The sequence below is a fragment of the Canis lupus genome, chromosome 2 (assembly GCF_011100685.1).
Source record: "Canis lupus familiaris isolate Mischka breed German Shepherd chromosome 2, alternate assembly UU_Cfam_GSD_1.0, whole genome shotgun sequence".
Taxonomy (NCBI): domain Eukaryota; kingdom Metazoa; phylum Chordata; class Mammalia; order Carnivora; family Canidae; genus Canis; species Canis lupus.
The window spans coordinates 47,397,780-47,469,868 of NC_049223.1; the positions used below are offsets into that span (position 1 = coordinate 47,397,780).

Below are 72,089 nucleotides of genomic sequence, written 5' to 3' on the forward strand. Positions count from 1 at the left end.
TTCTGTTTGGGGAGGGGAGGGTGCCTCTTTCAATGACTCATCCCTAGGAATTCAGATGTGTGGAGGGCTGTGACCTGAGCAATCAGGGCAATTTGGAAAGCAGAGTGATGATATCTAATCCAGGCCGATGTCCTTTCTCCTGGTGTCACAGCAATCAACTGCCACCCAAATGCCCCAACTCGCAGAAAAATTTGGATTAAGTGGCCCCTCGTGTAACTCCTCACAACTCTGTCCAATTTTTTTTTTAAATTCTTACTATTGAAAACTATATTTTCCTAGAATTTTGAAGGAATTCTATGAGGTGTTCTTTCTTATAGCATGCCCACTGCTCAGTAGTTCTTGTCACTGTGCAATTTTGTTCTCTGGCTCCTATCTTAAGTCACAGTCTGCCCTTCACATGTTAGCACAGCAGAGCTCATCAGACTGTCAAGGGCAAAGTAAAGGACTAGAGTGGGGAGACTTTGAGAAAGAGAAAGGCTTTATTCATGACATATTTGCTGAGAGAACCCTGGGCAGCTCCCAGAGTTATATCAAGTCTTCTTGGCCAGCCTTGATCACTTCACGACTACCCTGTCCATCGTCATGGCCCCTCAGCTGGACCATGCGGGAGCCTCCCAACACCCACGTTGGTCATTAGTGTCACATTAACCGTCTTTAAAGACACCTTTCCCCGTGCCGTTCTCCTTTCTGTTGCCTGTAGGATCAAGTCCAAATCTTTCATTGAAGTAACTGGTTCCTAAAGACATGCTGCCTTTGTGAAAACTTTTTCCAATCAAGCCTCACCATTTCCTTAGCACACCCACTTGAACTTATTTTGAACACCTGTTTGAATTTGCACTCCTCAAATGCCGTGTCTTCCCTCGTCTTGCCCACATCGCTCAGCCCCATCAGAACTTCTTGTCTGTACGAGGCTCAGCTCACCTCTGCTCCTCTAGGGAGCAACATGCAGGGATCTCTCCACTTTTGGATTTCCCCAAGTACTTTTTGCACCATTATCATGCTGGTATTTCTTTCTCCAACTGGACTCCTTGAGTGTCCTAACCCTTGTAACTATTTGCTAATGGATTGTTATCATCAGTATTTTGGGCACTCAGAAGGGGTAAGAGAACATGGATCCAGGAAAAGACAAGGGAAACACAAAGGGATGGAGAATTTTATCTACAATGTGATGCTTTCATTGTTAGCTGAGTGCTCTCGAAAATCTTTAAAAATTCCCACTTTGCCGTGTGACAGAGGTCTGCTGCTGGGGTACTGGGGACACTTGCACATGGAGTCAGTCCGTGCCTTTCAGGAGGTGACCATGGCATGAAAGAGACTTGCGCTGGTTCATCTTTTTCCTTAAAGCTGCAAGGAAATCAAGTCCATGACCATACTGACTCACACATGTAGTGAATCAGGCCAAGCTCAGGACTAAATGATGAAAATGAAAATTAATCAGGGACTCCCATGGGTCTCACATATGGCAGTTTTGAATCTTTTTTTTTTTTCACTCATAATTGTTTTCTTACTCATTTTCTTTGGTTGAATACACAACCACAAAAAAAATCCACGAGGCGGTGGTGGTGATAGAAATGAATAAACCCATGGAAACAGTGAAATATCTACAGACCTAAGATTAGGAAGGAAGGAAACAAAGGCAATTTCAGCATCTCTGCGAGGCGTGCACACCTTTCCTTGCCAAGACCCCTAGATCCGGTTGTGAGACTAGGTGCCAGGTGCTTCCTTGACTCACTCAGAAAGCAGGCTGTGGACCTCTGGTGCTGTTGAGGTGAGTTATATCTGGCACACAAACACCATATCCTGCTCCTCCTTTCTGTCCTTCCCAGAAGCGATGAAAATGAGCAAGTAGTTGAGAAAAGAGAGAGATGGCTTGGTGCCTCTTCTTAATTCACAGGGATTTAAAATCAAAACACTTCATGGTGTTATAACGTAGGGTTATGTCCCCTTTATTGAATTTTTGTGGTAAACGAAACCACAATAGAAAAGAAGCAATCATAAAGAACATCCTGCCTCAGAACATCATCTTCCCTGGTGGAGCATCACCACTTTAATGCATCGAACCCTTTTCTTTTCACGTTAGTTAACAAACAGCATTAAGCGTGACTCAAGTCAGATTTTGAAAACTTGTCTGGTACCTTTCATTAAGAATTGAAAGCTGTGGAGGACTGTTGCTCCAGGAAACTTTGCTTGACATTTTAATAGTATTACCTCAGCAAGAGCAGAGAACATCCACGAACTTAGATTTGAACAAGGTAAATCACGAATTCATCCCAAACTGCCTTCTTTTGAGTGATGGGGTGGTTTTTATATGAAATGTCAATGTAGCTTCTCCACTTGACATAAAAGTCCTAATTAAAAAAAAAAAAAAAACCCTAAACTGCTGCTCAATTTTTTTTTTTTAATCAAGCAATTTCTGTTTTATCTTAAGTGCTTTTTGGAAGAGACTATCAGGAAAGGACTGGAAAGTAGTTATCATGACTAAATCAGCTCCTAGGGGGTGGGGTAAACAACATTGGCAGTGAGGGACCTCAGAGCCCCGGGGACCTCTCAGATGAATCAGATTCCTTCAGTTGTTGGACACGGCCCTCTGGAAGGCACACCATGAGTTAACATGCACCAGAACAGCTCGAATGTACTACCAGCTGGTAGTTTACTCTGGTACTGGAAGGCTGCTTTTCTTACACACAATTCTTTGTTGTGCTAAAGAGGCATAAATGTATAAAAGCCTAAAAGTAAGCCTTCAGTTTCTTTATGCCTGGCAAAATTGTCAGCACAATGTGCCTCGAGGACGTATCCACCATGCTTGCCTTGCAGGGTCGTTGTGAAAGAATTAGATCCTATGTAAGAGTCACCCCATACACGTTACAGTCTATAAAGGACTGACTTATCCATTTTCTCAGTTGAACCTCACAACATCAGTGGGAGGCAGGGAAGGCAGATATTATTATCTCCTGAGAGGGGGTGACCCCGCTGCTGCAGCATATGTGCGGCTTTTGCTGTAGGAAGACTGTTTATCGGTTGTATTTTCAAGTATTTTATATTGTACAGGGGTGTTTATTGCAGCAGTGTTTATAACAGGGAAAAATTGGAACCTACCTGAATGTTCATCAACAGGGGCCTGATTAAAATATAGCAGCGCCCCTACGCGGGATACTATGCAGCTGTGAGGAATTTTGAGTTAGAGGTTTTAGAAGTAACTTCATTAGTGTTGAAGTTTGTTCATTTATTTATTTTCAAGATTTTATTTACTTATTTGAGAGACAGAGAGTACCAGTGAGGGAAGGGACAGAGAGGGAGGGGGGAGAAACAGGTTCCCCGATGAGCAGGGAGCCCGATGCAGGACTCGATCCCAGGACCCTGGGATGATGAACAGGGCCGAACGCAGACACTTAACTCACTGAGCCACCCAGGAGCCCCTGACGTATATTTCCTGGGCAAGAAAATTATTCACAATATGTTTGAGCCAGTAAAACAATGCCGGATGATCCCTTTGTGATAAGGAAAACTGTGCGTGCTACACGGTGCTTCTGTGTGCTGAGAGTGTGCGTGGTATTTGTTTCCTTATGCTCATCGATCATTTTGAAATTTTAATGTTACTCAATATTGACAAGTCAACATTTTCAATCGGCTTAGCTTTGGGGATGACAATGGGACAAGTAAGGCCCTAACCTTGGCCTTCCTGGGTAGAGCGATCCCCTTGCGTGTGAGTGTAGCAGCCGTGGGCCTGGCTGGGACCTGAGTTGGACCCACCGGTGGAAAGGCGGAGCATGAGTTAAGGCATAGTTGGCAGGGGTGTGGAATGGGGAAGGGCAGCAGAGAGGGGTGGGGGCACCCCTAGGAGCAGCGGGAAGCCACTCCCCGGAGCCCAGGGGCAGGTGCTGTGGAGGAGGGATCCCCTCGGCAGAAGCTGCCGTGGCCAAGGGTCACAGCCCCTGTCAGACACCGGGGAAGCAGGGAGGAAATACTCTGACCCCTTTTCTCCTGCCTTCTTTTTTTCCCTGCTGCTGCCTCCCGTTGCCCGAGCCCAACAGGAAGGAGGGAGTCAAGGAGAACAGTTCACAGGGGTCAGTGCACACAGATGGGGCAGAGGAGGGAGGAAGCGGGTCTGGTGATGGGGACGCCTGGCCCACGCAGGGGGTGGAGGCCCCAGTGGCAGCCCCCTGAAGAGAAGGGATGTCTCCTCTGGAACGGAAAGCAAGAGCCTGTTGGGGCACTAGGAGGTGAGTGACCTGGTTTTTCTGCTTGTGCTCAGAGCTTCAGGAGCATGGGGATGGGATCACAGGTCACCTGGCCCGAAGGGAGCATGGAAATTCTTTCTGGACTGTTCCAGAGAGAGAAAGAGAGAGAGAGAGAGTTGTGCATCTCTCCCCGTTGCCCCCACTGCCGGGGAAAAGTAGACCCACATCACCCCCACTGTCCCAGGCTGGCCCCTGCTGTCCCAGCTCTACGCCCCAGCCCACAGCAGGATAGCAACGCCTCACACTTATGGGGCAGGCGGCCAGCACAGTGTGCTCTCAGCCCTCCTCCTGATGAACTCACTTCCATCCCTCAGCGAACCCTGTGAGGGAGGTGATGTTTGCCTCCTAATCCAGTGGCTAAGAGCAGCACCGTGGAGCAGACTGTTGGGTTTGAGTCCTGCCCCTGCCATTCCCCAGCTGTGTGACTCTCTTCTCCTCTGTAAAATGGGGACAAGAATAGTGTATGGTTCAAGGGATCATTAGGAGGAAGACGTGAGTACATGTATGAGTCAAGAGTTCTGAACCGGGTTGGGCACATCGCAATGTCGTTAGTTCCCACATAAGGAAACTGAGGCACAGAGATGTTAGAGTAGTTGCCTCAAGTCACAGAGCTGATAAGCAGCAGAGCTGGGACTCTGACCAGGAAGTGGGGTTCCAGTGTGACACAAAAGGGCCACTCTTTCCCTCCCTGCCGCTCTGAAGCCGAGGGGATCACCTTCTTGGGTTTGAAGTGGGTCCACACTCTCTGCCTGTGCAAGATGCAAAACAAGTCCCTCACATTTCGGGACACTCTCGCCACCGTGCAGGTAACAGTCTGCAGTCTGCAGAAATCTCATCCACCTTTCAAATCTCACTTCCTCCTGGCTCACTTCCTGCAGGTGTGTGGACCCCCCCCTACCCCCCACCCCCCACCTCCGCCCTGACAGCAGGCATCCGGCAGATAGGGGTGAGTGAGTGGCTGCTTCGCAGTCTCACATTCCTGGAAATCAGAAGAAAGAGCAGAGTTGTGAGAATCTGAGGGTCCAGGTCCACCCGGGGCGGGGGCGGGGGGGGGTGTCCTCAGTTTCCAAAATGTGCATGCTGGAGAGCCATGGCAACTATGCATTCCAGTTCAGCTCCCTGCCCTGGGCTGACGGAGAGGATGCGGACAGGCTCCCTCCTTGGACAGAAGATGTCAGGGGCACTGCCGTCAGTTTAACCACTCACCTGAGAAGGGTCAGGAGCAGTCAGGGAGGGCCATGAGGAAAAGCCAGCACCAAATGTTGAGGTAACTGAAAGAGCTCAGACTGGAATTCACCAGTTCTTAAAGCCTGGGCCATACGTCCCACAATCCCTCCTGCTCTTTTGGTTCATTTCTTGGAAACAAGCTTACCTGCATCTCTTTCATGGCTTCCTCTTAGAGGATTTATAACTAGATTTTTCATCAGCTTCATCTTTCCTTTTACAGTGAAATATGATCAGTTACCACCACAAGAGAAGCTGTGCCACCAACACGAATCGAAAGACCCCACGTTGCTGGTCTATAGGATGATTTTCTGGTGTATAGGGAATGTGGCTTCCTTGGAAGCACCTCGCAGGTACAGTACTTAATGAGCCACCAGTTCCTTTTGGGCATTGCAAGCAGGCCCCCTTCCTCTGGGCAGATGGCAGCCTGTGCCAGGACTCTGCTTGGTGAGGGAAGGTCCACCCACTCCCCAGCCAAGCCCCCTGTGCAGGGCTCACCCGCACAGCCTACCTACAGACCAGTGATGGGCATTGCATCCACAACTAGAATCTACCATAACCTAAGCAGAAGCCTGATATTTTGGGCTCTTCAATTTTTTTTTCTTACCCGAAAACAAGCAAGCAAGCTAGCAAACAAATAAAAAAGCACCTTGTTGTCCATGTGAGTATAGATTGCTTGAATTACAGCACATGGACATCTCACTTCACGGGAAAATAATGTTTTGTGAAGTCTGGGATAGTGTCTTAGCCTGGGTTCTCTCAGAAAGCAAAACCTGAGACAGGAGGGTGATGGAGGTGGTTGATTTGGGAAACACAGGCCCCAGGATTGAGGGGGAATAAAAGATGTCAAACAAGACGGAAAGGAAGTCAATCCAAGGTGTTTATTGAGCTGGTTCCTGGTGGGGTCAAAGGGGCTCCAAGCTCCTTGGACATTTGAAGACCATCCATCCTCTCAAGGAGAGAAAGTGAGGATGGATCACTTCCTGGCTCCTGGCACCAATCAGTCAAGGGTTGTCCCTGGGATGTTAACTCCTCAAACATCTAGATGTGTACATACATCAGAATGGTTGAGTCGATGGTAGTGTTGGCAGAGACACTGGGTCAGGGAAGGCAAACCCATATCCATTTCTGGTAAGGCTGAGTCAGTGGTCCTTCGAGGATAGAGGGTGTCTGATGGAAAAAACCTACCTCCAAGTGACTGGCTGGTTTCCTCAAGGACCATCTGCCATATGGAGAGTTCCTTGCCAGTCTCTAGTGACCAATATGGCAGTTCCAGTGATTCAGTACAGTGGTTGCTAGACTGGTCGTGGTGAGATGGCACTCATACTGTTGGGGCCATGCAGATGCTCTCTCTCTGACCTGTGTCCCCTCTGTCATGCAAGTCCCAAAGGGGCTAGGGAGAGAGGCTGGCTGGCATCCTCAGGACATCTTTCCACTTAGTGGTTCAGTGCCACCCTTGTAGGGGAGGTGCTCTGGTGGGCCTGGATTTGAATTGGAGATCCAGGTGCTCTGTGCCTGGTAGCATAGGTCCATCTGCATGATTTTCTCCATGGTCTCTTGTCTCCAGACTTCAAACCTTTGAGGTTTCCAACCCAACCAGCAAGCCATTTGCCATGGCCCGTGGGTCTAGATATACCCGGAACTCAGACAGCTTCCCCCACCTGTAAAGTGAAGGAGCAAGTGCATTGTTCACAGCTCTGCTCGTTGGGAGGAGTGACCTTCACTATTCCTCAGGGCCACTCTGCACAGGGCTCTAGTACGGTGGTCCAATTATTGCTGGCACTAACTTGTCAAGACAACCCATCTATGAACTAGGTCTAAGTTTTGTTTTGTTTTGTTTTGTTTTCTTCATTGATTGGCTGTAGGGAATTATAAGGCCTTAGGTGTGAACTGAGCAAGAGATAGATAACACAGGAATCTGAGGCAGATGGAACTTCCTTGTGTCCTCTGGATCCCTTCTGGCCCAGTCTCGAGTGAACCATTTCCACTGTATGATGTACTGCTGCTGTGCCTGTCTGACTTTGTCTGTCTAATACTACCCAGCTCATAATGAGCAGTTCTGGTTGCATGGTCACTTGGTGTCCCATGATCAGAAGATCCATCTCTATGAGGGCTCAGGAGCTGCTTTTCAAATGGGTTTTAGTTTTTTACTGCAGAAGGAAAGTCTAGTTCTGGAACTCAAGGATCTATGGGCTTGGCAGAGACTACACACACACCACATCTTTATTCACAGCAGATAACACCATTAGATCTACTTGTCATATGGCCTGAGTGGCAGGGCCACTTATGGCAAGATCTGCTGCAGATTTTGCTCTGACACTCAAAACTGGCAGCCTTCCAGGTCACCCAATAAATGAATTAGAGCAGTATTCCCAAGAGTGACATATGCTGCTTCTAATTTCTAAAGATTTTTAGTGGCTTTAAAGCACCTCAAAATTCTTTGACACTTCTGCCATCAAGAGACAAGGTCCATGTTTTCTCTTCTGGAATCTGGGTAGGGCTTTTTACTATTTCAAGTTAGAGAAGACAACAGAAGACACATTCTGTGACTTCAGAGGCTATGTCATAAATGGCTGTCTCCCTTGTTCACTAGGACACTTGCTCTTCCAACTACCCTGAAGCTGCCACACTGTGAAGAAATCACAGTTGGAACACAGTTGGAACACCCACATGGTGAGGCCATGTGTTGGTGCTCCACCTCATGGTCCTTCCTGAGCCTAGCCTTCAAGTGCCCCAGCCTAGGCACTAGAAATATAGGTGAAGATGATTCCGTAAGATTCTAGTCCAGTTTGTGTCACCCTCAGCTGTGGGAGTTTCCCCACTTAAAGCTCCAGCCAGCCTTTCTCAACTGAGGTTCCTCATCTGCGCCACACAAGACAAAGCGGTTGAGTGACTATTTTTTTTTTCCCATTCTCCCAAGTACCATTCTAGATGCACAAGAGGGAAATTAGTTCGTTATATACAAATGGATGTCTGAGGGCATCAGGGCTTAATTCTTCTGTGGAACCCCAATTTAGAAAAGCTGGCAAAAATCGAGAAGTTGAAACAAGACATTCCAAAATTCTGACCCTCAGAACCAGTGACCATAATAACATGGTAGTTGTTGTACATCATTAGGTTTTGTTGTGGCTTATTATGCAGCAGTAGAAGACGGGAGTAAGGTATAAGATTTAACATCCTGTCCTTTACCTCAAAGATGGTATAGCAGCACGCCTCAGATCACTGGACTCCTGAAAAATGTCAGTGATGTTGCAGCTTGGAGTATCTTTGTGGGGTTTTATTTCTCTGACACAGGACTTGCGATCTCTGTTTAGAGGGTTAAATTTGTATGATGTCATCAGGATAGTGTCCCACATATTAAGGCAGTGAAGACCCCTGCAGACTACTTTGCCATTGCACGAGAGACTTCACATAGCCTCAAGCAAGACTATGAATGTGTACTGATGTCCTTCCCACTTAAATGAGACTGACTTTTGATCCTGGTTATTGATGATAGGTTAAAAAGAATATGTTCATCAGATCAGTAACAACATACGGAATGCCAGAGGCTGTGTTGATCTGTTTTAGTAAAAATATCATCTATTGCTCAGCAACTGAGACTGGTGCTACCCTGTGGTGGTTGATGGTAGTCCAACTATCATCCCTCACGATCTGTTAGTTTATGTTTTCAAGGGCCATACAGGTGAATTAGCTAACATGGGTATGATAGAGAATATCATCCCCATGTACTTTAAGAGTGGCATTAATTCTCTTTCAGGATGCAGTGTTGACTTGGGTTTACTTCCTTGGCTGGTGGGATTGGGGATGGATAGTTTCAGAGGCTTCCACTTGGCCCTTCCCACTTAATGGCTCTTACCCTGTAGTTCAGGAAACCAGTAGAAGGATACCATCAGCTACTTTGTTCATCCAAATAATGCACTTGAGAAACAGGGGAATAACTACCACGAGGGTCTGTGGACCTATGGGATATGCTTTGAGGTGTGCTTGTGCCAGCTCACAGTTTCTTTTCGCAGTTCTACAAGTCAGGTACTATCTTAGTCTCTCTCATCACTGGGAACACGCTGGTCTTTCAGCCACTGCCATAGGTGTCTAAGGGTCAAAGCATCTTCCAGCTCTTGTGTTCATATAACATGACATTCTAGAACTCTATCATTCTTACTGATGCCAAGTTGCTTAGACTTATGGCATCATTTCTTCCTATCAACTCCAGGGTGCAGGGGACAGGCACTATTGGAGTTACCGGTGCTTTTTTCATCACTGCATTTCTTACTGCTTTGGCCAAGGCAATGGCCTTTGGGATTTCTTGGGGACTAGAAACAGGTGGAGACTTCTCTGATCTCACTAATAAATCCATCCCCTGCCCCTTGGCCCTTCCTTGATAGTCTTCCAAGTTCATTCTAGCAACTCTATCTTATTTACTGTAATCCATTGCTACAGCCAAGCTTTAAAGAGTCGTGCTGGCAATGCATTATGACTGGATCCTGATGTTTTTGCCAGGATGTTAGGTCCTGAGTCAAGGAAGAATGCTCCCATCTCAATGAATTCTTCCCATTCACCTTCATCTTCAGGCCTCCATTGTCTCACCCTCTCAATGTGTGCTTCTATGAGTGTTTTGCTGGTTTCTGCCAATACCTATTTGCCAGGTCTTGCAAATGAGCAAGTGTACAATGAGTGAGCATCCTATTCCTGAATCAGGCTGTGCTTAGACCTGACTCCAGTTATTGGTAATAAGAGCAGGGCAAGGTCAGACCTTGGGGAGGACAAGCATCACTTTGTGAAGCACTTGCTTCAGATAAGATCTTGGCAGCATTTCCACATAAGGGGAACCTTATGTGTTTTATTCTGGAAAGGGATATAGAGTTTTTGCCTTGAGACCAGAGTGGATGACAATATCTATTTTTTCCTATCTTCTATTCTCTATTTCTGCCCTTCTTTTAGGTTGAGTATTTTTTTATGATTCTGTTTGATCTCCTTCATTGTCTTCTTAGCTAAAACTTATTGTTTTGTTACATTGTACTTCACACATAGCTTAAGAACCTTATAATAGGATACATCCATTTCTCCCCTCTAGGGCTTCACACTATTTTTGTCATACATTTCATATATATGTTTATATATATATAATCAACTTTCCTTTACATTAGTTTTCATTGCTATTTAAACAGCCAGTTATCTTTTAGACAGCTTTAGTTAATTTTTAAATGTCTTATCTACTTATCCTTTCCAGGGCTCTTCATTCCTTTGTGTAGATCTGTTATTTTTTCTTCTGCCTGAAGGACTTTGTTTAACATTTCTTGTAGCATGAATCTCCCAGTGACAAAGTCTTTCTTCTCTTGTGTGTCTAAAAAGTCTTTATTTAGTCTTCATTTCTGAAAGGTATTTTCACTGGGTATAGAATTCTAGGTTGACAGTTGTTCATCATTACAGATATTGCTCATTGTTACCTCATTGGCATTATTTCTGTTGAGAAGCCACTGCCATTCTTTTGCTATTGTTCCTCTGTACATAATATCATTTTTCTATGACTGCTTTTGAGATTTCCTCTTTATCATTGGTTTGAATAATTTCTTTATGATGTTTGTTGGTATAGTTTGCTTTATGTTTCCTATGCTTGGGCTTTAATTCTTTCTCCACACTCCATCTACTCCCTTGCAGACCGCAGTTATGTGGTTGTTGGACTGCTTAAAGTTGTCCCAAAGAGCAGTGAGTCTCCTTTTTTTCCCATTCTTTTTTCTCTCTGTGTTTAATTAGAAAGAGTGTCTACTGCTATTTACTAGAGTTCTCTAAAGTTTTTTTTCTAACAATATCCAATCCGTAATTTGGTGTAATTTTTAACCTCAGAAATTATAGCTTTCATCAGTAGAAGTTCATCTTGGGTCTTTTAAATATCTCCCATGTTTGTACTTCACTAGTTGACTACCTGTAGTACAGTTTTAATAATTGTTTGAATGTCCTTGTCTGTTAATTCTAACATCTATGTAAGTTCTGGACTGGTTTTGATTGATTGTTATTTGCCCTCATTATTGATCATATTTTCCTGCCTCCTTGCATAACTGGTAATTTTTTACTGGATGCCATACTTTGTGCATTTTACTTTGCTGGGTTCTGGCTATTTTTATATTCCTATAAATATTCTTGAGCTTTGTTCTGGGATGCAGTTAAATTGCTTGTAAACAGTTTGCTCCCTTTTGGTTCTTGTTTTTAAGATTTGTTAGGTGGAACCAGAACTGTGTTTAGTCTAGGGTGAATTATTTTTCAGTACTGAGGAAAAAAAACCTTCTGAGTACTCTACCCTATGAATTACCCTTCTGAGTATATGCCCTATGAATTATGAGCCTTTTTAGTCTGGTTGGTAGAAACAGGCACTATTCATGGTCCTGCTCCCTCTAATTTTTCTGGGTGGTAACTTCCTCATTGGGTAGCTTACTCATATGCATTCCTTGATCAATACTCTGCTAAATATCCAAGGGGGGGGGCTCTGTAGATGTCTGATACTCTTATTCTGTGCAGCTCTCTCCTCTTCCGTAGCCTGTTCTGCAAACTCTAGCTGCCTTGGTCTCCAAGAATCAACCCTGTTTTCTCTCAGGGAATCCACCGGACTCCTGTGCCTAGAATTCCCACCCCTGCACAAGGGCCTGAAAAGTCCCTCAAAGCAGTTAGCTTTTATAGGGGCAATTGTTTGTTTCCTATCTCTTGGGAATCACTGGTTTTGGTTGCCAAATATCCAGTGTTTTAAAAATTACTGTTGCACAAATTTTGTTCATCATTTTGGTTGTTCCAGATAGGAAGGTCTCTATTACTACATCTTAGCTAGTAATGGAGTATCTCTGTTTTAAAATATCTAACACCATATTCAACCTTTCATTTGTAGAATATTTGCAAAGATCTTGAGTGCAGGAACCAAGCTGACTTAATCTTTGTAACCCCAGATGACTGTCACAGGACTTTGCACATAGGAGGTGTTTGGTAAATGGTTGAAAAATTGAATTGCAATAGGACAAGCAGATGAAAATTTCCCAAAGAGATTTTTTTTGCTTTATGTGAGAAAGTAAGATCTAACTAAGAGTTCAATAATGGAAACTTTAAAGGTAGTAGTGATCTTTCTGTTATGGGAAATGTTCAAGCAGAGTGAGGGTGCTCATTTGCTGGAAATGTTGATTTTTTCCAGAGAAAACCTCAATCTGATGCCGGTTTTCCATTAACACTTCTTAACCTTACTATTGCCAAATATGAGATATTATGAAAATAAGTATTAAGGACTTTTTCTCTAGATTAAGTATAAAATGATAGTCCCCTATAAACTTTTCTAAAGCTATACTCTCTGTTATTGACAGAACATCATCTAATAAGGAAGCTTAGATACTATACATCCATACTGGCTGATTGAGAAACAGCAATACATGGGAATTCAGGGACTTGTTTTAAGTTATACAGTCAACTGTAGAACCAATCCAAGAATACGGGTGTCTAAATGCAGGACAGAATCCTTTCCCTTTGGCTATCTTGTCTCAGAATACAAAAGAAGTTTCAAAGAGTCCAATTCTTATGTTTTTAGTGTGGGTTTTAAAAGTATGCAAGAACAAAGCTAGTGGAACAACTGTGGGATTCAGATAACATGGCACGTGTCTCCATCATACAAAGTAAGCCTGAAATCAGAGTTGCTCTGCAGCAGAGGTTAAACAATAAGAAAATGGACTGGGGCTCCCCAGGGCCCTGATGATCTGAAGAATCTAGACAGGCATTGAATGAAGTCAGACAAGCAGGGGTTCAGGTGAGCTAGACAGTTTTCAAAGTAAATAAAACACGTCCAATAGCACAACCTCATTTCAGGTTGTGAAACAGAGTTTCTGGATAAAAGAGTTTTATTTATTTATTTATTTTTAAATAATAAATGCAATTTATTAACTATTTAACTGTATGCATTAGGGACTGAATGTTTGCCGTCTCCTTCAAATTCTTTTTTTTTAAATAAATTTTTTTTTATTGGTGTTCAATTTGCCAACATACAGAATAACACCCAGTGCTCATCCCATCAAGTGCCCACCTCAGTGCCCGCCACCCAGTCACCCCCACCCCCCGCCCACCTCCCCTTCCACCACCCCTAGTTCATTTCCCAGAGTTTAGATAATCAGGGCTTTGCAGCATAGACAAAATACAAAGGACACAAGAGCAGAAGTAAATAATTGAGAAATTTAGGTAACAAGGAAGCTGGTAGCTATAACACCATTCTCTTTGGTTTCTGATGGTTAAATTTCCAAAATTCACTGAGGTAGTGTAGTGAACAGGACAGAAAATGTTGGGCACTTAAATAATCTCCCTAGCCTACATCACTGAATGCCAAAGTAGTATTGCAATTTATGAGTGCTTCAGGAAGGAAGGACAAAGTAAAGGCTAGAGGGGACAGGATGAGAGCATCCTGCTTGTTGTGGAGAAGTAGGGTCACAGAAAAGGGGGGCAAAGGGAGAAAGGGGCTATAGCAGGGCTTCATCAGTGTCAGAGTTAGTGGTGAGGCTCAGTTGTACAGTGGAAATGGGGAGAAGAACTAAACAAGCCTGGACTATTAAGCAGGAATATCAGACCTGATTGAGAACAGTGGGCTCCACCCAGCACCACCACCAGCTCTCTGCCTCCACCACTCTTTATTTTTCTGTCTCCAAGACCCAAAGCCCCATCTCCAGCCTGCTAGGAACCCCATGGCTTGAGACCTAGCAAAGTAGACACAGGGCCCTGAAAGGGGTGGGAGAACAAATGAGAAAAAAGGGATCAGTGGGCTCTGGAGAAGAAAATGTAGAGATGGTTCATCCAAGAGGAAAAGAGAGTGAGTCTTTGGTCAGACTGGAAAGGGGATGACAGTGGATGGTGCCAGAGGCTCCATTTCTGACTTCTTTTTCCACCTCTGCAACCTGGAATTTCTTCCTTGGGGGTAAAGGCATCAGGAACATGAAATAGTTTTTGTGAGAAAAGTATTCCCTTTTCTATTGCATCTCCATAAAAAGTCTAGAGAAAGCCTTGGTTAGGACCACTTTTTCCTTAACAGCGTTTCAATATGGCCTCCTCTCCCCCACCCTTCTTTTGACGAGTGACTAGGCATCAGGGTAAGATCCCCAGTAAGCAACTGTAGTTAGCCGGAGTTGGGGTACAGTGCTTTGTTTCCACAGTATTTAGTGTCCTGCATTTAGACACAGTATTTCCATTTTGATGCTAAGTGATCTGGCTTTCACTTTACAGTAGCTTAAAGTTTCCTTTAAAATGAAATTTGAAAAAAAAAAAAGTATTGAAATTCAAGCTGCCTGATTAGAAACTAATTATTCAACAAAATTCATCACTGATCTTAAGGTCAAGAGAATGACAGTTTGGTGTGGTGGAGCTAAACCCTGGTCTAGGAAGCAGGACTATGCCAGGGGCTCCAAGTGGGATATTTTTAGATCAGAGTGATTTCATTTTCATTTTTTATCAATGGAAGACATAACTCCTAGCCAGAACTTAGCATGAGATGTCCACAGCTTTAACATATTAAATTACTAAAGTTTTAGTCAAAGACAAAGAAGTGGATGTTTTAGTGAGTCCATGCCAACTTACCACACATATAAGCTCAGAGATATTAAAAGGTCATGTGAAGACCCTCATCCTTAAGGGGCTCTTGGATGCCACCCACTGGAGTAGATTATTTTTAAGGGTGTTCTGGGTCCAAAACACTGTGCCAAGTATTCACTCCAAGGGCCAGCAAATGCAATGATCTGATAAAGAAGAATAGTGACATATTATCACATTAAAATCTCATTTTCTTTATCTCTACACCTCACCTATCAAATAGGTAGCCTGGAATAAATCTACTTGAAACAGAGGTCAGATGCCAAGCATAACCTTGTCCCCTAAATTCCCCTCTCCTAAGAAAAACGTTCTCATCCAAAGTTTTACAACATTTACTTGAAGGTCAAAGGAAGTGAAGACCTTCCTAGGTGATATGGGCAAGGGGAACGAGGTGGTTGGCCTGGCTGGCCTACTTCTCTCCCAGAAAGCCTGCAGAAAGCCCAGAGAATTTCCTATCTGTAGACCGCCCCCCCCCCCCCCCCCCCCCCCCCCAGAGCATCCCTTCTCTGTATTCCAGGGAACAACAGGGGTTAGGATAGTAGCTTTAGAGACTGACAGCCAGGGTTCAAATTTCAACTCCCATAGGGAACCTCCATTTTATTTAAATTTTCACATTTGTCTAGCATAATAACTCAGTGAAGTAGGTTCAACTTCAGGGCAGTTGCTGTTACTACAAAACCTTTATGTGAATTAGAAAAGCACATGCCCGTCTCCTGAAATGAAGGCATTCTCTCTCTCTCTCTCTCTCTCTCTCCCTCTCTCTCTCTCTCTCTCTCTCTCTCTCTCTCTCACACACACACACACACACACACACACACACACACACACTGGGCACATAAATCACAAAAAGCACCCTGATCTCAGGGCTAATACAGTCTCCAGTGGGGAGGAGGAGGGTGGCTGGGCAAAGGGAACAAGGAGAAGATTCGGCACCCACCTGCCCCTTCCCTGGGTGCTTTTACAAAGGGCTCAGCCTACCAAACCTTACACAGTGGCTTGAGAGTTATCACCATTTTACAGCCAGGAAAGGTTAGATATTTGTGTTTTAAAAAGATCACCCTGGCTTTTTGGTCAAAAATGGGTTAGAGGAGGATGGGCTTAGAGGCAGGGAGTTTTAGAAGCCTGCCACAGCTGTGCAAGTGAGAGATGATGGGCATTCAGGATAAGGGGCAGCCTACCGGTGGTAAGGTGCACAAACATCCCCAAGATGGTGAGGGGACAGACTAGACGGGTCTGGAGGCTGCGATGAGGAGTCAAGAGTTGATGATGATGGTGGTGATGGTGATGATGTCAGCGGTACTATTTACTGATGGCTTGTTTGTACCAGGTACTAACTTATTTACGTAAGTTCTGTGAACCAGGAGAATTGACCACATTTCATTCCTGCATGGTTGCTATGAGAGTCAAGGTAGCATAAAGTGTCTGTGCCACAGTAGACCTCTCTTAAGTGGTGAATACTAGTCTAATTATTAGTGAGCAGCCAGCATTTGAAATTCCTCTCTTAGTTCAGACGCCCTAGTTTGTGTGAACGGCCAGTGGTAGATAAGGTAGGTGGTCGAGTGTAATTAAGACAATGCTTTCATAGCTCACTGGCCATCAGATTAGATTCCTCAGGTGACTTTTAAAGGTAACAGATACTCAATCCTACCTTCATCCCATTGGTCTGGGCTCCGGGGTCTGTGTATCAATGTTTTAAAAGCTTTCCATGTTGCCCGCTCTGAGAACCACTGAGTTAAGAGTCTTTGGCATCAGACAAACCAGGTGAAATTCTGGCTCTGCTCATCAAGGCATGGTTTCGAGGAGGATGGTCATACAGCCCTTTCCAGGTTATGTGAGGGTTATATGAAGGGTGGTACGTACACCACAGTACGTACCTGGCATAGGTCTGGGGATGTCTCTGTTTCTGCCTAGCTTGGTATGGTGTCTGGTCTCCAATGTGGGGTCAGTAGGTGTGACTGCCATGCCTGTGAGGTCAGGATACAAAAGGACCTGAGGAGGCCACGGACCAGCCCCAGAACTGAGAGCTTTGCATCCATTACCTTCCTTAATCCTGGCCCAAAGTCTGTCCGTCTCTCAGATGCAAAAACCCAGAACTACAGATTAGATCATCAACCCGAGGAAGCTGGAATTGGAGTCCTGGTCTATGTCTTTCTACTCCACACCACAAATCAAATCCAGGCCATGCTTTTATTCTGGAGAAGGACTTGTTACAGAATCAATAGTGCCATGGAGAAGAACCCTTGTCTGTCTGGCTTTGAACTACTAGACTGAGCCACACAGTGATCGAAGGACAAGCAGGAACTCATAGCCAGCCAGGGCAGCGCAGAGCCTTTCGGTCGGCAGTGGTGTGGTGGTGATGGGCAAGGAGGGGAGTGTGTGGAGAGGGAGGTGGGCAGGAGGCCAGGAGCAGAGAATCACGTACCTAGTATGTGGCCGGGGTAATGAGATGACATATGTCAGCCAATACAATAGCTGGTAGAGAGTAAGTCCTCAGTGATCATTATCTTAACTTCTTCCTCTTCCAGAGCTGCCTTCTGCCCCTAAGATAAGAGTCCATTCTCTTTAGTGGGACACATCTGTTGGCCTGTCTGCCCACCCTTCCCCTTTCTGGGAATCGCTCCCCCTCCTCGTGTTCCTGGGGGCAACCATGGTCATACAATGTCCCCTTTGGTCTTCGGGAGAACTCAGAAGTGGAATCCATTAGAGAAAAGTAGCCACTCTGTCCTGGGAGATTTGGACTTTCTCTTTTTCGTGTGTTTTTGCTTTTATCAGAGCAGGTGATCTGCTACTGGCCAGATACAACTGCATTCGGATACTGTACGGGGGTCCAAGGCCAACCCAAACCACTCCTGGGAATGCCAATTTCTTGTAATGAATTAGAAATCTAATGCTAGCAGCTTCCCTGCTAAGTGAAAAAAATTACATAATTCCTTCTGCACCGCTGCATTAGGCAGATTTTTTTTCTTTTTCTGAACATACAGTAAATCCCAAGTGTTTTAAGCCGTGGTACCTTTCTTTAAACACAATATGAAATCACTACCAAATTTAAATAAAAAATAAATTCCGGGTAGTGCTAAGAGATTCTCCTGCCAAAAACTCTCACACAATTAACACACGAGCAGAATGTGTTGCTAATTTCATGCCACCGGAGTCTTTTCTACTTCAGAATATAGAAACAAAATCGGGTCAGAGCTCCAATAATAACGGGATTTTGCTTAAATATACAGCCCTGCGGTGCAGGTATGTTGTAAGCATGGGCGAAAAGTGGAATCACAGTGATGTATGAAAGAGCTTACCCCTGCAAATACAACTGGAGGAATTTGTCTCCAGCTTCTTTGCTGCAGGAAAGAGGGAATGAGGGAGAGATAGAGAGAGAGAGAGAGAGAGAGAGAGGTTGAGAGAGAGAGTACAGCACTGCCCGGTTCTGCGGGGGGGACAACATGATCATCAGTGTTTATCCATCCACGCGTCTCTGCTAGGGGGGCAAACGCCAGGCAAATTAAACTTGGGGACCCACGCCCCGTAAATCCTAGAGCTCTGATTGCCCTCCTGTCCCTCAGACTGTCTCTCTCCAGCCTCACTCACCTCCCACCTCTTCGCCTCCTTAAGCAGGCCTGGTCTTTTCCATAACAAAAACAGCATAAGGAAAATATTTTGGCAGCATTCGGGGCCTTTCGCATGGTGACCCTGACCTCCAAATCAATTTTCTTTATTCTTAACCCGACCTTGGCATCCATTCTCGCTGGTGTTCAATATTAGTTACAAAATCCTGAACTCCGGGAGACCTTGCCTCCTCCTCCCCCAGACGGCGAGGGCAGGCCACGCTGCCTGCCGAAGCAGGCTCTTGACAAAGAAAAATAAGAAGAGGATCAGCCCGCACTGTGGGTTCCATAGGAGTCTCATTTGCACCAAATGCCATTAGCCCCATTATTTACTCAGACAACAGCGGAGGCGGGCGCCCCGGCTTGTGGAGGGCGCTCCGATGCCACCATGCATCACCAGGACCCAGCGCTCCGCTAAATAGTGATATGGAAGGTGGGGCTGGTCCATAGAATCCATCACCCACGGGGTCGCCTAGTGCAGGGACTGGAAAAATTGTGCCCACTTCGCCATCGCCGCCCGCATTCATCCCGGGAAGGGGGTGAACTGCTAAGAGAAAGTGCCAATTTCAGCACACGTGTTAAAAAGAGAAGCAAAGAATAAAAAGAAAAGAAAGCATCTCCCCGACTAAGACGGGGGAGGGAGGTCTTTAAAGGAGAAGCCTGCTTTTCAGAACTCTGCGCATTTGCTCTGAGAACAAGTACCCACGGAGACTAGAGTTCGGGGGTCATCATACATTTAGGAGGAGAAGTTAGCTGGCAGGGGCTATTTTTCTGCAAATTAGTTTTCTCTCAAGGGTAACGGTGGGGGAGGAGCAGAGGAAAATGAATTGGAGCCCGTTGAATAATCGGGTATTGTCTGGCTGGTTGCAGGACCTCTGAACTGATGCTCTGAGAAGCCTTTCCAGGCCTGCCTTTTCTATGGGCCAGGATGGCAAGCCTCTCACAGCTGTTGATGAGTGTCCTATAGGGGCAGCGAGGGGGACAGCAGTGTGGCCCCACAAACAATGGTCCACAGAGCGTCGGCTCCACTCGGCGAGAAAGCCACGGTCTGCTGGTCATTACTGCCCAACACAGGGCTGGACAGGTGGCCGAGCAGGACAGTGAGACGAGGCAGGTCCAAAGTTTGCGTTGCTCACAAAGAACCGAGGCAAGGGGCAAGGTGGAAAAACACAAGAGAGCAGGCAATGGTAGGCCAGCTTTCCTCGGGGGGAGCAATGGTTAGAAAATGAAAATGAGTGAGTTCATCTGGAAGCGGTGGTCTCATGGTTTTTCAGGGCCAGGGTCCGACTGGAATGCTCAGCACCAGGTTTGTCCCGCAGATGTCTTCCTGTCCTCACTTTGGCACTTAAAACACGGCCTCGTCTAAACCAGGGCTTCTCTGTTTCCCCTGAAGTGTCTGCAGGGGCAGAGGAGCTAAAAGTCCAAATACAGGGGACTCTGGAGGCAGAACCTGGAAGCACCTTCCACAGAGGAGGGCCTTTGCTGAAGTATCGGCGTTCCTTTTAAACACTGATGCATTGTGCAGTGACCTAAAATACTCAACGTTAAAAACAACAACTTAAGTTCCTTGCTCTCCTCAATTCGAAGATCTCATTCGAAGATGAAGCTCAATCTGTATCTGAAAAAAAAAGAAAGAACAAAGAAAGAAAGAGGGCAACATCAACTGAATGCATACTTTGAGTGTCAGAGGCGTCCGTCCACACTTCCAAAGCTTAAAGCGCGAATTAGAAAAAAATCTATGTCATAAAATCAAGGAGATAATGTAATTACAATCAAGGAAAATGGAAACGTCAGGAGGTAACAACCAGTGGAACCCGTGGCTCCAGGCATACTGGGGCATACACCAGTTTGCAAAGTATCACAGAGGAGACAGCTATTGTAAGGTGATGAAAAATAGACTTACCTGCTTGTAACCACCTTGTAATAAAATGCTGTGTCCTTTCATCCGGGTGTTGTCAGAGTGTGGTGCAGCACCCGGCACACAGCAGGTGCTCAATAAATATTTGTGGAATTGAAAGTTGTTGATAGCACTCTGCATTCACGTTCCCTTCCAGGGAGCCTGTGGCAGGTGGGGAGTGTGGGAGGGGACGTCCACTCAAGCCGTGTGATGGGCTCCCCTCCAGGGAGGGCAAAGCCTGGAGTAGGTGTCCTGGGACATCTGTCAAGAGTGTAGGCAACTGGGCTCACGCCCCATCTCTGGCACCACCTACTTGCATGATCTTGGGATCTCCCTTCTCTGGCAAAAGGAGGCATCGAGAGCCACCCTCTCAAAGATCTAGTTTAACAGTTCTACAATTCTGCATATCTGGATTTATTTTAAGAGAATTTTCTTTCTCACCAGCCCGTGGGGGATGATACTATTCGAGGACTAAAGCAAGGGGCGCGGTGGGAGAGAGAAATCTGTGCTTTTTGTTCCCACTGCACCTTGCCTACTGGATGGGCGGAGGGGCCCGGTAGGCTCCCAGCCTCAGAGGCTGCTCACTTCCCTGCCCTTGGCCTTGTTCTGGGAAGAAAAAAACTCAGGACTGAAGACTTAACATAAGGCACGGTGGAAAATACCTCCACTGTCTTATCGTGAATTCATGGTAGATGAGGTAATTCGCAAGGCACATACTGTAATTCACACTTTACCTCCGCCCCCCCCCCCCCCCCCCCCCGCCCCCCGCACAGGTGTCATTCTCTAGCACAGGGCTCACTTAGCACAGGTAACCATACTCTGGTCAAAGGGAGCGGAATCATCTTATGTCAGTGGTATGTATTATCGACTCCACATTTTGTTGCTGTTGAAACTAATAATATTATTTGGTTATTTGTTAGAATGACCCAGATTTCAGGGTCAAATCAGCAGGAATTGGAAATGAAATAAATGATGATTCTGAGTGGAAAACATCAGGCAGCAATACACCCTTTTGTGCAGTAAGAAGCAAAGTTGGTGATTCTTGACATGAAAATGCAATGTTTCCCACTTGAAGAAAACCCAAACTTATGAAACTATATAAATTAGAGAGTAATGTTTTTAATTATAAAAGGATTTTGCTTCCTACAATGATTCATCCCTAAGGCTCCAGCTTCCTAGAAGATTTTAAAGTACTATTTAATCTCCCTCCACAAAAATTCATATGCCACTTTTAAAAACAGATGTATGACATTTGACTTTATTTCAATATAAATAAAACACAGAGCATCTGATCCTGGACGTCAGATCTCTTTCCTGAAGTATGGAAGCCTTGAAATTCTATCATATTTACTCACTCATGTATTCATTCATTCAAACAAAGTACCGATCAAGCCCTAATGTGTGGCAGGCATGTTGTTAGGCCTGAGGATATATCCCGATCTCCTGGTGATTTTTTTCTTCCCCATTGCTTTCATCCTCCCTGTCTCCCAGGTGCTGGGTGAAACCGGGGGTCTGATCCTCTGGAGAAGGGGGTAATCATGCTAGGATGACAGGTAATGCCCTTCTAGAAGAGTATTGAAGTCAAAGTTATGGTAAACACTCAAACTTCAAGTGTGAGGTTGAGGAACTTTTTACTTATGGAGATTGGCCAAAAGCTCTGGTTCCCAAAGCACGGTCCTTGGACCAGCAGCTCTGGCATCATCTGTGACTTTGCTGGGAATGCTGACTCCTGGGCCCTGCCCCTGAGACTCCCGATCTCTGGCACCAGGGCTCCAGAAATTGTTATAACCACTCTCCAGGTGCTTTTGATGCATGTTAAGGTGTGAGAACCACTGCCCTGAAGTTAATCAGGCTTCATCTGGGCAAAGCCCCTTAAGAGTCTTCTTTCAAATCCTATCACCGATGGAGTCTTTTCACAGGCCCGTAGTGTCTCTAGTTCAGTGTTCAAAATCACACAAGTGTCTGCCAACCAAGTCATTTCTGCAAAGTTCCAAGTCAGGGAGAAAAATAGCAAATTCTCCGGGAGAATCAAGAGGGAAAATATTTGGACAGGTAATTTTAGGAACCGGCTATGGATCGCGATGTACAATAATGAAGTTGAGCAATTAGGTTTGGAAAGCCAAGCACAGAAAATAATTAACCCACAAAGTAATCATCTTGTAAGTCCCAAAGCTAATGATTAAAATAAACCTGAAACAAATGATTGTTTAACTTTGAAGCTGTGCTTGTTTTAGCCACAGTGTAACTTCAGGTGTGAGCTCCCGGGAATTGTCGCTGCCTGCGGAGATTGGCTTTGGGACAAGGGCATGTGTCCACTCTTCTGTCCCTCCTTCCCTGGGGAAGGTTGCTCGAGTCTCACAAAATACCACTCCAGGGTGGGTCAAGGAGGTTGTGTGGGCTGCTGGGCCCCGCTCCACACGGGGAGTGGGGGTGGTGCCTCCAACCCCCCAGAGCTGCGCCCAAGGCCTTGGTGGGCTTCAGCCATCTTGAATCCTCTATCACCTGGGAGGCTGAGATGCACGCTGCGTTTTTATGCAGCTTGCTTTGCACTTTCATTGGTGGTTTAGTATTGCAAAGCATGGCGCTCCCCTCCCCCACTCTCTTCTCCACGCAAAGAAGTGAATTAATAACTAGAAAACAAGACAGCAACGCAATCTAGAAGGGCTGGAGCTTCTGAATGTCACTGTGAGCAAACAGCAGTGGAGAGAAAAGGTTCCTCTCCATCTTTCAGCACTGCGCTGTCTGTGCATTGACTTGTTTCCTGACACATGAGCCATGGCTTGAAAGGAATTCAGGCCCCAGCAAATTTTGCATTGCGCTTCAATGTGGCCTCTGGGATTGACTAAGGGCAAATCTATTATACTGTTGCCATGGAGACCCTGGCACAACTGCTGATAAAGAGTGTCTGATGTTTGGTAGGCCTCGTAGCATGGTACATACCATTTAAAGGACGGTGTGTGTGTGTGTGTGTGTGTGTGTGTGTGTGCGCGCGCGTGTGCAGTGACTGGGGGCGGTGGGGTGGAGAGCTGGGCGTAGTGGAGAAGGAAGGAGGAGAGGCTGGTTGGGCATATCGTGAAGGAATGTTCTGTGCGTTTACAAAGAATTTGTGAATACTTTCTTGCCTCTAAAAAAATTTGTTCTGCCTTCTAAGAATCTACGTGTTAAACAGATGGGGGCAGCAGAAGATCCGCAGACTCTCCCCTTGGTCTCGCAAAATTAGTCTTTAGTCCATCTGAAAGAGAATTAAGCTAATACAATAAAAGTGAAAATGCACTCTTTTGCGTCCTTTGATGAATGCTGCCTCCATTCAGCTGCCTGTCTAAGGATCAATAGTAGGTCTGCGAGGATCGCCAGGGCTTGCTAAGCGGGCTAGCAAGATGATGGATTTTAATCATTAAAATGATTTTATAAGCACGAAACAAAGAAGGCCGATCGTACTCTCACATGCATAATCTCAGTTTTGCTGTTATTGATTTTTGCCAGTCCTAAAATCCCTTCCTGTCTTGAAGGCAAATCTCACCCTCCCCAAATTCCATCCCACACAACCATTTCTGGCTCCAAGTAATCAATATGGGCAACTTGCATTTTTTTTTTATTGGTGCCCCCTTCCCCCCCCCCTCCACGAGCCCCGGACCCCAGAGGAGGATGGCACATGGAACCCCAGCCGAGCCTCCTGGTTGGCGAGGTTGGAGGCGCGGCGGCTGGGGCAGAATCACCTACAGTAAGCAGGCTTTAGAGCGAGCGGCTCTAACAATGGGAGGCCGGGCAATCTGCGACAGTTGATAGGATTATTATTATTACAGAGCGCAAAAAGCTTCTGCTTTCTTTTCTGCTGCTTTGCAGACCTCATAAGGCCTCTCTGTGATTTCTGCATAGTTAATTTGTCAGTTTATAAATTACCACATTATGTTAACGCTGAATGCTTCAAAACACAAATATATGCACAGAGGGCTTGAATATTTGAAGTGTTTTAGTACTATGGGGAAATAATTTTGTTGTCAAGCTGTGGCAGATATAGAACTGCTAGGGGATACATGGCCATTTCATCAGGACTGTGTCGATGATGGCCTGTGAACATCCAAGGGGGAAAATCATCTTTTATCACTATTGTGTACCGTGCTGGTCCAGATGGAGGATAAAACATGCATGAGTTGCCCGCAGCTCTGAAAATAATTATACTCATTTGCCAGAAATGTAGAAAGTGCATCCAACCAAGTTACCACCCATCATAGTGACACTCCGTTTGCATACTGATGAAGTTTAAAGCCAGAGACAATGGTGTTGGTATCAATAGCGAAGGGGGGGGGGGCTGGGCACCACCAGTGCCGTAGGATTAATAGCGCCATCATTTTATATTATGCAGCGTTTCACTTATGCTGCATATCAAAAGACTACTGCCTCTGAGGTTCACCTCACTGTTTATAAGATTACAGTTTGCTTTAAGACTCCAAACATTAGCATGGATTCTTTTCAGCTTCCACAAATGAATGCAAAAATATCTGTTCGATAAAGCGCCTAGAATGTAATTATGGGTAAATATGTTTGGATGCCATTATAAGTGCCTGCATGTGTGTGTATGTGTTTGTGAGTGTGGGCGGGTGTGTACATACCCACATGCACACGCGTGATTTTGGAAGACCGCGATGGAATATGAGAAGATAATATGCGCATGCTAAGTCCTGGTACTACTGCAGAGTAATTGATGAATGGGTTTTTAAAATGTAGAAAGAGAATGAATACAAGTAGGACCCAAGAGAATAATTCTTTATATTGCAATCAGCTCAGCTTATATGTACTTGCTTTAATCGTAGAAATCAGCAATAAAAAACATAGACTTGGTTATTTAATCCTTACTGAGTAAAAGAGAATGTCTTATAATGACCCTCTAAAATATTACAAAATATTAAATTATTCCAATATGCCTCCCCTTTTTAGACAACCGTAAAATAATCAGTGTAGCCCATAACAGAAGATTAACAGAGTCCTTTCCACTTTTGAGTTCTGCAAACACACATGTAGGAGCTAAGAAGAGACACTTTTCTCATGGATCCCAGAATTCTCATAGGTGTTCTCTAGTTTGAAAATAGCCCAATCATGATGTTGTCACAAGACTTATTTTTAAGTAATGATTTTAATTAAATCCTCTAAAAAGGAAGCGATTCTGTACCTCTCTTATGTGGTCTGTACAATGATGATTATACAAGTGCAGTTCCCATTTTCCTCTGGTGTCGTGGGGGCAAGGATAACGATTTCCATCTCATCACAGGACAGAGAGGCTATACTTCACTCTGCACAAGACTCCAGTGAAATCAGAGGGAGGGTTTTGCACGATGAAATTACAATAAAAACAATGGAAGAAAAAGCAGTTTCAACCAAAGTGGTTCAAAGACAAGAGCATAATGCAGGATACTGCAGAAGATTTTTACGTGGCAACAGTTTTGTTTTTTTTTTCCAGCTAACTGGTGCAGACTGGACCAATACATTTTTTGCTGATTTCCCAGTTTTCTTTCCCTCAGAGTGGTCTTTGAAACATGGAGGGAACAGGGTATCTCACAACTCAACAGTGAGTGGTTGAGAGAAAATGAGGCCTGTAAGCCAGGACCCGTGAGGACTTTGACATGAGTAGGTGGCAGGATGTACTCTTGGTAAGTTGAGCACAGAAAGAAGCAGATTTACGGGGTGTTGCTTCTTCCTACCCTCTCCTGAAATAGCATATTGGCTATAATGAGAAGGCCATTGGGAGGACACCATTGAGAATGCTAGTGGGCTCAAAAACTTCTGAGAAGAACAGGTGATGCATTTATTTAAATTTCACTGAGAAATTAATCTTCTGGTTTTTCAGAACTGTTGTTATTGATCAGTTTTTACATGCCTGAAATTCTTCGTATGGTCTCAAGTCTCAAAAGGAAAACCAGTGAACAAAGAGACAGATACACACACAGGCATGAGACTTGGTCAAGGTCAGCCCAGTCAGAACGTAAAGCATTAGAGAATACTTTACCACGTGGCACGTGCGGGTGAGTGAGTGTGTGTGTGTGTGTGTATGTGTGTGTATATTCACATACACACCTAATTTTAAAGAGATATCTGTATCTTTAATTATAATTCAAATTATCAATAAATTAGTGATTTGAACACAAATCTGTCTGACTTCTAAGGCAACATGAATTGTATCATATCAATGTGTACCAGGCCCACAGGAATCTATCTAGAAGTGCATAAAGAGCTAAGTACCATAACATGGGGGCAGGTAAGGCCTCTCTGCTAACAAAGGAATGAAGTGAAAAAGGAAACAATATCTATCAATAAGTGATCTTGACAATAATAGCAATTGAATATTTGAATGCTGAGAGTCCTCTCAGTGAATAAGTAATCAGTATCTTTTTGGTGACAACACACTTTGGGGGATAAATTAATCTAGAAGTAATTTCCCCTACATACTACAGGTCAAGATGTGAAGCTCCAAACTGCCTTGTTGGCTGCAAACAGTGCCTTCTGCTTCTTTACCCTACTGACAGAAAAGGTATTAAAAACTTCTGTTCTAATACCGTTCTCCACTGAAAGGAGGCAGGACTCCTTGGAGCAATGCCTAATTCCAGGGCCAAGGCTGGGAAAATGCAAGATGAGCCTAGAGTATTAAGGGCAACTGAGGCACACAGAGGCTAAGGAACTTGCCCAAGTCACACAGCTAATAAAATTGCTCTTGAATTATATGTGGATGAGGCAATTTTAAAAGAGAGAGAAAAAAATTAACATCCAAAATGGTCCTGCACTCATACTATTGAACAAATGTCTTTATGTCATCACTCCTCTTTAAGGAAACAGAGAGTGGAAATCAGAGATGATGGATTCTGACTTACACAAGAAAAATCCCATGGAACTCTAATGGGGAGATTAAGTTGCAAAGAAAAACTATCAAATAAAATGTTTTAGGTTTATATATAACACGTAAACATTAGGACTTTCCCATTGTGACAGACTTTAGTAATGAACCAAACAACCCCAGCCCTAATCACCTGGCATGAAGAGGGCTTCCATTGCCACTTGGTGAAGTCTGTGGCTACATACAACAAAGTCAGTGAGCACACGAGGCAATTTTGGCAGGCCATCGATGATGTGAATGGGAACCTGAGGGTTTTCTGAGTCCTGCCACTCCATAGCTGTGAAACCTTGTTAAAATTCTTAACCACTTTGTGCTTGGGTTTGTCTGTTTGTAAAGGAAGAGACTTGGACCAGAGAGAGATCCCAGTGAGTCATCACATGTTTCTGTTTTTCTCACAATGAGGGAGTTGAATAAGCCTTAAGAAATTCATTGAGTGGTTAGTTTTAGGCTGATATGTTCCATCACATTGATGGGCTGTGTCTCAGCCAAGATGGCTGATTAGCTAATCAGGATCCTCCAGCTCTTGAGTGGACCTTAGGCCTGGATGGTTGTCAAATGGCCATATGTAAATGATGAATGAAGTGTCACACTGAAGATTGTTACTCTGAACCACTAGCCTAAGTTGTTAAAGATAAGGCAATGTGGATCATCTTTCCCCCCTCCCACCCTTCTTAGATTAAAATTCTGTGCCTTCCTCTGTCTTTCTCCCCTCTCCTCCCCCAATTTGGAAAATGCATTAATGTTTTTATCACATTCAGATTACTGGGAACACTATGAACATTATTGTATTTCACAGTCTGGTAATCCACAGAGAAGTTTTTTGTTTGTTTTAGCACAAACTTTTAAAAAATTTGAACCGATTACAGATTTACAGAAAAGTTGCAAATGGAGTATATAGAACTTTTTTCTTGGACCATTTGAAATACATGGTATGGTGTTTGTGGACGATCAGGCTATGATTTTCTAAATCATAAGATTGTTGTAAAGATCAAGTGGGTTAATATATGTAGGCAAAATAATGCTTCACCGCTTGACCCAATATAAAAAGGTAGGAAACTAGAAAGGACTTGTGAGGTTGGTTTGAAATTGGAGTGGCTGATGGTTTTTGATATATTAGAAATAGAAATATACATGTAACATATATTCCCTAGCTCTGTCCACTATAGGAGTCCAAAAGACCGAAGTACACTATCTAGTGCCCATATCTTGGTTTCCAATCCCATGCCCCACTGAAAGGACTCTAGGACTCCTTAGAGAAATAGGTGATTCCAGGGTTGGGCCAGGGAAAGTACAAGAGGAGCCCCAAACATCTTGTGCTTCATAAGCAAGAAAGTGCTCAAAGAATGATGGGAGTATATAAAGCCAGTTTGAGGGAGATGCTATTGGAAGAATTGGTGACATTAAAGCAATTATATCAATGGATTATAACCCATGAATAAAACTATGAGTCTTTCTGGAGATAAAGAATGAATGGATTGAGTGCTGGATGAATGACAGGGTCATTTTACCTAGTTTCAAAATATCTCCTTACGAAATACTTATGAACTACAAAGGAAAAAAAAGAGCAGTTTTACAGTGTAAAAGTCTTTCAGATTCCACCTTAGTCAAGTGATTCAAGTGAATGCCATCAGTAGTGGGACAAATGAAAACTGCATTATCTGATCAAATGCTTTAAAAAGGACACGGCATCACTTCATCACTTGTACGATACTCCCGAATAAAAGAAATGAGGAAACCTTGGATAAATTCATAATGGCATTCTACAAGACAGTCTACAAAATAACTGGCCTATAATCTTCAAAATTGTCAATGTCATGAAAGTCAAGTACAGGTCGTGGACTTTTTCCAGATTAAAGATGACTGAAGAGATGTGACAGTTAATTGCGATGTGTGGTTTATAACTGGATTCTTCTACTATAAAGGACATTATTGGAACAACAGTCAAAACTTGAATGGGGTCTGAGGATTAGATGGTGGTAATGTATCCATGTGAATTTTCTGATTTTGATGGTTATATTGAGGTTATAGAGGAGAATGTCCTTGTTTGTAGGAAATAACATGCCTAATTCCTGAACTGGGGTGTATGTTGTCACTTTACCTGACAAATAAGATTTTGCAGATGTGATTAAGTTAATCTCTTGAGGGGCAGCCCCAGTGGCTCAGCAGTTTAGAGCCGCCTTCAGTCCAGGGCCCGGACTAAAATTTTTTAGCTAAATTAAATGCTTTAAGTTATATGGCAATTCTAGGTTTTAAAAAGGGTATTGGGGATCCCTGGGTGGCTCAACAGCTTAGAGCCTGCCTTTAGCCCAGGGCGTGATCCTGGAGTCCCGGGATCAAGTCTCACGTCGGGCTCCCTGCATGGAGCCTGCTTCTCCCCCTGCCTGTGTGTCTGCCTCTCTCTCTCTCTCTCTCTCTCTCTCTCTCTGTGTGTGTGTGTGCCTCATGAATAAATAAATAAAAATCTTTTTTAAAAAAAGTTAATCTTTTGAGATGGGAGATCATAAGGAATTATTCAGGAAGATCCTTATAAGAGAAAGAAGGAAGCAGGAGAGTCCGAGGAGATTGCTGATTGAAGCAGAGGTTGGAGTGATATGACTTCTGGAAGGGAGATGTAAACCAAAGAATGTGGGCAGCCTCCAGAAGCTGGACAAACAAGGAATGGATTCTCCCCTTGAGCCTCCAGAAGGAATGCAGCTCTGCTGACACCTGGATTTTAGTCCACTAAGACCCATTTTGGAATTAGTGCTCTTACTCCACAACAGTAAGAGAATAAATTTGCTTTGTGTCGTTAAACTTGAAATCATTTGTTACAGCAGCAATAGGGAACTAATAAAATACATGGGAACTGTTTAGAACGGTATCTGGTGCATCATTGGCACAATCGTTTGTTTCTTGTTGTTCTCATTTAGTCTTTTCAAAGCATTTGATTTAGTTTTCATAGGATTAAGAACTCTGTTTTCCATAACTTAGGCTTATTGTTTTATGTAATATTTGCCAACATCCCACATCTACAGCACAGGTGGTATAAACAGGTTATTGAATAAAGAGAATGGACTTTTTATAAGTCTGCTGCCTGGTCTCCATTTGCCCTTCCACTCATGCCCTGCTCTGGCCTCTGGAGGCTGATCACATAGACTGTATCATGGGCTTTCTTGCCCTTGACTCCCGTTGGCATCTACAGAGACAGTGGGCAAAAGATTGAGGGGAGAGAAAAGAGCAATGTCAGGGTGTTTGTCTCCCTAGCTCCTGCCCTTCTGGCTCCTGTTGGGTGGCCTCCTCTGTGACTGGCTTGGTCTCTGCTAGTTTCTCCTTGCTCTTGCTCCTTCAGGTTTAGGGGTGGTAGCGGCTCACAGCTGTTGCTAGTGTCCGGTAATTCATCTTTTTTTTTTGACAGTGCCACTGCAAGTTAATTGAACTCTCCTCAATGACCCACTTTGTGTGTACCATACTGTGTGGGTCATGACTAGCACAATAAATACCCATAATTTCTATCACAGAGAGCACAAATACCTAGGAATGCTTTAAGGAAGGTCCTTGAGTTGCTTAGTAGCCATAAGTAGTGAGTACACCATGGGCACACAGAAAGAATGGACAGTTTTGGTCTAGCTACAAGCTCTGGTCAATAGCCTTCAGCCAAGGACCATCAGGAACATACCTGTAGCAGAACAAGTTGGTTTTATTTTTTATTTTTTATTTTTTTTTATTTTTTATTTATTTATGATAGTCACAGAGAGAGAGAGAGAGAGAGGCGCAGAGACACAGGCAGAGGGAGAAGCAGGCTCCATGCACCGGGAGCCCGATGTGGGATTCGATCCCAAGTCGCCAGGATCGCGCCCTGGGCCAAAGGCAGGCGCCAAACCGCTGCGCCACCCAGGGATCCCACAAGTTGGTTTTAGTATGTGTTGCAGTGAAGGAGAAAGCACACTATGGGGCCTATGGTGACATTTCACAAGGAGGCGTTAGAAAGGACTTACAGGTACGATTGTGTTGGGTGATTTGAGGAGGGTTTATGACACCAGGGCTTTGCTCTGGCTTGGATACTGTGAAGAAGCAAGAGTAATCCTATGATTGTGTATCTCAGTAAAATGTATCTATAAGGAGGCCAGAATATACCGAGGATAAAGCTATAACTGGTAAAGTACCATCGATCACTCATATTAGCTGGGAGTGTGTGCAGGGGATTCTTTGGTATTTGGTGGTTTGCACATTATTTTTTATTTTGTCTGTGTTCAGACATGATCACAGAATGATCTTGTTTTTGTCTTGATCCATCTTGGTCACAGAGTAGCCTTGTCTGATGCTGACTTAGAAATTGTTTTTGTTCATCAGGAGAACACTAGGGCCTAGCAATCAGTGCCAGGACAACTTCTAGCAAATCCATAGAGCAGTCAGGAAATACTTTTCTCTTTCTCATCTTGTTTCATGAAGACTGAAGTATGATCTGCATCAAATCACCCAAACAGCTTATTAAAATGTAGATCCCAGGGCCCCACAGATCTATTGAATTAATATCTAGAGGTTGGGCTTGGAAGTCTGTATTTCTAATTGCTTGCTGCCTCATTCTGATGCACACCAGAATCTAAAGCCCACTGGTCTAAAAGAGAGATATCACAAACCCAGGTTTACAAACCTAGATTTACGGCAATAACTCTCAGTGTGAGGCACCAAGAACCAAACAAACTGTGTGTTTCAATTTTCATCAGCATCAAGTTCCAGCATCTTGGAATGATAGGATTTTTAACTCAGTGGAACCAGCCTTTGAATTTACAAGGTTATCTGTTCTTATACCTTGTGTGCCAGTTTTAGAAAAACTTCAACTAAAGAGGTCAACCTGTAAGTGACAGAAAAGAAGGGGCTGGTCATCTATTACCATAAATCAATAAAAGGTAGACACCAGTAGAAAGGCTGCTGCCACACAGATAAAAAAAAAAAAAAATCCAACAACAATGAGGAATTGCTTCCAAAGTCAGTGAGAACATTCACAAGGGTAAACCAAAATTCCAGAGGCAGAGCTTTTCAAGATGCATGACTGAAATCCCATTTAACAAGGTAAACTACAGACCAGAAATGAGATGCCTTAGCTGTAAAATGTTTAGTCAGATTACTGCAGATAGAAACACAAAAATCTTCCTCAAAGGAACATTCTCAAGAGGGAATACAAAGAAAGCAGAAATGAAGAAGTTAATTTATTCTAAAACCACAACTAGGAAAATATTTGGCCTTTTCAAGTATCAGAGAAGGAGTACCAAAGTCTAACTAAGACAGAGCCTAATAATGAACTTGATGTTGAACCTGATTTTGAAGCATTAGTGAGATTTCCCTCTTAGGATGACAGGAGCAAGGAGACTGGAGGCTCAGACATGGCCACCAAGTCTAGTGGGGAACATGTTTTTTTCCCATTGAATTTTCCTGCTCTTCAGATGTGGGAGAACTGAGCTCACCGCAATCAAATAACCCCATCAAAGTTTTCCTAACAGGAAGTTATGAAATGAGTCTTCTTAGCCTGAATAATGTGTTTTCCCTTAAAGTCTATTTTGTCTGCAATCTCCACAGGCAGAGAGTCTGCATCTATAGCTCATTACCATTATTCTGATGATATTGTTACGTCTCATCAATTACTTGGGAGCAAGGTCAAATTTAGCAGCCAAATCTCCCCTTTGGTGAGGCCATCAAGAATATATCTATCACCTCCCTTCCCAAGGTCTACATCCCCTGCAAAAGCTTCTATACCCACATTCTCTCTCCCCTCTCTCCTCCCTCTGCTCCCTTTCTCCACCTCCTCATCCTGTCACAGTATTACTGATTACAAAATCCTGCCTGATTTAAGCCCTGATTCATTTATTCCTTTTCACTTTCATTTGAGAAAGGACAAGCAAGAATGGGTGAGAAAATCATGGAGGTATAAAGAAGCAGAAGAACCTACATGTAAGAGAGAAGAGATCGTCTGCTTTTGTAAATAGATATTGTAAATGAGAGGTATGTGGTTCTCGTAGAATTGTAGTCCATGGGGAGGACCTTTTTGATTGAGACTATGATTATATAAGCCATACCACTGAGATTTATTTTAATTAAAGAAAGGAAAAACTTCCCAGCCAAGCAAACAAAACAAAAAGACAGAACAGCATATATATATATATATATATATATATATATATATATATTCTTTATTTCCAGAATTTGGCTTTGTTATCGAGCTGTCAGCCAGTCGAAAGTTCTCAAAAATTGTGTCTGTTTCCTAACAAACTCACATGGAAAATCTACCCTGATGTATGTATCTTTAACTATAGGCTCAGGTTTTAGATTTTTTTTTTTTAAATTTTTATTTATTTATGATAGTCACAGAGAGAGAGAGAGAGAGAGAGAGAGGCAAAGACACAGGCAGAGGGAGAAGCAGGCTCCATGCACCGGGAGCCCGACGTGGGATTCGATCCCGGGTCTCCAGGATCGCACCCTGGGCCAAAGGCAGGTGCCAAACTGCTGCGCCACCCAGGGATCCCCAAAACAGGTCCCTTTAATCTCATTTTGTTTGTTTGCCAGTACAGCTGTGTTTATGAAGTTGAATTTTTCCTTATTAATTCTAGGAAGTAAATTGAATAAATGAATTGTGGGGTTGAGCTAAGCTCTCATAAAGAAATCTAAAACCTAGGGATCCCTGGGTTTTAAAAAAAAAGGGACCTGTTTCATCACTTTCCAGAGCATTTATGTTAACCTTTCTTCTGAATAGTTAGGGTTAAAAACCCACTCTTTTAAATTTGCTTTTTTCTTCTTGAGGTACTAAGCCTTGTGAAAATGCAAAACTTCCAGGAGATGTAGCACTTTAATAGCCTGCCACCAAACCCTGAATTTCTTTACATATTTGGAATCTGTGCTGTTAAGTGCATGTGTATAGGTTCAGAACCCTACATTCCTGGTAATTTTTAAAATATTGACCATCTTTATCCATAAAAATTTGTTTTGCCTTAAAAATTAATTTGTTTAATACAAAAAAACCACAATGGCCTTTTTAAATAAGAATTTCTTTCTTAAGTTTTTTCTAATCAGTTACCTTTTTATCTTTCTGTACCATTATGTTTTGCTGTCTCTTTTATACAACTGGATTTTAATTCTAATCTGAGCATCTCTGCCTTTTAGTGGTTGAGTTCAATCCTTTATATTTATTGTGATTATATACATTTTGTTTTATTTCCACCATATGATTTTCTGCTTTCATACTTTTACTTTGCTTGTTTCCCATTATATACCTTTCTCTCTTTTTTTGGAGAGTTCACATTATATTTATTCATATGATAAAATGTTGGAGCTTCATATTCTATCCACCACATTTCTTAAGAACTCTTTTCTATTTTATGTCCCTTTATCTTACTATCATTCACAATGACCCACTTTTGGAATTTGTTTTTCCTGTGTTTTCCTGTGATAGAAGTCCTTATTCCCGGAGGGTGACTGCTTCCACCAGGGAACACAGTAGTAGTCCCATTTTACTTTTAATTTGGCTGCCACTGGGTCACTTAGGGTTCCTCATGCCAAGAGACCAGTAGGCAAAGAAAGGACACACCAACCTTGCAAGGGTAACTCACACTGATCAGGAATAAATAGAACTGCTGTTATCTAATGGAAAAGAGGAAGACTATGTTTCACATTTACTGAGCAATTGAGGCATGTCTTGATACTGTACTGCCCAATTGAGGTGCTTAATGGATAAGTGCAATAGACACAACTTCAGAACGACATAGTGCTTAGAAACTTAGGCCTTCATGGCTTCCACCAGTTTAGTTACTAAGACCATTACAGGTACTAACCAAGGGTGAGGAGACTTTAGAATGGGTAGTAAAGAAAGGAGATGGTGAAAACTGGTTATGCTTTTAAAATTAGTTGCAGCAGTAAGATCTGCAAGCTTTCTCCACTAGTTCCCCTGTATGATTCCTTAGGAATTGAGACCAACCAGAATCCTGAGAGTGCTCTTCCCAAAAGGGACATGCTTTCCACAAAATGCAAATGTAAATGGATCTGGGCAGCTCAAGAGTGAAGTAGCATGGTGCTGATGTGTGCTGCTCAGAATCCCCACCTCTCATCTCCAATTCCAGGAATGAGACATTCTATCTTTGTGGCTTGATGTATTGGCTGCTGCTAGCTCACTTCTGGGTCTCTCTGGGGATTGTCTTTGGCCAAAGGGAACCATATTTCCCAGGTTTATGACCTCTTCTCAGGGGCGACTTGCATCTAGTGGCTGGTTGATATTGGGATATAAGGGCCCAGTTTTGTTGTCTCAATTTGGTATATTCTTGAAGATCATCCCCTAATTCCAAAAGTCCTTATGAGATCAACTGGCTGCTCTGTTGCGACTGTATCACTGTATTTCCTTCTGCCTGAATCCTTTCACATCCTCAAATGTGTTCCTTAGGTTACTCTCTAATCAACCTCCGGTATGCAAATCTCTATCTCAAAATCTTGTTCCAGGAGATTCCACCTAAGACATCTTTTGAAATAATAACTTCTACTATTGTAGGTTACTGAGTACTTACCCTTCTGTTTTTGTACCTCTATTTTGAATTATAACCTCACCTTCGGTGGAAACCTTCCTGTGAAAATCCAGTGTGGCCTAAGCTGTAAAAGTGCCATTCCATAGAGATTTTCTGTTCACTTCTATCAGCTACTCTAGAGATATCACTGTCCCAGGACTAATTTTTATGTAAATTTCCAATCATGACAATTCCCAAACCATGACAGAAGTGTACATTCTAACTTTGATACAACATGAGGCAGAGGCCTGAGATTTTCTTTTTTCTCAGAACAATTTTTTTTCCTTTTCCATAGCCCAGAATAGCAAACTTCATCATTTATTTCTCTTATAAGGTGGGCAGATCTTTTTTCTAGGCCCCTCATTACCAAGGCTATATTTTGAGTATTGCAGCTCGTGAAGAGATATTAGCTCTCAGTCAGTGTCTCATTGAACTCATAACCTCATATCCTGGCCTATGCGTTAAAACCCAAACTACTAGCTATTACTGAATTTGATAACCACTCATGGGGAAGCTTCGGGATCGGATCCTAAACTCATTGCTCTTCATTTCAGCCACCTTGAGATTTCCATTTTTTTTTGGAAATTGATATGCATGAATACGATTTTTAATATATTGACAGAATCTGAAACGATTGTAAAGTAGCTAAATGTTTCCTGGAGACAGGTGTTAGGAAGAAATGGAAATCATGAAAGCACTGATCTTGAAACTGACATGAAGGAAATGACACAAATGAGAAGGAAATGAAAAAAAAGATCATCTCTTTCATGCTCAGGTCAAGCCCTGATTGCCTAGGCATTAACATGGTAAAAACTGATCTAGAATCCTAGTGGACTTCAAGTAGCTCCCTGATAAGACTGTGAGTTCCTTAAGGACGGGAACTGTGTCTTGTTTCCTATTATATTCCTAGCATCTAGTGCATGCCTGGCACATACTAGATGTTCAGTGGATACTTGTCAACTAAATGCATAAGTCAGCAATAAAGCAATGCCATGCAAAAATGATAAGATGTTTAAAAATACACAAGAATAAAGCATCAACACTGGTCTAAGAAGATTATAAAAAAATAGGAAAAGAAAATGAGCTGAGTTATAATCCTTTCCAGTGTTCCTCCAACAAATGTTATTGAATCTGGACTGTGCTAGGCATGGAGAATGTGATGGTGAGAAAATAAAGACATGTTGTCTGCCCATGTAGAGTTCTGGGGGAGGCAGACTTTAAATTAAAACCAAAAAAGTTAGTATGAAGACTGAGGTGACCAAATGTTCTGTTATCTCAGGAAAATCTCTCTTCCTGCATGTTGTCTCAGTGTAATTATTCATAGTCCCCTCATTCACTATCAGAAGTGTCTGAGCTTGTATGGCCATCCTGGCTATGACTGGAGGGTATATGGAATTAGCAAAGGCACAACAGAGAATCAGCTACTCAGAAAGTAGAAGAAAGGCAAGACTGTCCTGAAAAATGGTAGGTGGGACTCACAGGTATGTGATTGTGGAGGGGTGCCAGGAGGGGAGAGCCTGCCAGGCAGATAGAATAGTATGTGCAAAGTAGGGTACATCAAAGAATCAACAGGAGGCCTGTCTGGTAAGAATATCAAGGGCAAGAGGTAGCCTAGAAGGATAGATGGCATCAGGCCATATAGACCTGTGGAATCTTATGAATTTTGGAATTTTGTTCTTTTATCCTTTAATCAAGGATGGAGGTGGGGGAAGTAGGGGATTTCACATTCAAAAGGATTCCCTTTGGCTGCAGTGTGGAAAACAGATTTGAGAAATTTCAGGAAGCTACTTGGGAGACTACTGCACTAGTCCAGTTAAGACATGGTGGTAGCTTGAAATAGAATGGTGGTAGAGATGAAGAGAATTAAATGGATTTGAGATGAATGTAGAAGAAATGAACAGAACTTGGAGAAGAATTGGCTACAGAGAAAGGAGAATAGAGAAGCATCTAGAATAGATTCCTGGTTTATGCACCTATGATTTACTAGGTGAGGGAATGCAGCTAGTATTAAGAATGGCAGATCTATCCATCCGTGCATTTGCCTCTTCAAGGAACCAGCATTCTCTGACATTGGTGTATGGCAGACACTGTGAGTAATAACAAAGGTGTTTATTATGAAATCTAACACGAGGAGTATAAATACACACATATCTGTTTAACAGTTGTTATACTTTCAGCTGCTAGTAATAGAAAACCAGAAAATTCAAGTCAAAATCACTTAAACAATGAAAACATTTATAAGTCCTAAAAATGGGGAGCTCCGGCTTGGCAGATTTGTTGGCCTTAATGACGTCAAGGATGTTAGTTCTCTCTGCCTTTCTACTCTGCTCTCATTAGTTGACTTTTCCTTCACTAGTACCTTTTGTTATATAACTGTTATCCCGGCTTCAAGCACATAGAGCCATGACAGTGTGAATCAGCTGCAGAATGACGATTTTGCTCATGCATCTCTTTTTTTAAAGCTGAGAAACCTTTCCATCCAATAGATTCCTTCTCACATCGTGGTACACAGAATGGTCTCCCTGCTTACTCCTAAGCAAGGACTGGCAAAGGAAACAGGATTGCCATGGCTTGTCCCGTGAGGCACACAGCCAAGTAGAAGAGGATGCCTTGCCAAGCAAATTTGGGGTTTTGTTTACAAGGGGAAAGAGAGAAATGACTATTGGGTAAGCAACTGAGGGTGTCTGCGCTATCTATAGAGCAAGGCAGTATTTGTATTGTCTTCGGAGCGGTTCACAGTAGTTCAAGAGATTGAAGCGGAAGAAATCGCTTTGGAGATTGGAGGAAAAGAGATGTTTCCAAGGCTGGGGAAGGTTATTAGGTTTATGTCACTCTGAAGGCAGAACCTGAGGTCTGAGATTACAGCACCACTTAAAAGGATACAACATAAATCCATCTTCACCCATTGATCCTCCTGATTTCTGGTGTCCTGGCGGCTTTCCTAAATTCCTCCAAAGTCATATAAATACTGTTTTTTATTGTTTCTGAGCTTCCCTGAACTGAAAGAAGAATGGCTGAATAGTATTTTGCATAAAATACTAGAAATATTTGTTCCTTAGCTCTGGCTCAGTCCGAGCCTGACCTATTTCTGTCATTACTACTGGAATAGTTCTCCAGCTCTTGCCAGATTTTGAGTTGTCAGGATCATAATTTATCCATCTTGTTGTCAGATTCACAGCTAGTTTGCCTGACTCTAGGGGAATCTAAATGACTATCACTACACATGGTGTGCAACTCATATTTTAAGTGCATTTAATTCCAAATATCCTTCCCGTGCCACACCCCAGACCCGAAGACTTACCAGGCTACTGTTGCAGTACCATATTCCCCTGTTGTGGAGACCTCCAGGGCCCACCCAAGAGCAGTTTTCCTCTAGTTTCCTTTAAATGCTCCCTGACATGACTGACACTATTCACTGGCCACAGTTAGTAAGGCAGTCTCCCGGGTCTCGAGGCCCAGAGCTCTCCTGTGTTTCACATTTCTTCCATCCTCACTGCCCCAGTCAACTATTCTCAAATCAGGCCTGTTCGCCAGAAGAGTCTTGATTTCCCGGTTCGGTTTGTAACCTTTTTATTTTACCAATGGCCAGTCTTGAAGCTTTCCCCTTAACAGACAACTCTCTGCGTTTGCTTTTATAGGGCCTGCCAGAGGTTACTTTGCATGTTTATTAATTCATCCTGTTCTGCTTTTCTCCCTTACAATAGGTCCTAGTCAAGGTTTTAACTAAAGCATTAAATTACCCTCCTGACTGTCCCTTCCCTCTTCCTCTAAGGAGAGCTTGGAAAGGACCCCAGTTGTGGGAAGATGTTAGGTCTTTCTCAAAAGCATTCTCTGTCAAATAACAAGCATCCAGTTGTAGTTCAAATAAGATCCTAATAGTGATTTACGTGTTAAGTAAGAGTGGTAATTACTGGTTTTAAAAGCAAATCATAATGACTTTTTACAGTTGTACTTACACTCGATTATTCTTCCTTTCTCATTCTCTAGTCAGTGTTCTAATTACATCGCCCCAGGAAAATACACAGGGAGAAAATGCAGCAAGACACACGAGATGGTGAAACACTCTGGTTCCTGTGAGGAGCCTGCTAAGATTCGGTAGGTCGTGTAGCATTACTGGAAGTAGTCATACTTTTCCTGAGTGACTTTCTTCTTTTTCTAAATCTCTTGGTCTCTGTGAATCATGTCACCGATCATGTTTCCCTTTTTGCTCTGGCTACTAGAAAGCTCAAGATCATAATGTTGTGGCTCATCTCTAACAAGCATCCAGCCCGGGGTGTGCGCGTGTGTCTGTATACTGGGCTCATTCTTTAGTCCATTCTACATTTTTTTCCTACACTCACTTTACATTGTCCTGGTAGGTTCACTTATTTATTTTTTCACACAAAAGAAATTTATTTCTTGTTCATACAGTTGTTGATTGCAGGTATCTGGCAGTCGGCCTTCTGTGAAGGAATTTGGGACCCATGGTGGTTATTGATCTACCATCCTCTAGGACCTCCCACCTAGAGGAGCACATGTGTGAAGAGAGAACAAAGGAGCCTGCAGGAGACTTCCTGGTGTAGGCCTGGAAGTTCTGTACCTCACTTCTGCTTGTGTTCCAGAATGTGGTGACATGACCGTGCTGAATAGGAAGGGAGCTGAGAAATGTGGTAGAATTCTGTGTCTGGGAAGAAAGGAAAATGACTGTGGTGAATGGCCAATACTTGTCATCTAGCATGATGAGAAGTGAGGTATAAAGGAAACGGCTTGCTTGTGTTCCCTAAGTTATTTCTGCTAAGAACATTAGAGTTGTTGATGTCGGAGGAAATAACCATTAATTGTTCAGCACAGAATCCGAGGGCAACTGGGGCATTTTCTCTTTGTGACACCTTGCCTTTGTGTCCCTTCTTCTCAGTTCTTCCTGCCATGGATGTTGTTCAGGTCATTTCTACCTTGGACCCAGCTGGAACCTCTGCCTGCCTGGCCTTTGGGAGAGGACTATCTTCTGAACTTTCCTTGTGGTTGTTTCTTCTGCAGGCTGGCTGACATATTTTATTGTTACCTAATGCTGTGTAAAAAAAAAAAAAAAAAAAAAAAATTCACCCCAAAGCTCAATGGCTTAAAATAGCAATAATTATTTATATCTCTTGTGGTTTCTGTGGGTCAGAAATTTGAGGAGTGGCTTAGCTGGCTGTTTCTGGATTGGGGTTTTTCATGAGGTTGCACTGAAATACCTGCTGGGGTTCTCAGTCATCTGAAAACTCGATTGGAGCTTGAGGATCCCATGGTAGCTCGCTCACACTGATGGTGAGTTGGTGCTGGCTGTTGACAGGATGTCTCACTTCCTCTCCATGTGGGATCTTGAGCAACCTCCTGACACGGTGGCTGGCTTCTCCCAGAATGAGCATTTAAGAGATGAGGCACAAGCCACCATGCCCTGTATGAGCGGGTCTTAGAAGCCCTGTGCTATCGCCTCTGCCTTAGTCTGTCATTCACCCAGAGCGGCCCTGATTCAGCATGGGAAGAACCACATGAGGCCCTTGGGTATCAGGAGGCAGAAATCACCGAGGCTACCACACATACTTTGCATTTGGAATATGTCCCTGCCTCAGTCTCAGTTTTTCAAAATTCTTTCCCACTTTCAACACTCAGATCAAAGCCCATCCTTTCCATGACATCTCTCCTGGAAAGGACACGTTTCTCAGCTCCCATCCCTCAACAGCTAACTCCTATTGTAACTCCTACTGTTCTTACTGTACATATGGTCTTTATTATTTCGTACCTTGTTTTGAAGATCTACACATATGTCTTTTCTTTCAGCTGGAGTTTAAGCATTTGGAGACATGCCCTCTGTCATACAGTTAGTACTCAAGAAATATTTTTTTAGATGGACAAATGACGGAGTGAATGGAGAGTACAAGCCAAAAGCCCCGAGTCTCTGCCTATGGACTTTCCCCTGATGCTTGCCCCTAGCCAGATCTCTTCACCCCACTCATGGTTTATTCCTCCGTCATATATAATCCTACTAATACCTTCCCCACCCTTCCCCACAGAGGTGCTTTGAGATTTGAAAGAGGTAGCCTGGGATTCCCTGGGTGGCTCAGCAGTTTAGCGCCTGTCTTTGGCCCAGGGCATGATCCTGGAGACCCGGGATCAAATCCCACGTCGGGCTCCCTATATGGAGCTTGCTTCTCCCGCTGCCTGTGTCTCTGCCTCTCTCTCTCTCTCTGTGCGACTATCATGAATAAATAAATAAAATCTTTAAAAAAAATATTTGAAAGAGGTAGCCTCCTGAAAGTGTTTTCAGGTGTATAAACAAGAAGGGCAGGGTGAGGTTGGTTACCTGGTTCACCAGTGAGGGCTTAGAGGTATAGTATTGTGACAGGTGGGGATCGGTCAATACTTTGACTTCCTCCTCGGAGAATAGTTAACGCCTGCATCAAGCTGTCAGCATATAAATACCCTTCATTTCAGCAGCTGCCGTCAGCAAAGAGAGTTTTCTGGACCAGGCCTGAGCTCCATCACCATACTTCTGGAAATGTCGAAGCTTAAAGGTAAGGTTTGTCTCTCTGGTAAAATTCTCAGGTGTTCTCTTCCTGCGTGTCGTGTACTCTGGTTTTTCAATTTTTTCTGTTATAGACAATTGTCTAGGTGGAGTGTTTTCCATCCCACCCTTTAAAAAGTATTATTTTAAAACTTAAAGTCAGTCCATCTCCCTTTTTGGTGTATAGTTCATGCATTTTCATACATGTGTAAAATTATGTAGCCAGTGCCACCGTGATCGGGATATGGAGCAGTTCTATCACCCCAGGGGATTCGCCTGTGCTTTCTCTTTGTACTTGCAACCCTTCCCCCAAACCGAGGGCAACCACTGTTCCAGGCTCCATTACCACAGTTTTGTTTTCTTGAAAATATCTTATAAATGGCGTCATATAGTAGGCAGCCCATAGGGGTTCTTCTTACTTGACGTGTCTTTGAGATTCATTTAAGCTTGTTCATTTTTATTACTGGATAATATTCCTTTATAAGGATGTGTTTTGTTTGTTATCCATTCACCTGTTCAAGTGCTTTTGGAATGGGATTTTTGGCTCACCTGGTAAGTGTACATTTAGCTTTACATGTAGCTACCAAACTGCTCTCCAGAGTGGCTGGAGATTGGTACCCAGTACCAATCCCAGTACCATTTCGGATTCCCACCAGCGATGTATGGGAGACTCACTTGTCCCTTGTCCTCACCAGCCTTCGTATTGTATTTTTTAAAAAAGTATTTTCATAGATAAGTAGCAGTAGTTCATGACTTTAATTTGTATTTCCTTCAAAGGTGAAATCTTTGTTGAAGTCTTTGCCCCCTTTTTAATTGTGTGGTTTTCCTACTGTTAAAATTTCAGAATTACCAATGTATTCTGGATACAAGAGTGCATACGGATTCTGCATTTTACATCCATAAATTCATGAGATATCAGACATACAAAATGGTGCTTCCTATCTTGGCATACTTTCCCAAATTGCTGCTAGCACTTACTTTTCAGATTCCTTGGTGCATTCTATCCAGGTTTTATCACTGGGAGAAACAAAGTGGAGGGTGCTTATTCCATTTTATCCAGAACTGGAACTACTAGATGTAAATCTGACTCTTCTTACCCTGTCAGATTTCTGGGTTCTGTACACTAAGCAGGACTTAGCACGTTGGCATTGCCCTCTGAATCTGGCATAGTGCCTTGAATGAGGCTTTGTGAGCCGAGTACTCATTAGATCAGGGCCCACTGGGGCGGTTATGTCTGCTACACAATGTGGAGTCTCAGCAGGATGGCTCTCATGGCTGGATATGTTTGGGACAGTTTGGCTGTGGTCCTATATCTAGGTCCTAAATGTTGGCCATCAGCTAGATTCCTCTGCTCCATGTACCTTCTGCTTGGGCTATCGTATCTGAAATTGCTTCTTCACTCATGTGTCTGGTGCCCAAGCTAGGATGGCTAGAACAATGAGGGCATGGCTGGCCACTTGTTCTCCGTACGATTGGTTTGTGCTTCCTCACAGCATGGCAGTCTCCGAGTAGTCAGACTTCTTGTATAGCAACGAGGTTCTCCAAAGCAGCTCACCTGCTTACTTATAACGTTATTCTATGCCGTGGTACAAGTGCATTTTTGTAAGATACCTTTGATCCATTTTAGAACAAGGGGGGACATAAATATGTAAATCAAGGGAAATACAAATTAGGTATCGAGGGAAGAGAAAGATGTGTGAAGTTGTTTCCCTAAAGGAGTTTAGAGTCACACTGGAGGGAAAAACTGTAGTCATTAAAAGTTGGCAGGCAGTAAGAAGTGGAGAACATTTGTTTCCTAAGGAGTGGTGTATACAGTGCTATAATTTTTTTTGCAGGAAGCACTGAACACTTTGGGCATCATAAAGGAAGTGGATTTGAGCTGTTTTTCCTTAATTTTTAACGATAGAGAGTATTTGGACCAGCTGAGGGAGCTGGAACAATCCAAAAAAGGAGGTGGTTTATGAAAAGGTAGACATGTCAGAAAAGCCCAAGGCATGTTTTGGGTCCTGGCAGTCAGCCAGTTGGGCACAGTCTGTCTGGTGAAAACTCTGGGAAGGATTTTTTCCTTGGCCATATGTCCATTCACCCATCATCTGGTAAGTGTGCCTATGTTTCCTTTTGGGCAACCAACTCTCACTACTCCAAGCCCGGTAGAGAAGCATGGGTTCAAGGCTGACCAGAGCCGTACAATACATGGGATAAAGTATTGATTGAAGATGTCAGCAAGATGAAAGGCGAGGAGGTTGCAAAGCTCATCTCTGCCCCTTCCCTCCACCCCACCTCACAGAGTTAAAAAATAAATACAAACTGAAGAAAAGAGCTCAGGAATGGGCGAATGAGCCACTCTGAGCCAATGACACACCAAGACAACTTGGCTGGAACTTCATGTTGGATGTGAACTTACTACCAGGGCCGGGTGTGCTACTGCCATGTTGCTACCATGCAAAGCCTGAGGCCTCAGCTCCTCAGACAGAGCACAGCGTAGAGATGGAGAGGGACTGAGTCCCAAGGACACAGCACAGCCTCCTTTCACAATACTCCAAGACGCATCACCACACGTACACAAAATGAACACTTGAGCCAGATATCTGGGAAGAATGAGGTGAAAACAGCATGTAATTCAAGAAAAGGAGAATCATTGGCCTAGGGGTAAAATCCAAAATCTTTTCCTGTCATGTGCACCAGATTCCATTCTCTGAACATTCCTTGCTCTTTGAATTCCATGCCGTTGCTGATGCTGTTCCCTCTCTCAATTGCCCTTTATTTTTGATTTGGAAAGCTCTTTAATCATCCTGGATGGCCCACTTAATGAATTTTTCCCCCACAGAATTCCACCCCCCCCACCCCACTGCTGAAAAAAATTGTGTGACTCTTCCTCTATTTCTCTATTGCAGTATTTGTCTCCTTGTTTGGCACTGTGTTTGTCTGTCTCTTGCACGATTCTGTGAATTCCTTCAAGGAACGAAGTCTTAAAACACCTAAACATCCCTTCAAAGTATTTAGCCCAATACTTACCATCTCGTACACAGTAAGAACTTAATAGATGCTTGTGGACTCGGTAGTGAGTATGTTAATTAGATAGTGGCAGGTAACAAAGAGTCCTCACTGGAGTCCCCTGCCTTCTGTTACCACCATGCCTGGAAGCTCTTCCATCTTGGCCTGTGGATTGCTCAGCATTTCTTACTGATCATAACTTGTTTCTTCTGTGTTTTCCAGCCCCCTTTTGATTAAGTGTGGCCATGAACTGATTTTATTTCAGTGAGTGGTAGAAGGGATGTGTACCACCTCCAGGCTTTAAAATTTCCATGGGGTATGTTTCCCACCCCACTGCCTGGGGAATGCCCGGAGTGACCTTGGAAGACAAAGATTGAAAGCAGCCTAGGCTCCATCAGCCTGAATCCTTAACTGACTGCATGAAACAGAACCCTCCTTCCTCCCCTCCCCCCGCCCTTTTTTTTTTTTTTTTGGCCAATCCAGAACACCTGCGCTGAACTGCCACAAAGAGAGAAAGAAACTTCGCTGTGTCAAGCCACTGCACTTCTGGGGTCTGTTTGTTTGTTTCCAGAACTAACATTGCTCTAATATACTCAATAGAATTTTCTCAGTTTGAACCAGATTCTGAATATGGTGAATATTATATACAGGGCAGAGCAGAGTTGTGTTCTGGAAAGCCTCCCTGTTGTTTCTGGCCTTTTCCTTTTTAGAAAAAGGTCACCCGTGGTACAAGGCAGCTGGGCACAGTTTTAGAGTGGTAGGTCGAGGGTGAGCAGGGTAGGTTCTATTCCTGGGTCTGCCCCCCCCCCCCCCCCCCCCCCGGCTTTGGGTTCCCAGCCAAGGAAAATGACAGCATGGATGCTAAAACAGCCACCCAAGGGGAAAACCCATAAAAGCAAAAACAATCACCCCAGCAGAATCGCAGGTGATAGTGATTTCTGCTGCAGAGGGAGAATAACGTTCTTTCACCTCCTCTCTTCCAGGCTTCACTAGTCCTAACGCGTGACGCCTTCCAACCCTACAGACTCTGCTTACTGATGCCGGTCTGGCCAGCTGAGAGGAGTATTTGACCTTTCCCTGGTGCAGCCAGACTGCAGAAGCACCAATCAAAATGTCTCTGTCCTTGTCAGTGTCAACTTTCTAAGCCATGGGATGAATATTGAGTTTACTTAGTCAAAAGACAAACAAATAAAAAATGCCACAAGGAGCAGCACTAGTGCAGCAACCCACCAATCAGTGTTGTTCCAAGCTGCAAACTTTGCTGGCCTAAAGTATAATCTGTTTTTACAGAGCTTGTCCCGGCCACATCCACATCCTGGGAACAGGCTCCTTGAGTGTCCATTGACCACCCAGAGGAGAGAGAGCTATTTCTTATCTTCTTCTACCAGACTTTCCTGTGTTTGCCTATGTGGGGAAAGAATTATAGTGGTGGTTTCTCAGGGCCAAAGTCCTCAAAGAATCAGGGATCCCTAAGTCCTCATGTAGGTGAATAGCACTTCTCTCACCCTCCTCATCAGAATCTGCTGCCATAGTAGACTCCTTTCATGTCCCCAGGCCTGGATGCCCCATTATTTGGCCCTGGGCCCTAAAAGAATTGCTACCACTGGCATGTAAGTAGGCTTCAGAATCATTTGGAGAATGTCTTCGGAATGAGTACAGGCTTGCAGTGTGCACTCCCTAGGATTCTGGTTCAGTACATATAAGATGGGGTCCAAGATTCTGTAGTTCTGATTGGCATCCCAGGTGAATCTGATGCTAGTGGATCTGAGATCACACATTTAGGATCCTTTCCTCTTGGCTGTTGAGTGATCTTTTAAAAACACAAATAGGTTCATAATATAACTACATTTTTTTTTATGGCTTTCAGTTGGAATCAGGATCTGGTCTACACTCTTCAGATGGCAAGTGAGGACTCATTAGGAATTGGCCCTTACTTATTTCTCGAGCTTGACTTGTTTTCACCTGTACCCCTTGTCCTCTTCAACTCATTTTCAGGATCTGCTTGCTTTGCCTATCACTGCTATGTGAATGCTCTTCTTTGCTTGGAACACTCTTCCTCCTTCCCCCAGTCTTTACCTGGCTAACCTATAGGTAGACCAGACCTCCCTTCTTCTTGGAAAATCTTGTGTGCCCCACCTCTGCCTGCCCCCCTGTGGAGAGCACTTACCACTGTGCAGTGTTAACCCTTCACTAGTCTTTGTCTCTTACCAGCACCAGGGCTTTCATGGCAGGCATCATGTATTTGTTATTAAGTCCCCAAGAAGTTTGGTTAGGGGATAGAGGACGGAAGTGAGCAGATGTGAGACTGAGGGGCAGTTGTTCTAGGTCTTAGCCCTACAAAGGTTACAAAACATCACTAGAATAACTTGGGAACTGCTTCTTTTCCCATTAAAATAGACAGTCTCAAGGAGAAGTAATAAAATATTCCTGCTGGTGTAGGCCTATCACTGTTGAGTATTTTGGCAACCTCGTCTTGCTATTGCAGTCAGTAGGGGTTGGAAAACAGAGTAAGGGCTGGCCTACTACTGTTGACATGCATGTTGGAATGTTTCAAGACTCTTATGACCCAGGTACTCTTAATTCAGAGGTCACAACCAGACATCCCAGTGTAGGAAAATACCTACATTCTCATGGAATCCATATTATATCTCACTGTGTGATTTAAGTAGAATTGCATTGAAGATGATAAAACACCGAGGTCAAAGGAACCCAGGTCTCAGCCTGACGGGAGAAGAGCCATGCCATCTTGACACTCCCATCAGGACTGCAACCCATGCAACAATATTCTCTGCAAGTCACCATATATTGGGTCTTTTTGTTGCAGAAATTTAGCCTTCATCTTAAAGAATATGGATGGCCTCATGCCTCCTTGGCAACTTTGTCAGCATGAAGCTCCTGGCTCAGGGATGAGCTCCTCATGTCTTGCTCAAAAAGTTTGTTGCAAGGAGAGTACCGTGGAGAAACCAAGCAGCTAGAGCTCAGCCTGGCCGTTCTGTGCACAAACCTAGTCTCATACAATTAACCCCACAAGCCATGTTCCCTCTTTCTTATTCCTCTGAGGAAACAAAGCAAATAAAAAAAGAATATAAGCCAATGTTAAGAGGAGGAAGCACTTCCTCCCTGTGAGAATTCAGAATGTGGGTGCCCACCATCAATTAATACCAGGGAAATAACAGGAAATTCTCTGGGGAAAATGTGAAAAAGGGAAGCATTTGCTTTTGAGCTGTCTGAATAATGAGTCTAGGGAAAGCCAGTATCTTTCTTTCGCAGGCTGTTGCTACCTTCTCATGAATACCACTAGTGCATTTGCTTCCAATAGCTTCTAGCCTCCCAGGAAACAACAGAGCCCTGACATTCCCCTGGCTTCCTGGGAGCCTGCAAAGCAGACATCACTGATCCCATTCTCTAAATGGGAAAACAGAGGCTCAGAGGTTGAGTGATTTATTTAAAGTGCAGCATAAGCAAGCAAAGAAGCCAGCAGGAGATAAGAGCTTGTCTAACTCCCCAGTCAATTTTCAGTTCCCCAGATAACAAAGAACCTAAATAAACCTACATCAACACCATATGGTATCAGCAAAGCAGGGAGATGTTGGGCACTCGTATTAAAATGCACTATAAAGGAAAGATAGTTTGTATGTGTGAATAGTCAGGGAGCAAACCATCCTTTTGATAATTCTCATCATTTTTAGTTCAGTAACCCAGGATGACATAAGTTTTGATAGACGAGACAACTTGACTAATACCTATCCAGTCCTTATTCTTCATACAAATTATAAGTCACAATTGTTAGGAATACTCGATAGGTAACAATTTAATTAAGCGTGTTTAGAACTCTGGCTTATCAAATATTCTTGGCGGGAAATCTTGAGGTCCCTTTCAGGAACTTGCCTTGAGTTTTGAAACGAAAATACATTTTATTGTGTTCTTCTGTGATAAGCTGTTTCAGAATTTTCTCCAATGCCAGTAGGAAATGTAGATTCAGTTAAACTACATTGCAAACCTGTTAACCTGGAACAGCCACCAACTAATCCAATGTATGGCCCCCTGGACACAGTGATGCATCCCACTAGGCTGCCATAAGGGCAAATACGATTTGTCTATAGAATTAGGCTTCGCAGTTAGAGTCCCTGCTTTGGGTGTGATATCCTGTGGACTACATGCAGATTTAGTGTCCCCAAACAGATGGGCTTTCCCTTTATGGGCTACTCTTCAGTTTTCTAGGCAAACTGCAGCTGCGCTAATGTCCCTTTGTGTAAAGGAGTGTTTAAGTTGAACCACTTCCCTTTACCTGATGGGTATTCAGAGTTTTGGGCCAGGGACAACTGGGATATGACAACATCTGCAGGAAAGGAAGATCCCCTTCTTTGTGTTCTTTAGGATTGACTGTGACAAGCAGAAAAAGCTTCTCTGGATAGCAGTGAGGTGCAAACAACAAACCTGCTGTGGCTAGTGGAAGCAGGAAGGGGAGTTTGGCAACACATCTGTGATGGTTCAAGGAGTTTGCATGAGGCCACATTAACAAGTTAGGAAGGTCTGCAGGTAGGAACAGTGCCCAGGGCCACACTGGTTGAGGAGCTGCCTTCCTTACTGGAATGCAGTCCTCATGGCACCATCGTCTTCAATCTGAACTATTAGTGATTAGTCAATTAGTGGAAACTAGGTCACATTTTTTGGGAACTCTATCTCTAGCTGCAAAGGAGGCTCTACCTTGGGCAGGGGGAAGATTTCCCAAACACTGAAAGGATGTTCAAAATACAGATGGTGACCCACAACATAAAATATGTCTATTATGTCTACCATCTGACTGTCCAACAACTCCATAAATTTTGTTCCATACTAAAATTCTAAACCTCTCCGATCACAAGAACAGAATGCTTCTGCCTAACAAAGCAAGTATTCCTTGCACAACTGAAAAACATGCCCACCTTCTCCTCAAAAGGAGGATAGTGTAAAATCTTGTCCGTTTAGGCATCAAGCTCTTAGCTCAGGTCACCAGGGGATGTTCACCTTCTCCTGTTCTGTCACAATCCCATCTTGATCCTCTGTGGCCTAAAATGTAAAGTTAATTACCACTTGATGTTACACACACCCTATAAAAAATGGAAGGGAAATGGAAGAAGGAAGAATAGTGAGTACATACAGCAAGGAAGAGAAATAAATGGCTAATATTATTGTTGTGCATGTGGTCTTGTGAATGTGGATGGTTTTAATGACATCGCCTTCTACAGCCATGCCATGTTATTTTTGCCTTCAGAACTAGTGTGTCAGCTGGTTAGAGTTCTTTCCCTGACAAGGGGACTTTTTATGTAGGCTCCATGCCCAGTGTAGAGCCTAATGCAGGGTTTGAACTCAGAACCTTGAGATCGAGACCTGAGCTGAGATCAAGAGTCAGACGCTTAACAGACTGAACCACCCAGGCACTTCACAATCAGACCTCTTCTTAGTGGTCCTTTTTTTTTTTTTTTTTTTTTTTTATTTATTCATGAGAGACAGAGAGAGAGAGAGGAAGAGACACAGGCAGAGGGAGAAGCAGGTTCCTTGCAGGGAGCCTGACGTGGGACTCGATGCCCAGTCTCCAGGATCATGCCCTGGGGTGAAGGCGGCGCTAAACTGCTGAGCCACCCAGGCTGCCCTCTTAGTGATCCTTCTTTTATTTGGTTACCATTGCATTTTACCAGTGGACATGGCAATACACAGAGGGACCCAAAAATATTTTCTGGATCCATAAAATACTCCTTCTACAAAATGCTATAAACTACCTTATTTTGCTTTCTTAATCAGAATCAATCATCCCCATCAAAAACCCCTTTATTGCCTATTTTTCCAGTGGCATGAAACCTAAAATATCCTCTTGAGAATGTTTTATTTTCTAGTTCAATGAAACATTCCATGTTCCTGGTGGAATTCTTCTTCTCTTGGGCACCAAGGCTTCAACATGGGAAGTACCCAGAATTGCAAGGATTGAAAATAAAGCTTTTTCAATGGGATCATTAGCTCTAATATTGAGCACTGCCCCTTTGTTTACACCTTTTGGTTCCAAGTTCTGTGCACTTTGGTTATACGAGGGAAAATAGTATCATAAATTTATCATGGTTTGGAGAGCATACACATCCTATAACTCAAAAGGGGGGTGTTGCTCAGCTGGCATCATACCTGGAAGTTCAGTAGGTTTTTTTGTTTTTTTTTGGTTTTTTTTGGTTTTGTTTGTTTGTTTGTTTGTTTTTTGTTTGTTTGTTTTAACATTCTGCGAATAGACCATGGGAATCCAGAATTTTCTGAATTGTCGAAGGCTTCTGGTATATTCCCAATTTAAGTTCTCAAGGTCCCCTTCTTTTCTATTAAGACTATATAACTCTGATAGAACAGACTTAAATATGACTTGAATAAGCTATGATTTCAACTGACCAGGGAATTTGGCAACCCTCTCAGGACTAAACTCAGATTTTAGCCCTATATTTGAAAAGGACAGTTTAGCACAGTACTAGGAGGTCCCTGTTGCTCTGACCATGTCCTGAGCAGAGAGTTGAAGCATCCTAGTGCAGTTAGAAGTAACCGTTGATTTATTCATGTCACTCACCTTGTTTGGATTCCTCATCCTACTATATCCCCCGACCCTTGTTTTCACAAGATATGAATGCCAGGTAACCACAGGCACGAATACTTAAAATATCCCACCAGTGTCCCATCTGCTAACACTAGGTGGGTTTTTCACTGCCTTGCCCTTACCAGGTGCCCCTTTCTTCATGTGTTTCTGACCTGAAACCACTCCTCAGATCAGTTTCTATATTGGTCAAGGCATTCTTAGCTGCGAATACTAGAATCCACTTCAGTTAATATGCGCACAGGTGTAATGTATCAAACCCTAGAGAGGTGATTCACAGAGGTCAGAAGATGAGATAGAGAGATGTGAAACTATAAGCAATGTCCAAATGACCCCAACCCTGTTGCAGTGGAAGCCCTCCTCCTACTGCTGCTGGTGTAGCCCTGTGGCTCACTTGGCTGGTGATGGATATGACATGGCTCAAGGCTGCTTCTGAAAGATGGCCATCTTGCCAACTCTCTGGCCAACACAGTGTATTCATCATTTCTTTCTTCATGTCCCTCTCTTCTAGACTTAAATCCCACAAAGGGGTATTTGATCCTAGGTCCTGGTCATGTGACTGTACCCTAGCTTGCAGAAGAAACTGGGAAACAAACAGGATGGCAGTATTCATGCGGTGGAAAATTTTCTTGGTAGATGAATGATGGAGCATGAATAATGTCCACTACCATAGGAGGCTTGTTCCTGTTTTTCATTAGTCAGATTGTTTTGATTTTGAGTAATATACCATATCAATAATCTGTTGGTACGTATGGAATCATGAACAGAATCAAGGAAGGGATTTCCAGAGGTGATCTGATCGAGCCTCAAACCTTTACCTCCTAAATATGAAGGGTATGAAATTATTTATTCCCATTGTATATGTGAGGCAAGCGAGTCCCAAGGAAGTCAAATGCTCTGCACACTGTTGTTCAAATTCCTACTGGGAAGTTAACTTTTTTCCTTTTTTATGGAGGGAGGGGAGCTGCAGGGGAAGAAGGATGAGCAGGGGGTGGAAAAGGACGGAGGGAGAGAGAGTATCTTAAGCAGGCTCCATGCCCAATGCAGAGCCTGACACAGGGCTCAATCTCATGACCCTGAGATTATGACCTGAACTGAAATCGAGAGTTGGACACTCAACCGACTAAGCCACTCAGGTGCCCCAATGTTATGTCGCCTTTTTAGGAGGTTTGATGTCCTTAAGCAAGAGATCATGGTTTTCCAATCTTGGAAGTATAGAATAAATCTTGCTTACAATTTTATTTGAATGCTAGGCATAAATGAATATATAGAACAAGGCTGAACAAGTAGGTAGCCTTGAGTTTTTTTTTTTGAAGGAAGCCATAGGAATTTTATACAATGTAGTAAAACAAACAAACAAACAAACAACAACAACAAAAAAAAAACCCCCAGCAACTGTAGTGGGCATCTTATTTGTTATGTGCTCAGCATCTATTCTTTCTTTGAGTAGTAGTATTTCCTGGGGGAGTTTTCCTCCTCAACATTTTAGCCCTTGTGGTTGATTGACCTTCTGTCCTTCTGTCCCCCAGCCTCGGGTGAATATACAACACAGCTCTGAACAATGAACATATTCCATCCCCCTGCTTTGAGGGACGCTAAAACTTGGTCTTTGGAGAGTGTACTGAGTGAGGAACTCCCTTTCTCTGACGCTTACAGTGGCAGGTGTATGCCGGGAGTGGCTGGGGTCCCCATGCAGACAGTTGCCTGAGAATCAATCAGTGCTAGAAAGCCAGTACTGAAGGGCAGAAAGGGTGTGGATACTGATAACCTCGGTTAACCCCTACAGCCAATTCAGCCCACGCCCAGAATTTGAATTATTTAAGCCACTAAATTTTTTCTGTTTTGGTTGTGGGTTATATCACTTTTTGTCAAGTTTTTGACTCCAAAGGAATCTTACCTGATGATGCCCAAGCAAGCTTCCACATTGGTCTGGCTTCCATGGTAACCTCTGGGTGAGTAGTTCAGCCTCTTGGATTCAAGGACAATGGAGGGCCTTGGAGGTCACTTAGGCCAGCGCCCTCTGCCTGGCAATTCCAATTCCTCCAATGGCTCTTAGGACAACAAGCACCAAGTCAGCCATTCTCGTTCCCAGGTACATCTACTCAGCTTATATTCCACACAGAAAGTCCAAGTAACACTTTATGGAAGTAATAAAATAAAGTCGGGAGATTCCACACCCAGGTGCATACACTGTTTTTGAAGAAGGATCCCTTAAGGACTTGGAATTTCTATCATGGGACAAGACCAAACTATAGGAATTATTGCATCTTCCAAAAAAGAAGGTCATATTCCTATTACCAATAAAGTGGGATGACTATGTAATTCCTTGAGCATCTCAAAAAAAGGTTATATACCTTTCATTGTCTATAATATACATATGGTGTCTCATCTTGGTGCATGAGGCTATTTAGTGGGAGTGGGAGGGGAGTCTCTCTAGTGCAGTGCCAAGGGACTATAGTGCGGCTGAATGAAAGAAGGCTGACCAAAAAAAAAAAAAAAAAAAGAGTACATACTGAATGATTGCATTTCCATAAAACCTCAGAAAATGCCCACTAACCTGCAGTGACCTAAAACAGAGCAGTGGTTGCTGGAGACAAGGCTGGAGGGGGAGAGTGGAGAGGATTTGCAAAGGCATACAGGGAAACTTTGAAAATGGAAGGAATGTTTGCTATCTCACTTTCACCAGTATACATGTATTGCAAAGTTCTCCAAACACCTCAAACTGTATACTTAAATATGTATGGTTTGTTGTATGCAAAATCAACCTCAAGAAAGGAGTGAAAAGAAAAGCGTATATATCAAACTAAGTAAATGAAGCATGAAATGAAGAGCAGATTGAGCTGTGAGGCATATAGGAATTTAGTGGAAGCTTCCACCCTCCTGAGTGAGCCCCTTATGCCTAGAGAAGCTTATGACAAAGTCAGATGAGGTTCTCAAGCATGACCTGTCTTAAAAAGGCCTGTTTGCCCCAGGTTCTCCCTGACTTGTGCACACCAGTACCTGAAATCCCTACCAGCATGGTCCCTCCAGCCCAGCCGCTGGAGACAGGGCCTTTTCCACTGAGTGTGTGCATCGTGGTATCTCATTAGCTAATGCCTCACTTTATTTACTCTAGTGGCTCCTAACCTTTCCCCCGAGGAACCCTAAATTACACACCAGGGAGATTCTGTGACTCTAGGTTCAAAAGTAGCTCGTAATTTTTCAAGTGATGAGTTTGCATGTTGGGCTAATTAGCAGAACTCCCAAACAGCTCTTAAACCTTGGGCAGCACTTACTCCTTGCCCAGTCCTTCTATCCCTGATGCGCTCCTGTGGCCCCTCACCCACTCACACTGGAGCAGAGATGGACAGTTGAGGCTGTGACTGCTGCCTTTGACCCTGGCATCATGTCGCTTGTGATAACGGAGCTGGATTTGCTTTCCACTTCTTTCAAGCCAACCTCCCCCCACCCCATATCCTTTATCCTCCTGGGTTTTTTGGGCAAGTAAATCCCTCAGATAGTTCTTTAGGAATCTGCTGTGTAAATCCTTAGGAGTGCTCCTTTCTGTGCTGACCTGGGAGTTGCCGACCAGTCAAGTGGCTAACCTTGCAGAATGACTGGTTGAGTGGGATTTACCTCTGTGGGCTCACAGCCATTGTGCCAAGTTTGGTGTGCAGGAATAATATGTAGGCCTGGTCAGTGTAGAATGCAGAGAGGACATGGGGAATGGAACCAGGAACAAGAGGGTGCCCGGGTTCTGGTGGGGTGCTACAGACTGGAGTGAAGGGTGTGAGAGGCCCTGTGGAGGCCCTGTCTCCATCCTAGGGTTACAGGGCTTTCCTTCCTGTCTTCTGTCTCAGACACTGGGAAACTTGGCGTGAGGCTCTGGACACCCTATTCCAGGCATACTGTCCTCCCAGGAGTCTGGAAGCCACATGTCTGGTTTCCACACAGAAGAAGCAATTCAGTTTGAAGTTAAGTTTTTAACTTAATGACAGGCTAATCCGTGCATCTTGAAGGGGACAGCGTGGAGCCTTGCCTTTGCTCTCATATCTATACCCCTCCTGCAAGTCCAACACACACACACACACACACACACACACACACACACACACACACACAAGCCTCATTTGCGAAGATGCCTCTGAAATGTATTCACTGAAGATAATTATAGAGGTCTAACACTTCTGCTCTTCAATTAATGCTATAAAATTAATGATCCTTCATTTTTACATCCTATGCAAATGATGGTGTCATCTCCAACTATGAGCCTCTCTACTCACGTGCTGAATATGATTAGTGTCCCTTGAAGCTGAATTAGAGCATGTGACCTCCCGGGGTATGGCAGGAGTGCAACCTTTGCACGTAATTTCCAAGGTTTCATTACGATATGTTCTTAAAAAGCAGAATTTCAGAGTTGACACCAAAACATGTTTCAGTGACTGATCTTTTGGGGTTGTGGCCTTAGGAGAGGGCAGACAGGAAACAGCTCATAAATCTCCCGTTTTCAGCCTGAGATTTACCAGGCTCCACAATAAGCATGTTTCCAAACAAAGGACAGAGATTCCTGTAAGATAATGAGGCAGGTAAAACAGAGTGCAGTGTACTCCAATATTGTACCCATTAGAATATCCTTCTGCAAATAGACCCAGGGGAATGCTTGGCCAGGGAGTAGACCAGTTTTTTTGACAAAAAGTTCTGAGAACTACCAAAAAATGGCTGGCTCAGGGGCTCAGAGAGGGGGGAAAAACTAAGATGTTACGATTCTTTCATGTCAAAGGCTGGAGTAGCAAAACTTAGGACTTGGTGCCTTCCGCTAAGGATGGTGACATCTTGCAGGCATCATTGGGTGCACACAGCCATCTCGGGAGGCGTGCTCCTGTACTGCAGGCAGCTTGCAAGGGTTGAAAATACCACACAGCTCGAGTGCCCTCACACTCGGAGTCGGTGTCCTCACTCTCATTGAGAGAGGTTTTGTCAAATAACAGGATGCCATCTGGCATTTGAGTCCTGGGGAGAGTGTGCAACTGAAAGGGGCTGGGGAACTAAGGAAGGTGACAGAAGGGACACGAAAGAAGGAAAACAGAAAGAACCTTGACTGTAGGAATTGGGTCCCAGGTTGATGAATCCTGAGGTCTCTAGCAGCCAGGATCTGTTGGTCTGATGGACACATTCCCGAAGCCAAGTTCAAAGAGAGTGGGCCCATTAGTCCTTTGTGATCTGCTGAGTTGTGTGAGACACAAATATTCAGAAGATTCTTTTTCCTCAGTGGCAAGAGAGACTTCCTTGGCTGAGGGAACACTGACTGAAGTTGAGAAAATTCAGAAGTATGGAAGAGGTGGGTTTAAGTGGCCTGCAGCCACAGGTTTGTCTGGCGGGTGACAGAGTTGCATGTGGGAAAGCTGCTGAGCTTTTGCATGGGGAGTGTTGCAGTTCAGTGAAGCGAAGACTTGTGCTGTGGGTGATGTTACTTTGCACGACCATGTTGCTGTGGCTGCTGCACCAGGCAAGTAGCCTTCCTGGTGTCCTTCTCCATTAGAGGAAGACATTGAGGGAGATGCTCCAATACAGGGCCTTATGGATGTGTAGGAGGGACAAGGGGGCTGGATCAGAAATGTGGGCTGGATCAGAAATAGGAGCTGCCTTCTGTACTCATAATGAGGGAGAGAAAATTGTATTCACCAGAATTGCTCTTAGAGAGAGAGCTCTGAATATATTTGGATGAAGAAATATTTTAATAAGCCACTTGGGGTAGAGGGTGAGACCCAAGAGTATCGTCAAGCTAGAGAAGTTATTATTAAACTGTTCTGCATGTGATAAGGAGACGAATTTGTCATAATCATCAGAGGGAAGAGGAGAGAAAAGAAAAGAAAGTGAGGGGAAGTGGGGGGGGGGTTGGTGAGAGGTGGGGCCCTGTGTATGGAGAACCCCTCTCCATGGCTCTGGTTCCCAGCCCCAACTCTTAAATAAAATGGGGATGCTCTTGATGGGGTTTTGTGAAGCTCCCTGAAGGAGCCGAGGTTTGGGTCTGGTTAAGGTGGGGGAAATAGAGGCCGCACCCATGAGTATGAACCTCAGTGGGGAGGTGTCCAGAGGGGCAATAGTCCTGGGCGGTCCCGGGATCCCAGCACAGACTGGGTTTTAATGGGTGGTAGAACTAGTTTTGAATCAAGTTTATCTCATTTGTCCAAAGATGGGAGAATTGGAGGTGCGGGCAGCCGAAACCCAGGTTATATATGTATGACCATAAAGCGACTGGAAGAGCTGAGGATGCCTGTTGTTGTTAGTTTATTTTGTATGAGATGTCTAAAATGGGATACCATAGAATCTAATGAATTTGGAGATGGGGACTCTTTATAGAAGAAATTAAGATACAATGAGTCCATGTGGGCAGACCCTAATCCATGTAAGTTACTTGGGAGGTAGGGCTTTAAAAGGGGTAATTCAGTTAGTCTAAGGTCATCAGAGTGGCTCCTTGATCCTGTATCACTGGTGTCCTTACAAGAAGGAGAGAGTCGGGGTCAGGCAGCCATGCACAGAGGGAAAGACCCTGTGAAGAGGCAGCGAGAGGGTGGCTGTCTGGCATCTTGGTCTTGAACTTCCAGCCTCCAGAACTGTGAGGAAAATATGTGTTTGCTATTTATGGTACCCGCCCACCCCTTTGTGGTATTTTGTTGGGCAGCCTAAAACTAATCACAGAAGGGAATGAACCACCAGTACTGGATTTACCTGCTGGAATGAATGCCAGGCTCTTCTCCCCTCTTCCAACGAGCATCTCTCTCTGCTCACAGACCCCACCTTCTTTCTCCCCTTGCTTTCATGGCTCCAGGCTTCACATTGTGAGATTCTGGTCCTGGTGATTGTACATCAGCCCCAATACCTCTTAACTTGTGGAGATTGGGCATCACAAGTAGGCCACGCTGTGTCTTCCATCTGTCCACTTCCTTGCCTGCCTTTGTCCTCTGTGGACACAAATGATGAACTTCCAAGGAGGGGTGGGCATTTTTTTTAAATGATAATAATGACTAAGCTACTACTCAAGGAATTACAATACAGTAGTAGCCTGTAATTCTACTTTTCATCTCTCCTAAGAGAGAAGAAACATTGTCCCAACACTTAAAGCATTTATTATATCTTAAAAGCAAGCTCTTATTTCTGGTTCAGAGACTTAATGTGGCACTTATAATTATATTCTAGAGACAACATTGTTAAAAATTTGGGTATTCATGCTAAAAGTGATTTTTAAAAAATATGTAATTACCTATTAATTCTCCCAAAGTGGTATGATTCGCCTTTTTCTTTTCGTTCTTTCTTTTTTTTTGTCATATTTCATACTAAACAACCCATTTTTTAAGAAAATCTCTGAAATAACACATGGGTGCCTTGGCCTTGGCATAGTTAAACTCTGCAACACATGGTGATTTCTGCAGGATCATTAAACTGAAGTCATAACAATGGGTAATATTTTAATATAATGGAAAATGATCATTAACTTTTCTCGACAGGAAGGAAATGAATTTTCCTCATTGTACACATTCTGCAGAAAGTAGGTATGAGAACATTTCAAAGGCTGTTCTCCCCACCCAGAATAGGCTGCAAGTATCATCCAGACAATAGCCTTACAGAGTCTGGTGTCAGCAAACTGAACAAATAGAGCTTCTGAGGGAAAGAACGTGGTTCCATGTCTCAGAAATACATGTAAATGAACTTGAGATTTTAGAGTGTGATTAGGCCTACACAGAGTAAAGTACCTTTCCCAGGAGTCTTTCGCAAATCTCAGGTAAGTCGTTATCTTTCTCATGTTCTTCTCCCCCACCCACTCATCGCAAATATCCTATTAAACCTCCATAGATCTGTTTCAACTTAAAATGGTGCCTAGTAATATTCTAAGTATGCATTTATTAAATATTCTGTGTAAGTCACCAGGACTTGAGAATATTTTTGTGAGCCATCTGAGACTCTTGTATAAATTGTTTTTTTTTTCAAAGTCATGAATCTCAAAAGTTGTCTTCGCTATAGTTGTCCTGGTCCCTTACACCACCACCCCTCAATGATTCTTAGCTTGTCCCACTTCTTGTTGCCTCTGTTTCTTTTGGATTTTGTCTGTCTCCATAGTTCTTAGCTGCCCAAATACAAACTGTCTAGAATATAGGCACACCCTAGGATTCTCCTCCCAACATTCAGCATCCAAGTCAGACCAAAAGGGAACAGAGGCCAGATTCATTAAAACAGTGATCCAACACCAATGAGGGAAAGAAAAAGGAGGCAGACCAGTTTTTTGCAGCCATGGAGTCAAAGCAATCAATTGATTCAACCTCTTTTCATTTCAGTGTTTTTGGGGACCATGGACACACAGCTCTGAGGGTCTCTCCTTGGATCTCACACAGCTTTTTTTATTGTTTTTTTTTGGGGGGGGGTGCCTGCCTTCTTGGCTGTTCATTATTACAGAAATGGAGACGTGGTATTTGATCCCCTCACCCACATTACCAAGCAGCTTGTTGTTACACAGATTGGGATCAGCTCACCACCCACCTCCACCGTAACAACTGTTGGCACAGGAGTCTGCTGTGACTGCACCAGATGTGCTCTCCTTCCCCCAAATGCCAGCCCCCGACAGCAGTTCCAATGCATGATGACCCCTGTTTGTAGCTGGCAGGACTTGTCTGCAACTTGCATCATTAATAAAAACCTTTTCACGCCTCTCCAGGTTGTCAACACAGATCAAATTTTTGTCTACCACATTGCTCCCCTCCCTATTCTCCGGGTGCCCAGTGAAGCCTTTGGAAAGGAATTTCTGCTGGACCTACTCCTACTCTGAGTGCCTGTGAATCTTTGGCAAACCTTGCAGTGGCCCTGCCCTTCCTCTCCCCAGCCCCTTCCCTCCCCGAGGCAGAAAGAACTGGCAGCAAACTGCATTCCTGCCCTCCTGCCACTGGGCTGATGGTAGCTGTACTGTGCTCCCTTCAGGCCTGGGGTACCCCCAGCCTGGCGACAGAGTTCCTCTACGAGCGACCTTGGAGGGACATAGGGCTTGTGTGATCAACAGAGGGAAAACAACGTTGCTAAAAATCCAACCTTGCAAATGGCAAAACCAGCCAAATAACAAACAAAACAAAACAACCCTGCTTCTAAAATGAAAGTCTGAGTTTAGTCTTGATTATGAGGATTCTGATGAATTCTGAACCAAGTGATAGCCCATGAAATATATTTAGTTTGCTCTATTTTTCTCACCCTCTTTATATCCCTCTAATCCTTCTCCCCACTCCTTTTCCAACAGGGTCTTGAGACTTTGTGGGGAAAAAGAAAAGTAAAACTGGGTTGGAGTTGAAGAGATCTGGGAAAGGACAGAGAAGCCAGTCAGAAATCAAAATTCTTCCCTTGTGTTTTCCTCTTTGTTTGCCCATATGAAAGAAGGCTTCATTCAGTCCTTCCCCCACAGGGCCACCATGAGATACTTCGTTTTTCTTTTCCCTCTATTTGAAATTTAGGATTTTTTATTAGTATATTAAATACAGAGAGACATCTAGAAATAAAAAATGCTAGAAAGAAATTTGAGGCATGACCGCACAGTTAGTGAGGCCAAGAAGAGGACCTGAAGTGAAGAACTCCACCAACTCCAGTCCTTGATATAAAAGGACTATCTTCCCTACCCACTGTAGATGCTCAGTGGTAAGGACAACAAGGACAAACCCAATGTGTTGGCTGCTGATGTTCATTCATTCCTCACTTCTGTTCACAGTGCTTCCTGGCAGGCATCCATGGCGCCATATGCTTTGGGGAAGTGGGAATGCTGAATGTTGAATGCTGTGGTAATGGGGAATTGAGTCTTATTGCTTCATAAGATTCCGGGTCGCAGAATTGTTCTGAAAAGGAACATGTCCCAATAGGTGTATGATAGGAATCATGGGATGGGATGGGACTTGAGAGAGTCCCTCTTTAAACTGAGTTACATACTTGAGGAAATGGAGGTCTAGTGAGGCAAAGCAACTTGGCCAAGACCACATAGGTGGTTAGCGTGTAGGTAGAGCCTTAGAATTTGAATCTGGAACTCCTGATTCTCCTATCCTACCGACAAATGTGCTACTTGTACACTTCAGGATTCACCCTATGGCTTTAAGGGTGACCCCAAGATCAGATACTGAAGCTTCCTATATTTTAAGCCATTAAGGTATCAAGAATCTTTTTGCTCTCTTATGCCAAGCAATTGATATCAAAACACAAAGGAATAAGGAGTATAAAGAAAAAATGGGGCTCCAGAGTGAAAATAAATTGCAGTTCTGCATAGACCATGGCTTTCTCTCTTAGAATCTCAGTTTTCTAATCTGTAGACTGGGAATCTTCCTCCTCATCATATCTTACAGGCCCCTTGTGGACGTGATCAATAATTGATGGAGAGCATCCGGCAGAGAGACTGGCACATGGTAAATACCTGATGATGATAGTTAGTTGAGCAGGAAGAAATTGTCCTCTAAAATCACACAGCCAAGCCCTGAGCCTGAGAAGCTGGGTCAATGGGACAGAAGCCTGGAGTATTTGTGGCACAGGACAAAGTCCTGTCACATCAAGGTCCCTTCAACTGCTATTCCAGCCTAGACAATTAAAATTCTTAGACCAAGGGCACTTATGTATGGACAAATGTATTGGAATCATTTTGTAATGAGATGATTTCCCAAAAAGCATCCAAGAAAATCAGTCTCTGAAGTGACATCTAAAGGAAGAAAAAGTAGGCTTTTTTTTTTTTTTTTAAAGATTTCATTTAACAGAGAGTGGGAGCAAGAGGGTACAAGTAGGCTCAGAGGCAGGCAGAGGGAGAAGGAGAAGCAGGCTCCCTGCTGAATAGAGAGCCCGAGGTGAGACTCGATCCCAGGACCCAGGGATCATGACCTGAGCCAAAGGCAGATGCTTAACTGAGCCACGCAGGTGCCCCTGAAAAAGTGGCTTTACAGCATTACAGTGATGTATGGATGCCTGATAAAATAAGAGGGAAATGGACTTGAATGTGAAAAAGAATTAATGGGAAAAACATGTTTTGGAAAGAATTGATCTTGAAGTCAGAAGAGGGAGATGAAATTCTTGACTTTGCCCTAACGGCTGTGTGACTTCAGGAGAGTCCCCTGAGTCCTCTGTGTCTCGGTCTCCTCAACTATTAAGTGAAAATAAAATTAAATGCCTCACAGCATAACAGAGACAACGTACAAGGAACTCTTTTAACGAAATAAAATGTATACGTTTATTTTACCTGTGTAACAAAGATCTAAACACTTTTTCAGATTTGGTCAGGTTTCAGAACTGACGTTTTTGTCCCCTCACAGAACAAGGTAGGAATGAAAAGGAAATAGGACGTCTGGTTCTATGATGTGACGTCAGCGTGGTTTCTTCTGATGCAATCCCGCCTCTGAGCGTGTACTGCTTCACACATGCCTGTCTGTGCCATCTGACTCGTAGTTGCCTCGGGTCTGAGACCAGCCCCAGGGAGGTGGGCAAATGGCAGGAGGTGGATGGAAGGTCAGTTCCAGTGGCAACCCCAACCCCTGGAGTGTGGAGAGGGCACAGCCTACTTTGCTCCGCTGGCCCCTCCTCTGAGCTTACAGTAAAGACTCTGCACCCCAGAGGGAGTAGGAAAGGAAGGTGACAGGGGAAGGAGAATGTTTTCTGAAAATACAGCAGCTCTTTTGGAACACAGAGAGCAGATGCTCTTTATTTTGCTTTGTCCCTCCTTCCCTGGCATGTGCCCCCATCGCCCTGGATAAAGGCAGGCAGCCTCATTGTTCTTGTCTCTGGGAGAGGTGTGCCCACATGTGCACACACGTGCAAGCACACACACACCCTGCAGCCCACAGATTCTTCACCCAGTGGGTGCCTCCTAGAGCAATTCCCACTCACGCTCCTGCAGCCCAGCGAGGGTGTGAGCTCTGTTTCCACAAGCAGCACTTCTTAAGAGTGATTTTCGTTTTGGAGTTAGTCTCATCCAGAGGGTCAACTTGGCAACATCATAGCACACTTGCTTCTTTATTAGAATTATGTGCAGTTGTACCATTGGTGATCCAATCACCCAGGGACTCCCAGACAGGGAAGAAAAGGCAAAGGATGAAAATGCATAAAGCAGAAGAGGCAATCACTGGCATGCATCATGATCAATAAGACAACAATTTAAAAAAGGCAAGCTTCTCCATGCCCTGAGGCTAGCACTCGGAGTCTCTGTCACATTTGGGAGAGAGAGTGGAAAAAAAAAATTCCTTAAGCAAGTGCATGAAAACCTGCCAGGCTGCCACCTCCTCACAGAAATGGTTTGGGCACTTTGAGCAAGGTTCCAGAATTGTTCTCCACAACTGTGTGTGTCTACCTTGGGCAACAGCTCATCTTAAAGACACGAGCCTCAACCTTCTCTTACACACACACATACACACACACACACACACACGGTGTTTACAAATCTGATAGACTCCCAGGGAAATATGCACATTTCTATTGTAAAAAATTAAGATCTGGGGAAGGTTCATCTCAATGGTAATTAATAGCTGCCAAAGGTGGACGGTACATCCCTTACTGGCTCAGGCCACAGAGGACAGGTTGAAGAAAGAATATTCTAGGTCAAGCCAGAAAGAGGGCATTTAGAGGGACAAACTCAAATCTGTCCAACTTGTCAAAGTAAAGTTTATCCTTTAAGAAATAAGTTTCTTGCCACAGACTTCAAAACTGATCGAAAGCTCCCTATGTGACACGTAGTAGACATTAAGGACCACTTTTCCAAGGTAGCTCCTTCAGGGCTTCCTAGCCCACACCTGGTGCTGAGTCTTCATGGAACTAGAGGGAGCCTCTGGCCTGAGAAAGCAGCCGGGGACCATCAGCCCTCTGGCCACTAATACTGGGCCTTGGGCTGGTTGGCGTGGAGAGAGAGGTAGAAATGCAAATAAGAGGCCTAAATTTGTTTTGTTTTAAAGATTTTTTTAAAATTTATTCATGAGAGAGAGGCAGAGACACAGGCAGAGGGAGAAGCAGGCTCCCTGTGGGGAGCCCAATGCAGGATTCGATCCCAGGAATTTTTGTTTTGAAAATGCTGTTGAATCTCTTTGGACGAGCAAGACAAACACACACAAAAAACTGTTCCCAGTTAGTGTAAGGACCGTCCTTGGTGCTGCCCCATCTTGTGTGATACTGTTTGCTTCTGTGTCCCAGAACTTAGCAGACTCTCCAGCACTTCAGTATTGTCGCACTTAAGACAAAAGCAGAGGAAAATGGAACATTAGAAATGCGGTGCACCTGGTATTTAACTATGAGACAAAGAGTCAGCTAGGTGGCTGCTGGTAGCTTGCATGTGGTTAACTTAGCAATGGACTGAGGAGGATGGGGGATGGTGTGCTTTGGTGGAAAAAAGGCAAAGAGGCACAAATGGATGAATTTGGAAGGGAAGAAAACACAAAGATGGTTTTAGCAAATGGCCCCTGGCTGGGAGGACAGAGGTCTCTGATTTTAGATGTTTCTGGGAACCCCATGAAAAAAGCAGATCGCCTCACAGCAAGTTCCTGATTGACAGTGTGCGTGCTTTGCCCATGGGTACATTGGCCAGAGGGAGGGAGGGAGGGGGGGAAGGAGATAAGCAGGTAGGTAGGTAGGTAGGTAGGTACAATGCTTGGGATGAAGCGACCATTCATGAGGAAGGAAAGACATTGCCTGAGATGAGAAGCAGAGTCATTAGAAGAGGACTCAGTGGGTGGAATGTAGGCCCTGTAAGGCCTTCTGGAACATTTGCCCTGGGAGAAGGGCTACCATCTGTAGGCTCAGGAGCATTCCTGTGGCTGAACACCTGGCTTAACCCTAACACATCTTTTAGAGCCTTTAAGCAGAAATAAGCATGGAAATATTAAGAAATGTGTATATTCAGAAAAGAAAAAGCAGAGGCTTAACTTGGGGGAAATGTCTAAATGATGTTGGCTGTGCAGGGCCAACATCTCCACCATGACCCCCAAAATTTACATAGTCTGAAGCCCTTCCTTACCTTTGTTTTCTTTCTTTTTTAAAATTTTATTCATTTATTCATGAGACACACAGAGAGGCAGAGGGAGAAGCAGGCTGCCTGTGAGGAGCCCAATGTGGGACTTGATCCCAGAACCCCGGGATCACGACCTGAGCCAAAGGCAGAGGCTCAACCACTGAGCCACCCAGGCATCCCCTCTTACCTTTATTTTAACTTCCTCTCTTTCTTAGAGAAGATTCTGGATTTCAAGTGGGGTGCTTGGTAGCCAGGCATGCTCTTGCTCTGTACGCTCCCCAGCTGCTGACCAGACAATCAAGTGGGGATCCCCCAGGGCCTAGAAGGGAAGCCTGATAACAGCATAAAGATACATTTTCTACAATTTAAATGAGACCCATTTCTCCGCCAGCTCACATTCATGAATCCTGCGATTTTTGTTCTTCCTGATTTTAAGATGCCTCAACCTGTGACTAAAAGAAAATGGGTCAAATCCCATCCTAACAACTCTCAGGGGATATTCTAATTCTTTGGTAGTCCTTCACGTTGCTTACATTGGGTATTTGCCTAAAGGAAGTAGGGCTTGGAAAACATCTGGTTCTACAGATTTTTGGAGGCGATTTGATGCAATTTGTTGGTAATAGGATTTGATCTGTACTAAATCTGAATGTCTATGTTATTTCAATGGATTTAGTGAAGTTTTGTTTGTTGTTGAGATACATGCGGTATCACCCCTCATCCTGTCTTCCCTGGGCTCCAGGTGGAAGCCATCAGGCAGGCCGATAATAATAGTACGCTTTATCAGGAGGCATTACTTTGTCAAGGAGTTCAAATATGATCTCATTAATATCTTACCTTGGGAAAAGCTGAAGGGAGAGAGGATGAGTTGCTCTAAAATAAAAACACATGTGAGAGCAGCCATGGAATGAGGACCAGCCTCCCCAATGCTACTTGCGGTGGTTAGTTTCCAAAGATGGCTCCCTCAATGACTCACACCTCCCATTATTCATGCTTTGTGTATTCCTGTATTCTTGAATCTAGCATATTCTGTGACTCACTTTCAACCAATGAAATATGGCAGGAGTGACACTGTGTGACTTCTGAAGCTTGGACAAAGGAAGCCTTGCATCTTCTTCCTGGGTCTCTTGGAACACTCACTCTTGGGACACTCGGTCCCCCTTAGAATCCAGCTACCAGAGAGTGAGGAGGCCACGCTGTATGGAGAGGACATGCACAGATGCTCCAGTGGACAACCTGAGCCGAGCTCCCAGCCAGCATCAACTGCCAGCCTTGTCAATGAGCCATCTTGGACTTCAGCCCAAGTGAGCCTTCCAGATAACTCCCACCCCAGCTACCACCTGACTACAACAGGATGAGATAGTCTAAGTGAATACCACCATGGAGCCCTGTTAACCTACAGAACTGTCAGACAAATTAACATTAAGCCACTGAGCTTTGAGATAGCTACGTAGACGTAGCTAACCAGAACATTGCTCTTAATGTTTGACTATACACTGCTTGGCAAAAACTTAACCGAATCCCTCTTGGAACAGCTACGGAGGACTGCCAGGCCTCCCTAACCAAGCTTTCACCGCTGCTTAACGGAGAGGTCCTCCTTGCTGTTCCTCTTAGCTTCGTACTTCCCTCCTCACTTACTTGAGAAAGAGTGAAACTCCAGTCCGTGGGAAGGGAGCCTGGCAGTGGTGGGGCCAGCAAGAGGAAAGCAGGAAATGAGAGGCAACTTCCTCAGGTGAATTCCTGTGAAGCGAGGGTTGCAGATTCAGTTGCCCACAAGTGCTAAGCAGGTGAGGTGGTAGGATGGCGAGGGCATAAGACACTTGGGTGGGGGAGACAGTGTGAACCAGCCAACACATGACTGTTATGGGGGTGGGTGTTAAAGCCTAAGGGAGGCCTCTGGCCACTCTGCATGGTCTTCTAATTTTTTTTTTTAAGATTTTATTCATGAGAGACAGAGAGAGAGAGAGAGAGAGAGAGAGAGAGAGGCAGAGACACAGGCAGAGGGAGAAGCAGGCTCCATGCAGGGAGCCAGACGTGGGACTCGATCCTGGGTCTCCAGGACCACACCCTGGGCTGAAGGCAGCGCTAAACCGCTGAACCACCTGGGCTGCCCGGTCTTCTAATTTTTGAAGTGAAGCTAGAAAAATCTTTCTTTAGTGTACACAATGTACAAATGTGCTTCTTTCTTTCCTTTCTTTCCTTTCTCTCTTTCTTTCATTGGCAGTGGATTTTAAATGTTTATGAATGCTATGTCAACACAACATACCCAGGACTCCAAAGGCTGCTAGTTTGATGTGTCTACCGTAGATGGTAGGATAAAACCAGGCCCCCATCACGTACACCCCAATGACCACATTTTTTTTAAGATTTTATTTATTCATGAGACACACACACAGAGGCAGAGACACAGGCCGAGGGAGAAGCAGGCTGCATGCAGGGAGCCTGACATGGGACTCGATTCCGGGTCTCCAGGATCACACCCTGGGCTGAAGGCAGCGCTAAACCGCTGAGCCACCCAGGCTGCCCACCCCCCCTCCCAGTGCCCTCCTAATGAGAGTAATCACATTCTCCATCTATGCAGTGTATTACAGTTTACAAAATGCTTTCACACCTGTATCTCCCTCACCAGGGAGGTTTTGTGCCTTGCCTGAATCAACACTGCTCTTGCGGAGGCCAGCCTCCTGCTCCTCAGTCGGTAGCTCACCCCATTTCTGCTCTCTCTGGGCTCTCTCTGGGTCCTGAAAGCATATTAAACCTAGAATAGTAAAATCAGTGCTGAGAAGCTAAGAGGTTGGGGGGGATGCTGAACAAGATGAGGAGATGCTCTGGAGCCTTCTATAGGCCTCTTTTGAATCTTAGTTTCAATGATCAAGACCGACACCCTGACTTTCTCCAGGGAAATGAGATGAACGCTGGTGTCCCCAAGCTTGGCTGAGGGCTGGGCCCTGGAAGATGCCCCTTCTTGCTGTGTGTGATCACTGAATCTGAGCAGCCGTGACACCCTCCTCGCAGTTCCCTGGAGAAGACAGAGAGAGGAAGGAAAGCAGCATCTGAAGCCATGCCCTCCTTACACAAAGGAGACAGTTCCACGCCAGCTCCAGCCAGGGCGAAGCAGGCCGGAGGAGCCCTCTGCAATCTGTTACAGCCAACATGTCAGGACGGATAGGAGACAACAGGCTGCTTTATTCAAACAAAATACCCCAGACTTAACCCAGAAGACTCTAGTTTCTACATTTCTAATGGAACAAAGAGGCCTGCCCAGGGACCAGACTCCGCAGCTTTTGAGGAGGGCTGCTCACCTGGTCACTGCTGCCCTGTGGCACAGTGGCCCCGCTGAGGGCAGGCCTTTCCTCAGCTCTGGTAGGCTCCATTGGACACAGAACCACAGCCTAGAAAATACTTCTCTCCTCCACCTCGTTTCCCACCCCAGCCCTCACAGCGGAAGTTACTTGGCTTTGACATACTTAGCAAAGATCCAGGGAAACTTTGAGGGGTTCAGGTCGCCTGGACAGCCGCCACACGCGCAGACCTCGTGCAGGCCACCAAACCTGTGGGCCCCGTCGTGAGTTACCTTCCCCTCCTCTTCTCAGCCTCTGGGATCAATGTGGACTGGTGACCGGTCCAGCAGGTATGGCACTGCAGGCAGGGAGCCTCAGGAGGCGCTCCCCCTGCAGCCCCTTGACTGAATCAGACCTGGCAGTGCCTGGCTCAGGGGGCACAGGCCACGCACCTGTCCAGGCCTGCATGGGTTCCTGAGTGGCCCACAAGGTCCCTGAGCCCAGGGCACTCTGCAGCCTGGGTGTCCTCTTTCCCTGAATTCAGGCCACCTGGATGGAAGCACACCCGCCTCCTTCTTCCCGGGGCCAGTGCCGAGGCCACAAGGCAGGCGTAAGCTGCCTGACTCGGGGGGGCACGTCCTGGGCCGGCGGTGAGTGGGCCCAGCAGCGCCCCTCAGTCGTGCGGGGGTGGCGGCCTGCCTCCTGCTGCAGCTGCAGTCAGTTCTGGTTAACTAATAGCTTCTCTGTTGGAGAGGGGCTGAGCTAAAGTACTTAACGAGCTACCCAGGTTGGGTCTTCTAAGAAATAGCGCAGTATCTGTATTTGGTTTAAGGAGAAATTCCTGTTTTCGGGTGGTTAATTGCTCGGCATCCCGGAGTTCACTGCAGGCAACGTTGAACACCTGCCTGCGACCCGGACCTGGACCCAGAAGGAGCTAGGCCTTGCCCTCTGGGAGTTGAACTTGCTGGGTGAGAGCCTGCGCTGCCCATCTGGAGGACAAGGAGTTGTTTCCTCCTGCAAAAGAGAAGAAGAAAACGAAACAGCCACCAACTCGGTCTGCATAGGCCCGGTTGAGCTCCCTTCAGTGCATCCTGCCTGAACCTGGTGGAGGAGGCCAGTCCCTGAGGAGAGAGGAATCTGACTCTTGCCACCTGTCTGACATACCCGGCAGGCTAGCCTAGGGAAGGAGAGCCGTTAGCTCCCCGCTGGATGAAATCCCAGAGGGAGCTTCCTAATCAGAAGAGCAGGGCGCGGGGATCAGCTGGGGGGAAGGGGGGCAGTGGGAATGTGTGAGGGAAGTATCATTTCTGGAAAGAGAGTATGATGTGCCAGGCAGGGCTTTTACTATTCAGGTCGAAAAGGGTTTTAGATGCGACTTGGCATCACCAGTAATAATCTACTTTAATTCAATTTGCCATAAAAAGATGCCACTTTTGCTTTTTACATAACGCATTAGAAAATGCAGTGCTCGCCTTGCTGAGTACCTTGGCTAGCCTCCTGTGGCAAGGACACACCGCACAGGGGACCTCGGGGCTTAGGCCGCTGCAGCCGGCTGGCTCAGCTGGAACTCTCCTTGACCACACGGCTCAGGTCCCTATTCTTCTGTTTCCCTTGGAAGATGCTCCTGCAGGTTCACCACCTCAGGGAGAAAAAAAAATGCTATGCAAGCCCTGATCGTCAACTGGCCCTTGTTTCATTTCACTTTGTCCCACTGTCTGTCAAGCCACTGAGATAAAGAGAACTCCTACAGCACAGCGAGACAGTTGTCATGAACCCAGCCAGCTCTCCTAACCTTTCCTCATTTCCTGATTCTAAGTATATAATGTTAGTCAGTAAATAGCTTGTGGTGCCCCCCCTAAATCATTGACAAATGTTCTTTCTCAGTGTGGTCAGTGGGATCAGATAAACAACTGAAACTTTAGCCACTCTACTCCTCTATCCCATGGAGATTGAGAAAAAATTGCACATCCAGGAACAATATGTGCAAGGGTGGTCTCCTGGCAATTTGCAGCCAATTACAAGTGTACATTGCTTTGCACAATGGATGTGCTACTGAAAAGGTTATATGCAAATCGAATTTTTGTAAATTGAATTATATTTAACATGCACCAAGGGAACTGGCTATTTTAGGGACACCAAAGTTGAATTCATTTTGTGGAGCAGGGAACCCTTTGTAAAGCAAATTACCATCCTCCAATTCATATATTCTTTGATAAGGTCAGGTTTTATTATTTTGGACCTTTTTGAACTACAGCATACCTACAGTGTTAAAATGGTAATAATGAGATATTCAGAGCTGTCGCCAAATTCTAGAAGTAAGGGAAGACTAACTCTGATTCTCCTCCTGAAAGAAAAGATCAACTGGAAAAAAGAGACTTCACAGTTTTGATTTGCTAGGATACCCACGGAGCTATTGTTCGTGTCTCGGTCTAAGCCCAGCTGACTCCCCTAAGCCAGGGCTCTGTGCGCTCCTGCTACGTTAGTTCATTCTGGACCAGCAGGCTCCTCGGCTGGTTAAGTTCCCAAAGTGACAACCAGTCTCCCCGCAGCCTTGTTAACCCTTAGGCCCTCTTATCAGAAGGCCTGGGGCCTATCAGCTTTTCAAGGGCCCAGCAAATGTCTGAGAACTGAAAGAATATAAAGGAAAACTGCAAATCAAAATTAATAAATGTTTAATTAAAGATCTACAAAATGCAACATTGTGTCAACTTCATTAATTGTTAAGGTTGGTATTCATGAAAATTTAATTACCTAAGAATTAGAAAGGAAGAAA

At 44.3% G+C, this 72,089-nt stretch overlaps 1 long non-coding RNA gene across 4 annotated transcripts; it reads right to left on the reverse strand.

Moving 5' to 3' along the window:
* Positions 1 to 6,340: 6,340 nt before the first annotated feature.
* On the reverse strand, positions 6,341 to 40,532 carry LOC111092336. Of its 4 annotated transcripts, XR_005355586.1 has the most exons (8): positions 39,911 to 40,532; positions 18,639 to 20,273; positions 18,350 to 18,391; positions 17,476 to 17,593; positions 16,928 to 17,017; positions 16,232 to 16,403; positions 15,042 to 15,199; positions 6,341 to 7,123 (listed from the first exon to the last, which is right to left on the reverse strand). It is a non-coding gene; the product is annotated as an uncharacterized LOC111092336 (long non-coding RNA). The 4 variants fall into 4 exon arrangements; XR_005355587.1 differs by lacking the exon at positions 18,350 to 18,391; XR_005355585.1 differs by having other exon boundaries at positions 18,350 to 20,273.
* Between the last annotated feature and the right edge of the window lie 31,557 nt (positions 40,533 to 72,089).